Source organism: Embiotoca jacksoni, unplaced genomic scaffold (genome assembly GCF_022577435.1).
Source record: "Embiotoca jacksoni isolate LCO1_2020_lvr unplaced genomic scaffold, fEmbJac1.0.p SCAF_13, whole genome shotgun sequence".
Lineage (NCBI taxonomy): Eukaryota > Metazoa > Chordata > Actinopteri > Embiotocidae > Embiotoca > Embiotoca jacksoni.
In genome coordinates this window covers 5,486,378-5,558,466 of record NW_027185263.1, presented here as the reverse complement: position 1 = coordinate 5,558,466, position 72,089 = coordinate 5,486,378, and the positions used below count along the sequence as shown (strand labels likewise).

The following is a 72,089-nucleotide window of genomic DNA, read 5'->3' as shown; positions in this document are numbered from 1 at the left end:
TTGATTTGTATTTATTCCCTTGAGACTCATGCTAATCTTAAGTATAGCTGACACACACTAGCTTAACGTAATGGCAATCACAGCATCCATCTATCCATGAAACTTTATACATTTATATTTACAGTCTTTGGACTGGAGAAAGAAAGGCTCCCTCTGAACTAATGTTTTACTGCCTCAAGAAGCTAGAAAATCTAAAATTGTTGTTGACCTTAAAACTCTAGAAACACTCAATTTGGTCCAAGGTTAGGAAAGTTGTCTCGAATCAACTAGCTTGAATCCCAAAACTTTCCCGACATGTTGTTCTGAAAAACATACGCATATGCTATTTCTTATATATAAACATTAATACTCACTCTTAAAACAAAAGCAGGCTGGGCAAGTGATAGACTCTCCAGCTGTTATATAAATCACATCCAGATGCCTACCCCGTCACTTCTCTCCCTGCCAGGCCGATTTGCAGGACAAGAAATTCCTGGAAAATGCCTATTTACATTTAAACATCATTTGGATGATACTTCAAGGCATGTATCATTGTTCTGTTTATTGTTTCTGTTTGAGTAAACATGGAGGGGTTTGTGTACTATTATATATATTAATTACCATAATACTGTATGCCCATATTATTTCTGTAGTACAGAAATCACAGAGGAGAAAACATGAAAGGTTGATCATTTTTGATGGTCATCAGCAGATCAATGAATTGACGTGTTAGTGTAAGCATGTTTGCCCAAGGTAATATGCTATTTCATCGAACGTCTGTATGACTGCCTTGAATTACAGCAGTATGTTTAGATATAAGTCGAAAATGGGAAAATTGTTAGCTGCGCTCTCTTTTTAGGCGTTTCCAAATTTGAGATGTAGTGAGAACATCATTACCATCGTCCACCTGAGCAGTGCTCGGATGGCATTTTCTCTGGAGGAGTTTGTGTGCGCGTGTGTGCTTGAACAGCAATTTTCCTGTTTTGGAGGCTCTAAATGGAGTTCTGAAGTGTCACTCTGATGGAGGACTCCTGTGAGAAGTGGTAGGAACGCCTGGAGGGGATGATTAAGGGTGAAGGATTTGTTTGACCTGAACACAGATCGTGTTTTGTTATTGGGTTCATATGCCAGCAAGGCAGTTCATAGTGTACCTGAACTAGTACATTTTCACCCGGACCGTAAGTGTAGCAGCTGCTTGAAGTTGTGGCAAAAAGGTCATTGGTGCATGCCATGGTGGCAACTCGAGTGTGCTATTGGACATATTTAGACCCAACCTTGAGCGTAAACATTTTGGGGCAGTGGAAGAAACACTTGAGAAAAATCCACCCCAGTCAAGGAAAACAGTGGATCCAGTTTTCATTCTTGCAAGTACATTTGGTTTATATTGTGCCATTAAAGACAGTGAAAGACAGGCTAAAATTTGTTTTCTTCACAAAATAAGAAGCTAAGACATCTGTAAGGACCTTGGAATAGAGCTGCGGCTCTACTAAATTGAAAGGCGGCAGCTAGGATGGTTCACGCATCTGATCAGGCTACCTCCTGGATGGGACCCTGTGGAAGTAGCAAGGGAACATCCAACTGGGAGCATAACATGCCTGCGGGATTATCTCATATGCCCTGGGAATGCCCCAGGAAATGTCTGGGGAAGACATCTTGGCCTGCCATGTTGCCACTATGACCGTATATGGCATTCACTCCAATGGGTATACCTAACAAATGTCCCTATGATCTCTCTGATCTTCATGTACACATTTCTTTCAAAATCCTGTTAAATATTTAAATCACATTTCTGAAGCTATCTTAAATATATATATATGTACTCCAGATTAGCAGGACTATGGTGCATGTGTCTGGTCTGTGTTGCCCCTATGGGTGTGACTCAGCATGTGCTTGGGTGAGTAACTGAGACCCGGGGCGAGTAGACTGCCAGTGGAGGAGATATCTAAGGCACGCAACAATGGGCCTTCAGCCCCGTGGGGAGAGGCAGAGATCCCGTTTTCTTGACTAGACAGGTCCGACACTGGAGCGACATCACCTAAGGGAGCCCTGGTAGGGTCAGTCACGTGGTGAGAGGTAGTCTCAAGGACAGTGTGGTCGAGAAGAAGTGGGCTCCACCAGCCATCTAAAGCATGCACGCACACATTTAGAAGTACAGCCAGCTGGACAGGATGTGCAGAAACTCGAACACCGCTCCAAATTCAGCCTCTGTCACACCAATTTCCTTCACATGTAAACAACTAATTTATCTGTTTTAGCTGCTGCCCTGCTGCGACAGAGTTTGAGTCTATACCTGGCAGGTGTTCTTTTACGAAGTTTAACTGACTGCCTTTCAGAAGAAATAAGGCAGAGCCCTAATTGGTTGTAATTTTGGTGGATTAAACAACCCTAACAAGCTGTTTCTGACATAGCTTTCACAAAAAAACATTGTTTTTCCTCAGGACTTGACAAATGTGTAATGAAGTGAAACTGTAAACAAGCCAAAACTTAGAACATTGCGGCTGTGCTTCAAAAAAATAGTTAACAGCCCTTTGTGTGACCATCCCCTGAACCATTCCTAGACCTGACAGATTAGTTCATCTACTCAGTTGATAGATTAGAAATGGCAGTTGCTGCAGGTACTGTAAGAAAAGCAGTGTTGTGCATGCGTGCGTGTTTGGTGGGGTATATATCTTTCATGCCCCTCCTATCACAGCATACTTCATCTTCACAAACATGTCTGCACATATGCTCAAAGGCTTATTTTGCATTTGGCATTTTTTGAAGGTCTCCATATGATTTTGTCACTGTATGTGCAGACGGCATGAGTATGTGCAATATTAATCTGACTCTCTAAATGAGAACCAATGCATCTGCCACTGGCGCTTCGGATACCGGCGACTGGAAAAGAAAAATTGACCTGTTGTCAAGATGGCTGAAAACTCACGTGATGAAACGTGAGCCTTCAGGGCGAGCTTGTGTCATGTCAACACAAGTCTTCACTGCTCTTATACAATACTGCTTCTGCAAAGCTTTGGAATAGCCATTAAGTCTTAAGTAGAATTTCATTAGGAAGAGTAGAATTTGTGTTATACTCATCTTTTTGCAGGAATCTACTGCAGGTTCATGTTTACGATCTTAATCAGTTTGTCATCACTCAAAGGAAGAAGCCTGGAATTGCAATGTTTTTATTCAGTTATTTGCTGTCCACTCTAGATGAAACTGAGTTATAGTAAATCAACTTTATGTTAGTTACAGTTGGGTTATGATGAAGTAACTTAAACATGCCAAAATGTTTCAGGAAAGAGGGCGATTTCAGCATTGGCATTGCACAATGTCAGATATGGAATTGCACAGTGTTGATGCCATTTTTAAGTACAATGCCGTGAAAAGGAAAGTGCAAAAGAAACAACTTTCATTGGTCAATTATACTCCCTACACAGAACCCCTGCTTGCTGGGGTTTACGTACTTGTTTCTCAACTCTATTCAGGGATTTAGATTGTTAAAATGGGTGGATTTTATTTTTTTTCCCCAAATTTGCAAGCTTTACAGCATCCAAGCATACAGTTCTATAAACTGGATATAAAGTCACATATTCCAGAGGACAGGTGGATAGAGTCAGTGCATCATATTCAAGATGGTATCTATGAAAACTCCTCTTATTCCTGACCTGTATCTAATTTTTATTTATATATACCGTGTGCGTGTGTGTGTGTGTGTGTGTGTGTGTGTGTGTGTGTGTGTGTGTGTAGTAGTAGTAGGAAATAGAAACAGCTCTCATATGTCTAACTGTCACAGCATGTTTGACTTTCGGCAACAATTTATATCCTACTACAAACGTGATGCGTTTACATTGCGAGTAGGGCGGAGATGTGTATAACATCGAGTCACCCCTGTCTGCGTGCTCCATCAATCCTGTCAAAGCTCACTGCCACAGTTCATCATGAATCCAAACTGTGAAACAGCGCTGGTAATGGTATTGGCCTGATTTAGCAGGCTTTGATTATTGTCTGATCGTCGCTCAATGCAAAAAGTGATGTAAAGGGGACTGGGCTTCATGTTTTCCTCGGTCTTATTTCATTAATCATAAATATCAATGAGACATGCATAATAGCAACACAGCATGAGGCTGCTTCACAGGGGCACAAAATGTGAGGATACCTGCAAGACCAGAGAGTGTAGATGAAATGAAACAGCAGAACAGGTGGCTGCCCCACAGGGAGACTGAGAGCTACCGTGTCGACGCTGCAAGTAAAGTGCAGTTAATTTGAAATCACAAGAACAGCCCTTGAATATTTTATCCCAGCTAAAAAACATTTTTTATAGGGAATGCAAAGTAGTTTCTAAATAAGGAATGTCTGTAAACTTTTCAAGGCTGTTTTAATCAACAGCAGCCAGACTATACTCTTATCTGCAGAGTAACCCAAAGCAACAAAGTGTTCTAATTTCACAGATTTAGTCACAGTGAAGAAGTCAGTCAGTTTGAGAGATTAGAGATTTAAACATGTCCACACCTGCAGCTTTCTCCCACTCCGGGGCCAGAATGCTAATAAGGAACAGAGTAAATGCACATGGTCCACGAAGTTCTGAGGGTTCATGGGGAAAGTAGGATTATTCACTACAAAGGGAGATGAATGCTTTTTGGTTTCCTGGTACATGCCTGTTAATCTTTTAAAAGTTATGGCAAAGTAAAGCCATAAATGACTTCTGACAGTACTGATGTAGGTCACAGTACCACTTTATAACTTTTTTTAATGCTTAATGCCTTTCTAATAACTCCTGTCTCTCACCATTGCAAGTGGTTCTAGTTTTGATGTGCCTGTTTGAACATATATGATTCGGTTCCTCCTTTTAAATCAAGTCAACTTGCTGGAATAATGTCATTTTTTCAGTAATTTTTTCAAAGTCTTCTACTGTCACAGGTGAGGCTCAAATTCCACGTTAGTTCAAACTCTAATTAAGTCTCACTTCCTGCCAAAGGTCAAGTAATTATTAGGCAGTTGTCTGTTTTACTGGCTATGGCCACAACAGTCGCTAACAAAGTCATTTATAATCTCTTGCCAGAGATGACGGTGTCAAAAGAAACGGTAACCTTCTATTACCTGCTATTATTATTTTGAAACTATTGGAGCAGCCTTTAACCAATTAGCATCACTAATAGTGATTAGTAAGAGTAATATCAGACCTTTAATGGAACATATTACTAAATACGTTTTTTTGTTTTTTTTAATAGAATATTTTACTTTAAGTTTGAAAATAATTTCTGGGCGGTTGACAAGATAAAGTAACTGCATCATTTTGTCTAAAATTCCTTAATGTAAAATACAACAAATAGAAATCTGCTTTCTATTTATGTTCTCTTAGACCTTCTCTTAACCTGCACCTCCCACTGAGCTGACAGTATTGTTGTGATATAAATATGGATGAATACCATTAAATCTCATTTGAAGTTGGTCATAGCCAGACAACCAAAGCAACAATAATATATACCTTGTAATATGAAACAAAAAGCACATATTTCCCACCTCCTGCTCCCCATTGTTTTCTTGTATTGAGAGCAACACTTGAGGCTTGACATACCTGAGATCCCAAAAGACCCCCTCTTATTCTGCACATGGAATGGTTAAGATTTCAGCCCAAGTAACAACTTAACAACCTCACCTCCACCTCACACTTCAGATATGATGAATCATTAATGATCCCTGAGGGGAAACTAGCTCATATGCCTCAGCAAATAGCAACAGGATACAAAAAAGAAAAAGTGAAAAGGAACAGCGGGATGCTTCGTGAAGAGATACATAGATGCTATAAGGAAGACTCTTTGATCTTACTTTGGAGAAGAACACCAGTACTGCATCTACCATACTGTGTGTGAGGAGAACATGTAGTGCAAAGTAGTTTGTAAGTGCAGATTGGTTACTGTCGGTCCAGATTTGTTCCCTTAACTCAAGGTGACCGGATGTACCTTTTGTGTACCTTGTTTTTTTCTGGGGAATTTTCATTAGTCCTTACTTACCATGAACCTTTAAATCAAACCCAAACTTCAAAACATCCCCAAAGCTTCGGAAAGGTCAGACTAAAAGCAAAGGACAACTTGACCGAAGGGCGACTGGAAGACAAGAGTGTGCAGCTCCAAGCATCAAGGATCGTTGAACTTAATCTGCCCATAAAGTCTGTGCTTTATGGTGCTTTCAATTCCTGGTAAATGTACCTTGTCTACAAAAAGACATTGTGCAAGGTTGTTATACTGTTAGATCTCAGCTCTTGCACATACAGAGAAAATCAAGTACTCTAATTCTCTAGTCTCACTTGCATTACATTTGTACTTTTGACACGGCATCAAAGGCTCTACACTTCAGATAATTTAAGTGGCATTTTACAGGTACAAGTGTCTACACTACAGTTTGTTTTTCTTCAGTCTGAGCCACTAGAGGCTCAATTAACAGCTGAAAATAAAGGGCTTATCAAACCTGAAAACCCAACAGGGACTCTCTGAACTTGGAACACCTATATTGGTATGTTTTCGGGCATTGTTGCTTGACTGACAGCTTTTTCAGCGTATCGCACTCACCTGCCCCGTGTTTGCAACTCCACATAGTCTCCTCTTTCCCCCATTTTAACATATTTAGATTTCAGTTGTTCACTGATTAGTAAAATCACTGAAGTTAAACTTGCCACTTATAGTAAATGAAGGATTTCAGTTTCACTCGATTTGTCCTCACTTGCTGCTTTTATTTTGAGGGTCGGAGAACTGAGTTTTATCTGGTGATTCTTGTCGGTCTCTGAAGAGATCCTCGCTGTTATTTGTCGTCTGTTTCATTGTGCTCAGTTATGCGGTACAGTCTGCTGCTGTTCTTCCAGGGTCTGCCTGTATGTTCTCAATAATAAGTCCTACATTTTTTTTTAACTTTTTTGACAATACATACTTTTGCAGTTGCTTTTATCAAAACGGTTCCAATGTGATTTATAGAAGATGTACAAAGTCGACGATTCTTAAATTCACACAGGTCCCAGTAGAATAAACCTGTCTTGATATTAACGATGAACATGTTCCACCCTTACAGAAAGAAAAAATACAAGTTTCCCTCAATTTACATGTGGAGCACATGTGATCACATGTATGACACACGTTTACCACATGTTGCTATATGATAACATGGTGAAAATATGCAGAAAAGTTTTCACATGGGAATCTACAGCCTTCATACAATACAACATGAAAATACTCCAATAGGCAAAATACATGTTTCACGTGTACAATCACATTATGTCACGTGTGAAATTCATGTGCTTTGTCCATAAGGGCATTAAGTTTGACAATTGGAGTTTGTACAAACATTTTTTTATTGCCTTTCAGAGGGGTGTGTCTATACTTTCTCAAATGAAAAGCTGCTTTATTTGTTTTAGAAATACTGTTGTAGTGTTGTGCTATATTTTTCTGTGGATTAAATACCAGTCAGTCTCACATTTAATGTAATAGTTTACTATTATTTTTCATTGTATCACCATGACCTCAGCTTTTTTTCTAACCTTAACCACATATCAGTTAAGACTGCAAAATTTGAAATATTTACACATTTTATTATATTATATAACAATAATAATAAGAATACAAATATTTGAATTTATATCCTAATATACCTGGTTCACAATGCCAGTGCTGCCTAACTTAAGCAACTCACTAAATACTCCATTCACATTAACGCTATTACCTCTTTGGTACATTTTCATCACATACTACCCGCAATGAGGTGAAATAAGTTTTACAACAGTACTGCTTCACTATCCAAGTTTTGGGTTGCTGTTGTCGTATTTTAAATGCAGTATAAATCCACTGCCTGCCATTCTAAAGTAAAATCATAATGTTTGACAAAATGTTGGCAAATCAAAAAAATTATATATTCAACATCATTTTAGGAGACATCATTTGAATTATGACATACCAAAAATAAATCAACAGAGTAACAAAGCCTTTCATTATAGGAGAAGAATACCGTAAACATGCATTTCTTTTGGATCTGTAATCACTGTAAAGATCCCCAGCTGATTATGTGCTGTTGTGGAGGAGACAGCAGCAGTTGGAGCTGTAAGGAGTAAAGCTGGGTGGTAATTTAAAAAGCATGAATGTCTGTAGTCTCTACAGGCATTAAAGTCTCTGCTAATTACCAAAGTTAAAAAAAAAAAAAAAATCCAATCTCTTCTTATTTGTCTTTTACTTACCCTCAATCTCCTAGTTTGTCCTCTTTGGCCTTTTGAAGTTGGAGATATCAAACATCATTAAGAGATGTGGGACGTTACTGTAGGGCTGCGTTTTTGTGGTGTCTTTTTTTTTTTTTTATTATTATTCAATCATAAGACACTTTCTCATTTGGGATTTCACAAGTAAGAAAATCTGTTTTACATCTTTCATTTGTGTCAGAAATGACAATCATTGATGCTTTTGTGTGTGTGTGTGTATGTGTGCGTGTGTGTGTGTGTGTGTGTGTGTGTGTGTGTGCGCCAGTAGCTCTGGTGCATTTCAGATCCTATTCATCTTCTGCCTGTGATGATTGTGGATTGGAGTATCTTGACAGTCAGGCTTGGTAATTAATCCCAGTTTATACTGAGTGTCTTGGCTAAAGGAAGAAGTTATGCAACCATCCCTCTGTTACACAGCTCACAGTGTTACTGAGCCCAAGCAGATTACATTTGAGCTGTTAATGAGGGGTGCAAAAAAACAAGAAAAACGGAGGAACACGCATGCACAGTTAATACATGCAAATAAATACATGTCATAAACACGGGCAGAGACGCAAAAAAAAAAAAATAATAATCCCACGTGAAAATGCATGCATAGAAAATGGTGGTCACTGCCACCAACACTCGGTGCTAACACAGGAGGCAAAGTCTAAATTAATGGGAAAGGTCAAATTATTTTATGGCTGACATTTTACATCCCAACGTGCATCATTGATTGAATAGTTCAAAAGTCGTTAAATGTCATCTCTAATGAAGACTGTAGTATATAAATATAAAAGGGTGGTATCTTCAGTATCATGACTTTTCAAACGCTGGTTTTAAAAGAGGTCACTTTCATAGGTGTTCTGGAAATCATATTTCTTTGTGGCTACTCTTTATGTCAGGTGTGAAGGGACCAGTGGGGATAACTGATGAGGTTTTTTAGAAGTGGATTAGTAGCAGAAGTCATGCAGCTAGACCAGCTGGTCGGCTCAAGTGCATTTGTCCCTTTACTTGAACTCCCTTTTTAATTTCCCACGTCTCTAGAGTCACTGTTCCATTCACCCTTCTTTTGTCAAATGACAAATATTTCTGTGATCTCTCCACAGAGCTGACGCTACTGTATATCCACTGCAGATTAATAACATGTCACCTTTACGTATCATTTGTGTGCTTAAACCTACATGTTTTCCTTTGCTATTATCTCTTTGAAGTAGTGTGAGAGAGTGATTCTTTATAATTGAGTACTGGAAGGAAAATTAATTGAGTATAAACAATAATTAGAAATATCGCTGTGTTGCTGAGTTCAAACTGCATGCCGCTGCAAGTTGGAAATTCAAGTTGTAAATCATGAAAATACAGGTTGTCAGTTAATAATTTCTGTGATAACTATATGCCAGTTGATTACATAGCAATACATCTACTGTAGGTCCCATGGGGATTTTGAGGAGAATTTAATTGAATTAATACACGTTTTGTGCGCTCGTGATTATTTATGGAATACAGGATGATATATGTCGGACTGAGTCAAAGAAACCACAGTGGTCCTGTTCATGGTAATGAGAGAACATGTTACTTTGTGCTACTGTGTGGCTCATTGATGTGGTTTTAACTTGTTTTTGTCAGCAACGGTGATCGATGTCACCGAAGGAAAAGCTATACCGGACTTTGGATACACAGACAATAGAGGAATTGTTTCGTTGTAGCTTTTGGTCTTTCATGGAATTTGTTGTTTGTTGAAAATATAATCCCCCCCCCCAGAGTATGTTGATCACACTTTAGGTAAAATAACAATAAAAATAAATAGCCACCGTGCACATGGGTCAGTATTTTCAGATGTAATAGTTTTGTAAGCAAACATATGGAGGTTACGGATAATTAGCAATATTACTGTTAAGTTTTATGTTATTTAAAAAAAAATGTTTGTAGTGTGTCAGTATACTCGTATTCTGGATAAGTCACAGTGATGAAAGCAGTGGGGTGAAGTCCTAAAAAGTGAGCCATGTGCAGATTGCATTATTCATGCAGGACTCCCTGCACTCCGAGCTCTGCACTCACTGAGGAGCTTGTACCTCAGCTGATGAAAGGCCTAGCTGCGACGGCACGGTGCTCTGGTACATTGCAGACGGTTGTGTAATAATCAGAGGGATTCACTGGCTGTCCTTTGCAGCTGCCACCCTGCCCAGTGGAGGGAGAGGTGCCAGCACAGGGGTCCATCAGCCAACTGCTGCTCTGTTTCAAGTGCACTTTCCTGGAAGGAAGAGAGTCACTGGACTAAATCAGACAAAAACATGTTCCCTTTATACACACATATGCTTCTGGTAGGTTTATGTAATGCCTAAACTCATGCCCTTAGTGGTTTTCCTAAAAGCAGGTTTGTACTAAAACGGCCTTTATAGAGTTGTATATCTTTAAAAAGCTTCAGAAGTTGTCGTGGCATTTTGACACTGTAGGTGATTATGATTTAAAGCCTTTTTTTTATGGAAATTTTTTAGATTTACAGTTGCAATCAAACTTAGTCACCCTCACTGAGTTTGTATTCATTTAAACATGTTTTGTGATGATCTTGCATTTGCATAGATTAAGTGACATCATCAAATTGAAAATTAAAATGTGTTGTAATCTTTCTGAGAGGCAGGCTTGTTTTGTTGAGGCTGTCTTATAACTATTCAACCTCTCTCTAATAATGCTGTTTTCTTAAGCACTTACTAGTATGCAAGGCCACACCATTGTTGCAAAAGAGGATTAATATTTTGGTAACATAAAGCAACAGATAAAAGTTCTACCTATACATGTTTTAAAGCTGCGAAGTAAATCTGGCAAAGATGAAAGCGGCTGTCTAAAAAGCTAAGAGAAGACTTTTTTTTTTTTTTTTTTTTTTTTTTTTTTAATCACAACAGTGAATTGAATAGGATTTTTCAAGACACTTCAAGTTCTAAGAGACACTGGCAGCATCACATGCAAGTTTGCAGCTCATGGTACAGAAGCAAAGCTTCCTGGGTGTGGAAGAAAGAGCAACATTTCTATGAGGAGAATAAGCTGTCTGTCTGAAAACAGTTGAGAAAAATGAAACGTATTACTGCCAAAGGCTTGCAAGTGAACCTGATGAAGGCAGAAACATAAGCGTCGGTACAGAAGAACACTGAACGAGGAAGGACTTAATGCTCAGAAACCTCTTTAATCTCCATTCTTTACCAAAAAGCACATCAAAGTTAATATAAGACAAATGTAGAGTTGTGGGACACCATTAAGACTAAACCGATCAATTTTGAGTCATATAAGAGTCATATGACTCATATATCAAATGACTGGCGAAAACCAGGCCATTTGAAAGACGAACGTGAGGACTTTAGTTTCTAAGTTGAAACTTAATTGTTGGACTTCCTAGCAAGACAAACGCACACCCAAGTCAACCAAAGTGTGGTTCACTTGGCGGGTTTTGAAATGTCTGTGGGGGGTTGTTTCATTCCTTTGATTTGAATTCCACTGAAAATATTTGCTGGGATTTGAAGAAAGCAATGACAGCACAGAAACTAGACACAGGAACGGCAGAACATTTGACAACAAATGTGTCAGAAACATCAATCGAACATTATAAAGTTCAGATGATAATAATATTAAATGTTGACTTTGAAGATTGAACAGTTTGACTTTCTTTATGACTTTAAATATGTTTAGAAACTTGCATTATGATCACAAAAGTCCCTATGCATTAGTAAACTTTCTTTCACTTTTCATAAAATTTTATCCACATCATTAGAATGCCTCGCAGGTTAAGGGGGTTGAATAATTGTGATTGAAACTATAGCTATTAAAATGTCTCAACATCCCAGTTGTAATTTGTAAATTGCAGTTAAAGTGATCCCTTGACATTTGACAAGACAATAAAACTGAGTAAATGAGGTTGATGTTTTCTACCTTTACAGATAAAATTAGAACCACTTTTTGCCAAAGTAAGCTTAAAAACAGCAAGGGTTGCGAGTGGCCATATAATTAGTGCAGGTATAGATTTTCTCTCTGGCTATCTTTATCTTCTCTTGTCAGTATTAGTATACACAACAGGATGTACATGAGGCATATATTGTTTTAACATACTGGATCAAATTAACTGATGTATCTTCACCAACCTATTATTTACCACCTTTGGATCACATCAGAATTTATCTACATGTAGTGTTTAGTCTACCATAAATCTGCATGACCTGAATATAGATAACCAGTGATGACTGTATTTATTACTATATCATGGTGCTTATACAATGGCATAGTTCTACAATTACAGCCTCCGTTGTTTGGATTTCTAAAAGAGTCACATCTTCTGATAGCAGCAGTATCACTTTCAACAGAATGATATGATCAATTTATGGCATGAAATCTGGAAATGCCAATTTTAAGAATCTCTGCCACGTTGTTTTCATTAAATAAAGAAACAGCTGTGACTCTGGGAGTTGGAGTTGCAGCAGCAGGATTTCCTTCACAAGCTCTCGTGTTTTAGGTCTAATTGTGTGGGAGATGAGACTACTGCGAGGCAATCTGAGCTATTAAAATGGGCATACTTGACCCAGGCTGCATTATAATATCACCCAAGTCCCTTCCACATTCCAGTTTTCTTTTGCTTTTTTTAAGTGCAAAATGGTGCATATAATAATGCATATATGTAATGAATATAACAATATAGAATGCTGCAATACTAATGCTGCTTATAATAAATAGTAAAAATGAACCTCAACACACTGACAAATGCAACCATTTTATTGTAAAATTCCACAGCTATGTGCAATTCCCTTATGAAAAGGACTTTTTCAATGACATGTATAATATATTATGCAGACCCTTACAGAATTGATCAGCGCCCCATTTATACAATAATCAAATATATGTAGATGTCAAACAACTAACATACTGTATGTATGAGATTCAGATGAATTTTATTTTGTTGTTGGTACCTTTAACTGGGCTCTGTATTTCCAGTGCTTATTATTTTGTTTTCTGCAGTTTGACAAAATACGCAATGATAAAAAATATCTACATGTGCTGTTCACATATATGTCTCATTTGTGGGTCCCAAAATAAGTAAAATCACATTGTCAAAAATAAATACAATATAATAAATGTCCATGTCGATGCAGGCAAAGGATTAAGACCAGATGAGTCTGAATTCTTCAAAATAGTCCTGTTTGACTGAAAACATATTAGACATGCACGCTACTGAGTATAAACACACTCCAGTACCTCCCATACACCTTTCTATCTCTGCATTTACAGTAGAGTGCACAAAAATAGAGTAAACAAATAATTAACAAGCTTCTACCATCATGAAAAAAAAAAACCATAACGCATGTTTGTTTTCTGCATCACTGTTAAAACACAAGACATGCTGCAGTCATCATCAGTATGATGGGTTTCAAAATAAGGTGAGATATGGTCGGAAATGTCTTCCACTTCACCCTGATATAATACGTTTTTTTTTTTTTTTTTATCAGTTTGGTGTTCATTTTAACAAACAAACAGAAATAAACCAAAAAACAAATACAGCTAAAATACAATTCCAGAGCACCTGCAAACCCACATCGGTATACCTTTAGTTCCTTTAAGCTTCACTTTTAGCAAATGCATTTTCTTCCACAAATGATATTATAGTTTTATATTCTCTATTGCATGTGTGTCAGTTTGGCACTTAATAAGCTGTAATCACTCAGTTACACTTCTTTCAACTACTGAACATTGATGATGACCAGTCTACGTTGCTACTGACACACTAACGTCCCTAAAGATGTGAGAAATAGCATATGTGTACACTGAAGACAGGTTGAGACTACTAAGTGGCAGCTTTGGAACACAACAGGACCACCATTTAATACAAAGGGGAAAGAACTCGAGGAAATATGAGATAATCTGGTAAATGTTTACGTTTGGTTCATCACTGATGCTTTATTTATGGCAAATGTCGAGACCAAAGCAAACCCTTGTATTGGTGGGAAAATATTCGAGTCATCCAGACAAGCAGATGTTCTTCTTCTGGTGGCTTAGGAACTGTTTTATGTTTTTCTTTTTTCAATTTATTTAAATAAAGTCTACAACTGAGAAGCTGCACAACAGGTAATGTTGCAAGTCACTAATTCAACAAATATAACAGTTTGACAGACCTTTGTGAAAGTAGTGTACATTGATCACAACATAGAAAACACAAGATAAATAAGCTCAAGCTCCATCGACACATTGAACAAAAATGTATCTTTGATATAAATGACAGCATTCTGTGTTTCTTTTCAGGGGCTATTAGAGCATAAAATGCATCAGTCTTCAGCAAAATAAATAAATAAATAAATACCATCAATGAATAAATAAATAAATAAATACCCCATTACCCCCAAGTATTTTATATGGTCTGTCCAGCATAATACAATAAGTATAATTATACTGTATGATGATATACGGTAACAATGCTGAAATTACAAAATATAGACCCTTTTTTCAAATGCCAAGGGCTTGACAAGTGTTTTCTCCCATTTATAATAATTTATGTACATAAACAATATGATTTACACCCATTCCTTATGAGTTTACAAATCATTGTCGCCAATGGTTGCATACTGGTGTCTACCAAAACCGATCTGTAAGGGGGTTCTAATTCAAGTGCCTTATATGTTCTCATATTCAACATTTACAACGCAGATCCTTTGTCTGTGTGCTCTGCTCTGCTCTCCTCACACATTCAAGCAAATTTGAAGAGACAAAAGTAAAAACAAATAAAATACCAATGGACTTTTGCACAGCCCTGTGAATCAATTTCCCCACTATGTAATGATGAACAATGCGATTCATCTGAAAGAGACAGGAAGTTGGATGCTTGATAATAAGGCGTACGCATCTGTTCTTGACACAAGCAGATGCTTTTTTCTTTTTTTTTTTTTTTACTTGAATGAAACGCTTATGTATTATCAATTCATTTTTTTTTCTTCTTTTTTCTTTTGTTTGTCATCTCAGAAGAAAGACACGTAGAATGAACTCTGTTCAACTGCAGGGATTTCAAAATACCCCACAGCTATCTGCGCTGACAGTCGCACTGAAATGTAGATTGGTTTTCAATCCCTCTATTTGAAGGTGAAACTCCACCTCTGGTCATGCAGCTGCAGTTATCACTTTGATAATGTAAAGGACAAAAATCGTTAGTTTTTATGCCTAACTTGTTTTTGTACATTTTGTCTTGTAATAGCTTGCATAACCAAAATACAATAGCAGTGTTTCATTATGTAAATGTTCACTTTTCACAGCAAATGGAGGAGCGGATGAAGGGTCAGTGCTGTCTATGCTGTAAGCTAATGGTTGCAAGTAAAACGATTAAACCAGTTGTCTGGCCTGAAATACAGAGATGATCCTCCCCCCAAAAAAACCCAAAAAATGCAAAAATAATTCATCAACTGAAAAGGACAAACCGCGCCCATTTTTATCATTGCATTTTCCAGTTTTCCTAAAAAAGAAATTATAATTAAATCCTGAATGATAACCAACAGTGCTTGTTTTTTTGTTTTGTTTTAGTTTCCATAGCCAACAGTAGAAGACCATAAAATATGTCGATTTTTGGCCTGAAAGGTGCATGCAATAAATGTAAACCACTATGTAATAGTAAAATATATACAGCGTCTGTACAGCTGAGCATTGTCCATAAACAGCATCTTTGCACTCTGACCACACATGAAAAATGCAATGTCTAATTGTGCTAACACACCTAAAAGAACTGAAAGGAAGCTAATATTATCAAAATGAATTTCAATGTACCTGTCTAGCGTAGCGCCATTAAAGTGCTTCAGATTTAGTGTTTTAATAGGTGAAAAAGAAAATGTTAAAATAAAATTAATAAAAAGACAGTTGATATAATTGATTTTTTTTAATTTAGATTTAAGTCATCTTGAAGACATGACTGCTCACTTTGTTTGAATTTTTTTTTTCTGCAATGCTGTCCCATGCTTTTATCAAACTATTTATATGCTCTTATTTGTCTTTTTACAGAATTTTACTGTAATCATCAATTAAATAGTTTTGGATTCTTTCTGAAAAGCACTTTAATAAGCATTTGTTGTTCTTAAATGTGCTCGATAACTAATTGACGTTAAGTCGATTTTTCTTATGGATGTTTGAAATGATCTGAATTACTATATATTTTAATTGTGTCTAAAAAAAAAGATCGACAGAACAAAACTTAGAATTTTGTTAATCTCACACAATCAATGTTTTCACAACACATCTATGAACCTCTTCACACAAGTTTAATGTAATGCTACAACATTTGCAATGTCTGTCAAAAGGTTTTGGACAAAATAACGCAAATTTAAAGGGTTTAAAACAACGCAAATAAGAAATGCTCTAAATCAAATCTCTGGGTATTTCAGTGGGTCCCCTCCTTCAAAATGTCACTTGCTGGCGCAGAGCATATGTAGAATGTAGTGGACTGTATGATAAGGCTGGATACACACCCGCGCCTAGAGATAGAGATAGGAGACCCAGTAGACGAGGTTGAAGAGACCAAACGCAGTGGGGAAGAAGATGCGTGCATATGAGTCTATCTTGGCGACGCGTATGTGCAACCTGCCGTGCCGCCAGGCTCCGGAGCGGCAGTCTTCGAAACAGCAGAAGAAGCTGGTGCAGTCCTTTCCGTCCAGGCACTCATAACCGTACTCCTCGTCTCGCTCCTGCATGTGCGTGGCGTTGTTCATCTGAATGGCTGTGGCCGAGCGTGGACGGATGTCCACCGTGGGTGTCTGCTTTTAACAGGACAAAATGACACAGTTAGCCAACAGAGCCTCAGAGTGCCATAATCAAGACTTCACTGACATAACAGGGGACCTAATTTGAGCTACTATTTTCTGTCACCTACTTCATTTTCAGTCATTAGTCAGCAAAATGTAATTTGCACCTTTTAACTTGCCAATGGACCCTTTTAACGTCAGGAAATACAAATAGACCCATAACCACCACCTGTGGTTATAATTAGTGAGGCTTATAGTGACAAAGGGTCAATCCCTGTGGAACCCATGATGCAAATTACATCTTTGGGCTGGGGTATAGCTGGCGGCCGAGGCAATCATAATATTTTTAGTACGGGAGTCCAAATTGCTTTCTTTAGGAGCTAGTGCTGGGCAATGTACCCTCTATTTTTTTTTTTATTCTGATAATGCGACTGATGATGCATGCATTGAAATGCTATGAAAACTCGATAGAAAACATGACTTTGGGTCATTTGTTCTAAGGATAGTTTTGAAACGGCCAGTGACTCAACAGAATGTAATACTTTTGGACCAAAATGGATGTTGTAAGCCATTTTTCTGAAATACATTTGACATATGTTGTAACTGGCTTATGGTGCATCATATATATACATATATAATTTAGAGAGGAGCATGTGTTGGCAGATGTGCTGCTCACAGCTGAATATCTTTCCAGCCCACTCTTTCTGTCACGAAATGGGTTAAAATAAACCTCTTCGAAACCTTTTTCAGTCTGTGCTCACCACTGGAGGGCACATGCCTTTCATTTGTAAAGATTCCATAAAATAGGACAAGCGACATCATTGACTCTGGTCCTGTCATTCTTAAGGGAGACAATTAGTATTCAAATAGACCATTTTCATCAGCTTTTATCTTGAAATGCCATGCCACCTTTGCACAAATTGGAATTGGCTGTTTGGCAGATTAAATGCTTTCTACCCCCTTTGGCAGAAATGGAAGGTTCCTTGACCTTGCTGATAAACTAGGGTGTCAAGCTCATCATTTAAATAAAAGACACAGTGAGTTGAGCGTGCTCTCAAGTTCACTTCTAAGAATTTCATATCACTGCTTTTCTCCAAGAAAGTGCCAGTAGTTGTTGTTTACATTGTTTGTTTGTTTTTGTCACAGAAACCATAATCTGTCAGCGACTATACTGGCGCTTCAAATATTATTTACGTATTTATACTTCATTATCACACTAGATTGTGAGAATATGATACTTTGAATTTCTTTTCAGCGAACATCACAAAACAGTTTTTGCTTCTTGTTTTCTTCTGCCTCATGAATGTTTTTCCCCGTTTTTAATGTGTCAAATGTAAAAAGCATGCTCGCTGCAAATTTTTTCGGGGGTCATTGCAGTTTCAGCTTAAAACATGTCATTATCTGCTGTAAGCATGCATCCTCAAACAAGCTTAAACTGCTGTTCAAAATAATATTCATTCCCGAAAACTTCTTGCCCAGCACTAGTGCACAAAACCTGCTGTCCCTTTGAAAATGATACATAACCACAACAAAACAACATACGGGTTAGTTTCAGCATTTTTGTCCTTATTACCGGACCGTATGTTAAGTTAATGAGGGGATTAGCAGAGCAGGTTATGGCTCAGTTCTCAAAGGGGATTGGTTGCACGGAAGGAAGCACAGTGGAAGCTCAAGCAGAAGGAGCAATAACAGCATCCTGCCGCGTGGCCTGGTGAAGCTCAGGTATGCTGTGTTAGCAAAAAATAAATAAATAAAAACAAAGAACCAACACAGTGGCATTGGCAGCTTTAACTGGCTGAAAGTAGACAACCGCTCAGAGAAGACAAAATGAGGAAACACTCCCGTGGTTATCTGGCGTAAGCCGAATATTTGATCTTGGTGGAATTTCCAACAGTAAATTTAGACTCATATCAAACCATGAATATAACCTATCTCCTAGTAATATATTGGTGACATGAAATACAGTAGTATATGGAAAAAGCAAACTGTGCTAGGCTAAATTTAGATCTTCAGATGCTTTTTGTCTGTAGATTACTCTGTTAATCCTGTGACTGGACCACCAATTCTAATCAGACTTATCACAGGGCACAGGTTGTCTGTTTCAGTCTGTTAAGGCTCTGCTGACTCTGTAGGAAGCGTCAGGTTGAGAAGCCCAACAAACACACAGGTATAGATTTACTGGCAGGAGGAGGGAAAGAAGAGGAAGCTATTGTAGCGGCTGGTAGTTCACTGTGGTAACGACAACAAAGAGTGAAACAGGACAGAGGGAGCCAGAATGAGTCCACACTGGGCTTGGACTATTACATTCCTCTGGACACGCGATGTGTGGGATGCTTATTTGAATTTTTAAAACTGCATAAGTATGTCTGGCTGGCTGCCTCCGCACTGTGCACTGCAGAGCGCCCCTTTTTTTTTTTTTTTTTTTAATGTAATCTCTGATACCTATTTAGTAACTGAGGAGAAGTACAGTAATAATGCAGGTACATAAAGAGGGAATAGAGAGAGGCATATCTGCTGTAGAACAGACAGAAAAAGCAGTGAGGTGCTGGGGGGGGCTCAAAGAGCCAAAATGCAGTAGACACATGCAGTCAGACACAGGCAATATACCTTTGAGGAAAAGAGCCGGAGGAGCTTTTGTCCAGACAGGAGAAAAAGAATATGTGGAATTGAAAGAGAGCAACAAAACAAGACAAAAAAAACCCAAAGAAGACGTGTAAACAGAGAATATAAAAAAAAAAAAATCAACAGAAAAACAAAACAATAATGTGTGAAACTTACAAGTATTGCACTGTCTAACTGAAAATGGAAAGAGAGGAAATATACTGCAGAGAGACACATGTTATGAACATACATGGGGGGGGGAATGCATGGTGGGATATATGTATCTCACATGCTTCTTACGCCAGCATCGCCATTGGAAAAATATTACTGCAAAACTCGAGAGATTAAGTATACACGATCCATAATTCAGAATTCACATACTCCTTGGGAGTGTGACATTATTACATTTGCACAAAAGTGTTTCTCTCACACAGCATTTCATTAAGCATTTTTTTGTCAGTTCCACTATGCATAGTTGATATTGTGATAATTCAGAGCAAATAAACTGATAAACTCAACAGAAATCCCTCTACATTTTTTTTTTTACATCACATGGAATCACAAGAGCTTAAAAGCAGTGACATACATTATTACAATTCTATATTTATATTTCCTTTTTCTTAACTATTCATGAGCATTGAAACATTTTCACTCAAAGACCTCCTTTCCTTGAACACTTCCTCCTCCCCACATCTTGGCAAGTCATGCAAAGAACCTAGAAAAGCTCCTTAGAGATGGCAAACTGGCATCACACCTTCCACTTCATTATTCATTCATTCGTCCGCGAGACAGTCAGACCATGTGCAAAACCTTAGTAACAGAGGCTAAAACTGGATCGCCCCACTTCCCCCCCCCCACCCACAAGTTCTAGTTCAATACTCCTCTTCACCCGAGTGCAGAGTGCTTAGAAGTTTAAGATTTAATGTCATGCTCAAAAAAATACAAAGACTTCAAAGATGGATTTCAGTTACCCACAACCCCTTTGAAAAAAGTAGTTATCCAAAAATCTATGCAAAACAACATTAATGGTTTCCACTAAGAGGTAGATTTGACCTAATGTTCATGTAAAACCTTGATTTTTGTGATCACAAGCTAACGCTATCTGATTAGCATGCTGGTCTTGCTGTGCAGGGTAAATGTACTGAACTCCATAAGTGCTCCGATATTTGTTGAGAGCTCACGGCCCTTAAACAGAGTTGCCCTGATCTCTTGAGGGATTTAAGGCTAATGTGAGGCCAACTCTGCTGTCATTTGTCCTGGGTCTAAATTACAACTGTAACAGATGTGTAGTGGATTATGAAAAGGTTTGAGCCTCACTCATTGGGTAATTTGAGGTGATGGCCCCGGGATGATGCTCCCTTCGGGATGCTAAACAGCGTGTAGCTTTTTTTTCTACAGCGAATCCCTGTAGGACAGTTGGGGGGGAGGGGGGGATAGTGTCTATGGACAACTTTACCTTTCACCTGAATGATGGTTACTGTCAACACTGATGAGATATTACTCGTTCTGATGTAGTACAGTTCTTTTCACAATAATGCTTTGTAGCTAGATTATTGAATTGTGGAAACTTCCCTCGGCAAAACTCGAAACCTCAACTAACAGCTGAAAAAAAAGTAAAGTTTTGGAAAGACACTCACCGGGTTTTTCTTCTTCCTGTCCTTTTTGGCACTTGGCCTCCTGTTGCTGACGAAGTAGTGCAGCGTTCCATACTCTATAAGTGCGGCGAAGACGAAGATGAAGCACACGGACACAAACAGGTCCATGGCGGTCACATAGGAAACTTTTGGAAGAGATTTCCTGGCAATAGTACTCAGTGTTGTCATGGTCAGCACAGTGGTGATGCCTGGTATTGAAATAAGAGAAAACGGGGAAATTTAGGTTTTCGCAATGGTATAATTTGCATCATTTGAATTCCTACTACATCTTAAAAAGCTCTCACCATATATTACTGTACCGTATATTGTCTCAGAATAATTTCCTCTTATTTTTTTTGTCTTATTTTGACTGTCTAATATTGTGTCTTCTCCTTTACAGTGTTGTGTAGTCATAGCAATATTTCATTTTGTTGAATTGGTCAAATTCAAATAACCATGTGCTCATTCATTTTTAACTTGGGAACACATGTGCTCCTACTTGTTTCAGTGTAGGAGGTACATCTTTCAAAGTAGGAACAGATGTATTTCCTGGAGGATTTAAAAAAAAAAAAAAAAATATCCCATGGATTAATTCTACATAGAAATGAATTTAGCTGCAATTAATAATTATTTCATTAATGTATACATGTATTTACTTACTGCAGTGCGGCATGACAAACAAGGAAGGATGAGTTGAAAAAAAATCGTAGGTAGAACAAAACTCGCAGACATCAGGATGAAACAGAATATAGTATTTACAAAACAACAAGATTAAGTGAAGTGATTACAAGAAGTACAGTGAGACTACTTATGTGGTACGTGTCTGTGGGGCTGTGCTGTGGGTGTACGTGGGTCGTCATGGACGTGTGATATGTGTAAATGTGAAATCGAGGCTATTTCGTTTACGTCAATCAAAAGATGGCAAAAAGAAAATACCCTAACAAAGCTATCATGAGTTGCACATACGATGATTTTCTAACTAACAATGTTGTGTGATGTTGGCTTTTTATTTGCAAGCTCTTAACAGTCAGCCGGCCATGGGGGAACCGTGAGCAGCTGTTTTACTGTCCCCTTGATCCACATACTTAGTGGTTTATAGTTCGACCACCACTGACCACAACACTGACATACTGCGTTCCTGTACCCACCATCTGGTAACCCTTTTACTCTCTTTGTCTGTCTCCAGTGATGATGCATATGGAGGCGGAAGCGTGGCACATGACGAGCAAATGTGTTTGTAAGTACACAGATGCAGCAGATTACCAACAACAGCATCACAACCCCCAAACAAGCAGCCAACAAGACGGCCTCCTTTGCTTGAAATAGACCGCGCGTATAAGAGGACTCGCTTTGTATGTGGAAGATGATTTATGTCTAAATTTAACGTGGACCGAATGACATCAGTCTGCGTCAAGATTAACATTGTAGTATTGAGAGTGAATTGATATATTTCTGGATGGTATTGAAGGATTTAGAATTATGTCATCTGCATTAATCCGCTTCCTCACCACCAGGCTGCATGTACCTCCTGCATCATCTTTCAAAGACGGAAATTAAGACATCTGACTCTTGGTACAATTTTAGCAGGGAATTAATAGTGTTAATACTGCAACTGCAAATCATGTCTGGAGCTCCAGAAGCAGGAGACAAGAAAACAAGCTATTTTTAGTGAGTTTAATCACAGACAAAGTCATGATTGTAGTAAGGTAGAATAAGGGTTTCTGCCTTTAGGGATTGTTTTACACTCAGTTCTGCTCACTATTACTCTCTAATAATCACATCGCATGGACTCGAGGTCAGGCCTTCAAGCCTTAAGGGGGTAAAAAGGAAAGCTGACTAAGCAATATGTATTTAATTGCATCACGAGAGAACTCCAGCGGATGTCTACTGGACGCCAAGGGCGAGTTCAAATGCTGACAAATTTCCTTGAAATTCTCACTTTTGCCCTCCTTTTTTTTTTTTTTTTAACTCTGCGTCCCTTTTTTGCATTCTGTGAAGAGGCCACCTGCATTAATATTGTGCTGAGGCTGCATCTCTGCATCTTCCCTGCTGTATTGCATAATTAATGCTTCATTAAGGCATGCATGCAAACATATGTGCCAGGATAGGCTCTTCTAATCAAGATGCACTAGATTCCTAAGCAGCTGCCCCATCTCAGAGCGGAAAAAGAAGGAGGAGAAAAGGAGGTAGAAGGAGAAAACAAAAGGAAAGCAGAAAACAGGAAAGAGGAAGCTTCAGCAGACCCCGTACAATTTGAGGTGGTATGTGACAACCACGGGGGTCTTGATGTGTTTCACAGCAGGGAGTAATTAAGATGAGGATGGCCTTAATAAACCTCACAACTGCAGAGTGTCTGTGTTTGCATTAGGTGGACTGATTAAAAAAAAAAAAAGCAAAAAAGAAGAAGAACTAAAGCAAAGAATGGCAGAGATTTATGACTTTTCTCAGAATCGAGAGATTAAAAAAAAAAAAAAAAAAAAAAAGAAAGTAAAACCAGTTAATTAAAAGACATACAAATCAAATTATTTCTGCTTGTGGAGTTTATAGTTTTCAAACTGATATCATTGTAAACAACAAATGATAAAAAGAAGAAATAACGTAATTATTATTTTTTTTACCTAATGACGTCCTGGCAGGCACTGCATCCTTGTTGATCCAGAATGAGACCCAGGAGAGGACAACAATAAGTGTGCATGGGATGTAGGTCTGGATGGTAAAGTAGCCCATTCTCCTGCTCAGGTCAAAGAAAACTGTCAGCACCACATAGTCTCCTGGACAGAGATAAAGAAGAGAAGGAAGAAAGAATGAGGGCATTGTATAATAAAACATCAGAGATATAAAGAACACGAGGCATAACATTCATTTCATTATGTAGTGTAAAAATGGCAGAGGGATTAGTCTTGAGAACTGTTTCACAGTCCTTACTTTAAGAAAATTATTATGAGACGGTATCCCCCCCCAGTTTATGGATCTGTTACGGTCAAAGAAGCACCAGGCATAAATTAAAAAAAACAAAACTGTTAAGTCTTCAAAACATAGTGCAGTGTAACCAAAATCTTCACTGCATGTTTGCCCAAGGCAACCTGAGATCCAAAGTGAAACCGAGTGATTCACAGAGCTGGAGCTGCTTGGATGCACACACAAACCCTCGTCTCCCGCCAGTAGTTAGCTGGAACATGAACACCAGCATCCAGCTGATGATGAGCCATCTCTGGGCTAGCTGGCTGACCCAAGCAGATGTTGGGTATTAAGAGGTTGAGGTTAGCTGAGCCCAGATAGACCTGACCCTGACAGTATGGATCATCTGGCCTGCCTGTTTAAAATGTGCGCGCGCGCACGCACACACACACACACACACACACACACACACACACACACACACACACACAATGGCATCCCTGCCAGCTTGACAATGCAGAAATGCTTGCCAATAGTTACTGTCCTTCGCTGTCTACCAATGTACCTGTCTGTCCCTGTGAGTTTAGTGACAGTTCACTACTGGCCTCCAGCTCAGTCAGATGTCTGCTAATTGATTAACATCAGACAATTAAAGTGTCGGAAACCTCCCCCCGGCCTCTCGCTAAGGCTTGTAACCTGCAGGGCACAAACGTACTCTCTTTCAGATATGTCTTTAGGTGTGTGTGTGTGTGTGTGTGTGGGTGGGTGGGTGGCTGGGTGGGTGGCTGGGTGTGCGTGTTTGTTTAAGCACCCATGTCACGTGAACGAGCCTCTGCAGCTGGGGAACGAACAGCTGGCTAATAATATTCCTCATGAGAAAGGACTCGCAACACACACTGCAGTTTATTGAAAAACCGCCAACATCTGCGTATTTGTGCGTTAATGAGAGACAGAGCGAGGAAGAGAGGAGACTGTCGGTGTTTATTATGTCTACCAACATGTGCGCTCTGTGTACGGGAGTCCTCATCGTGGCTGGACGGAGACCAAGTCTTTGTGATTTATCCCAGCATGCACCTCTTCCATTCATCCGCCCATTGATAGCGTCATTAAATAAACCAAGTGCAATAACCCCAGCAGCACAACCATAACTGTTCATATCAAAACGTGTGCTTTCTGCTGACGCAGGCAGGTGCGCAGGTTATTACAGTGCACTGCCTGGATTTGTAGGAGTACAGGAAACACATGACAGCTGCTCTTTGGGGTCTCACAGCCCACTATTTTGTGTTTATTAACATTACATTAGCAGGGGCCCAAAACTGAGACCCCTGACAGCTGAGAAACTGCCGGTTAATACACCTATTCCAGCTTGGTCAGCAGCACAAAGCCGCCTTCACATTCCTTTAACGATAATGTAGTTTCCGCCACAGGGGTGAGGTAATTGGTGTAAGACCCTCCTCCTACCCTACAATTCTCCTCATCTGTTCACCAGTTTCATTAAGGGGCCAAAACACTTGCCAGGAAGACACTTTGAGGAGACGTTATCGACCGATGCCCTTCGTCCTGGCAGAATTATGTGTCAGTATCAGAACGCCTGCCATTACAGCCCTTTAGCAATGCATCGGCTTGTTAATGACTTCCTGATTACACTCAAAACAAAATGGTTTCCAGTTCCCCTACTGGCTTAAGTGATTTCACAACATAATGGGGAGCAAACAGTTTAGTGCTTCAGAAAAAACAGCCAACAAAATTGTGAATACTTTACAATACACAGATTTGTTTGACTTTTGTGGACTTTAGAGTGTAAAGTCTTGATGTGATTTTACTAGCTGTCAGAATACATTGAAATCAAATGTTTTGTTTGTAAAAAAAAATGGATATAATAGGCCCACTTGTGAAAAGTGGAGAGTTACTGGGGTGTGTATTAGTGTGCATAACTATCAATAGGGGTCGCTAAAGTCATACATTTCAGAATCATACACATAGGGGATTTAAATGTTAATAATTCTCCACCTCGACACAGTTTATGAAGCTGTCCCTGTGAATTCATTTCTGACACGGATTACGTTCACTTTATCTGCGATTATAACCAAGTGTTGCCCTTGACCCCACGCTAGGCCTTGTTGAAACCCCTAAACATACACTCAAACTAGTTTTGCTCTTGTCTTGTTATTGTTGTTTTACAACACATAAATAAATAAAAACTGAAACCTGATGTTTTATTTTTTTCAAATTCAGCTTCAGGCTTTTTTTTTTTCTTCATAAATATTGTACATTTTGTACTTGTTAGGAAGAAAGCTTGAGTTTTACAGGTATTACTGCACACTTCAATGTAATGCACATGCAAGGTAGATGGTTGCACAGATGCACGCCTGTGTGTGTGTGTGTGTGTGTGTGTGTGTGTGTGTGTGTGTGTGTGTGTGTGTGTCGTATTAAAAGTCAGTCTCATAAGACTGCAGCTGGGATATCAAACGTCTGAGCCTTTGTTCCTACATTCCTCCTAATTGGAGCCCTCAATCCAACTGGCTAGAACTCATGGGGTGTGTTCACAACACTGTTCACACTCCACCTTCACAGCATCTATAGAAAGCTTTTTTTATTATTATTTTTTATTTACAAGGGTGTTAACACTAAGGTTGAATTTACCCTTGTGGATCAACAGTGAATATAAAAAAAAAAAGCTGTCACATGTGACGCTACGATCTCGTAACCTTTCGCGCGTATCCAACAACACCCACATCTCCAGTGATTCTTCAGGCAGATTTATCCGCTCAACATCGAGTGCTAATTTCTCCAGTGATAAAAAAAAAACACACAAATCTCTGAGGAGAAAGGCATTCATCCTTCACTCTTTTCTTTGCCTCCGTTATTAAAATTCCTCAAAGTTCAAATTTTGCCAATCCTATCTATCTTCTCGCTATAATTACACTGCTATCAATTCAACCCAGTCCCCTCTGTTTATAATTCATTATTGAAGAATGCTGATGACAGCAGTGTGAAAAAATCAACTATGCAGACAACAGCTCAAAACTATTGTTGGTATTAAAGATATGTTTTGAAGTATTTTTATTAGGATAACACATTTTCTTTGGCAAAAGCGATTTACTACGAGCTGATGTAATCTACAGAAAGCAATAAAAACTTGGCGGGCATGATCATTCATCAAAAAACAGTGTTGCCTTATTGTCAAAAGCCGCAGAGACAACACACTTAACAAAATTAGACACACACACACACACACACACACACACACACACAGCATAGGGGGGAAAAAAAATAAAGATCACTCTTCCAGTGTGAGCCGCTATACTGCGGTGAAAATACGAAGATGGATGTTTTATTATTAATAGAATACAGTAATTGCTGTAACATTCTGTGTTTGATAAGAGTGTTAAACCTGCAGGAAGAGATGTTGATCTCTGTGCGGCTGGATCTTAATGCAGAATAGCCACAGGGGAGTTCATGAGATTGAAACATTGTAATTCAGGATTGCCGACCAGATGGAAAAAAAAAAAAAAAAAAAAAAAAAAAAACTGTCACATAAGAGTATCATTCTGCTGGCAGCACAGCTGTAAATTGGTGTGGATATGGATGGGTAGGGGAGACCTGAGGCACATGCTGGCCATCCAATGAAGGCAGAACCGCCAGACACATTGCAAAGCTGCTGACAGGCTGTCCTGCTGAGCTCCTCTCCTGTCAGGGGTCATGTATATCAGAGGTGACAGCGGATGCTATTGTGCGTGTGTGTGTGTGTGTGTGTGTGTGTGTGTGTGTGTGTGTGTGTGTGGCTTTGCTAATGACCCAGGTTATGCCGTAGTTGGTTGCCAGGGTCAACAATACTTACAGAGAACGTTAACTCACCACTTTCTGTGACATGACTGCGGGCTATATGTGAGCGATTAACTAGTTACCATGGCTTTGCTTTTTGCCTCCACAGGCCGCTGCAGCTATTCCTACCCGACAGTGGGTGGCAAGATGATGTCACAGCGAGAGAGGGAAAAAAAAGAAAGAAAAAGGCACAGCATTGTCATGGTGAGTAACTGCGGCAACACGGAAGCATGATTAAACACCGGGCGGGAGTCTGCAGAGTTTGATTGCCTTGTTGTTAACATTGTGTTTACTGGGACAGGGACAGATGATTATCCCTTCCTCAGACACACTAATAGCTCTCAAATTATTGAGAGCAAGGCTGTTTATGGGATTCGTGACAGGTAGTAAGAAGCTGCCAAAACTGTTTTCCTAGCCATTATTTGATGAGTTTAGTAGAAAGGGGAAAAGTAGAGAAGGATTTCGTTAGATCATGATGTCACATGCTTGTAGTAAACCAGCATTTCTATGATAGAATACTAGATTCGTTGTGTATCAGTTAGTCAGGGATACGTTGTGCAGCCACACTGGTAAAGATTTCACACCAAGTACAATTTTGACAAGGAGCGGTGACCACATCAACTCATTCACACACAGAAAGAGAGAAACTCAACTCGAGCCGTAAACACGGGCACAACAAACGCCATCGAACTCTGAAAGGCCTCGCTTTCCACAAAACTGATGACAGCTGTGTCTTTTGTTGTTTGCTCTGCACATCAACAATTAAGATCAACGTTACTTTGTCTGGTAACAGAACTAGCAAATAACTGTTGATCAGTGCGTGGACTGTCTGCTCAGTGCTTTGTTCTCAAATGACATGTGCCAATGTGCATAACTGTGGTAGTTTTACAATATGCTATCTTTACCTGGCAGAGTTTGCACTGCACCTCATTTTTATTTTTTAAGCAGTTCCACACAGAACTTTTTTTTGACGTTGGTGTAGTCCTCGAACGTTTCCACTGTTTGTACTGTAACATCTGATCTCACAGCGACACACGCCTGGTAGTAATGTGTTCTCTTACTCCTTTTGTTGTTTAATGACAGTTTTAACTGCATTACTGTCACCTCCTGAAGGTAGTAACGCATTGCAACCAGGCGCAATATAAAAAACTAGGGAAGGAAAACAAGAGGACAGTCGCATAATCTATTTAATTTGGTATAATTGAATCACTATTCAAAAATAATGAGCCATCTTTATTTTTGACACAAGGACCCTCTAAGAGAGGGCTGTGAGCTAATTAAAAATGCAGTTGCTTCATTATGGTCCTGTTTTAATTGTGTACTAGAGGCCCACATAACATTGTCCAGTCCAGCTTAGGCTACCATCTAAAAAAAGACTGCCCTTTTTTGTTTTTTTCTATGAAAACTGTTTAATCTCAGACAAACATCTTGTCTAATTCCTTTCTTCACCTAAATAGTTTGATTTTCAGTATTTTTAAGGCAACCAAAACATCATTAGTAAGTTTATTTCCATCATATTATATGATTATATGATTATATATCAAAAACAAGGCCAAGACATTCACCACCTCTCTCCCCGTCTCTCCTCATTTGATCTGCGTTCCAGCTTACCTCGTCTTAAAATGGCTTCATTATTTCTTATTCACACACTGAGAAGAGATGCGATTCACGCTCATTACATAAGCTTGAAGTTCTAAAATTCAACTCTCACGCTCCTTTTTTCCCAGGCTTAAATATGTCACCTATTTTTTTTTTTCCGCTGCTCTTATTTTCCGTTCAAATCATTTTTGGCCTAGTGACAGGATCCTCACTCAACAGTCACGACACTCATGGCTAGACTTATTTGTGCATCTTTTAAAAAAAAAGGACAGAAGACCTGCAAAGTAATAAAAAAATATATGAATAACCTGGAAAAAAAGAGGGATGGATACGTGGCTTTACATTCTAAGACAACTAGTCAGAAGGAGAAAGCTGGACAATAGTCACACTTGTTCTCATTAATATTCAACAACATATCAATATCATTGTCTGTGATATAACGCAAGAATTATGTCTATTTCATGGTTCATGTTTTGTTTGATCTACCTGGTTTCAGAAGAAACATAAAAAATATGCTACAGTAGAAACAGCAGTTTGTTTGAGATAAATAGAAAAAGGTAGAGTAGCTAAAGCAGAAAAGCCGCCTGAGCCTCAAACGGAAAATCGGAGGGAAGGACGTCACAGCACTGAACATATTTATTTATAACTGAGAAACGATCAAGTGTTAAAAAAAAAGGCCACGGCAGAAACTGTTAAAGATTTAGCTTTCAAAAAAGATTTCCCAGAACCCACCTTTAGGCAGACTGTAATTGATGATAAACTTTGCTCTTAAATATCACGTCATGAAATTGAGAATATGAAAACAATATGTTGTAGTGACTCATTGAGCCTCTCGCTGCACTGTCACGGAAGAATTTGAGTTTTGCACTGAAATCACTTCGAGGAAGCAGTCAACATGTGCGATATCTCATCTTATTGTAATGCATGCTTTAATGAATCATAAGCGGTGTCTGAAAAAAAAAAAAAATCAGGCTATTACAGGATATATTCAGGATGATTTTTCACCCATAATGGCACAATGCACTGGTCTTTACAATAGCAATAATGATGTTTAAATCTAAATTGGATGGATAAGCTCAGAAAAAACATTGTTATGAGACAAGACAATCAGGCCCCCTTTTTTTTTTTGCCGATGGCTTTGTGCTTTTATAGATTAGAGTTTTGGATCGCTGGCTTTAAGCTTTGAAATATAATTAATTATATTTGACATACTGAGTGCATTGCCCTAAACCACAGCACTGATTTATGTTTTTTTTTTTTTTTTTTTAAATACCTTAGTAATCAAAACTCTTTGCCCTGAATACCAAATAATGGAAGCTTAAATAAACTACTTTTAGTGCAGCACACCTCAAGCCAATGTGCTTCTCGTGCTTAGGATCGTACATGACTCCAGTTATCTCGCATGCATATTACCAATTCATCCCCTCAGACAGATTTATGGACAGTTTCATTGAAGGTGGCACATTTGCGTCAAGGCAGGGTAATCCTCTTAGTAAACAGAGTCCACGCTCAGATGACTTGAAATTTAATTTCACTGCAGCCTCGTAAACTTACCTGTAATAGGCCTCTGATACATTAGAATATCTGTGACGTTCATTAGCATAATATGCACAGATAAGATGTGCTGTGCTTTACTCAAGGCTTGGTAGGGTAATATCTTCAGCCACATATGGAAACTAAATATTGATAATGAAGAGTTGTGATACCACAATTACAGAAAAACTAACTTAAGCTGTACAATATGATTATAATTAAGATTCATGGGAGACCGCTCATTTTGTTTTCATGGCACTTCTGAGATTTATCCCCTTGTGCCATGTATTAACCAACCAGCCACAGAATATCCCACAAAAACTCTATCCTCATGGTTAATTACTTTGAAACTCAGGGTTGCAGAATATTACCCGAGTCTAATAAGCTGACTGAAACTTTATAACAGTTTATTGAGCAGCGAGGGCTTGGCTTAGTAAGAATTATTCCACAGAGTAGCATCAACTCTGACCTGCTGTTGGCCTCTAAACTGGCTCCGTCCATCTCAACAGGAACAAGAGCATTGAAGTTAATTTTGTACGTGCCTGCAGATATGAGAATGTCAATGTACAAACTCGATGTGGGCTGCAGTCTCAGATGCTGCACTAGGATTTCAAAATTCCCCTTACTCTGCACATCTCTGAAAAAAGAAGCCCTTTTGTTCAGCTTTACAATAAAACTTGTAGCAGGAATACTGTGTGATATCTAACAGTATACACTTTCCATTCAGGTCTTTGTGTATTGCAGCTTTCTTACTTTGTGATATGGTGCAAGACTTGTATTACGTCTTTTTGGAGGGGAAATGTCACTGCATTAAATCAAATACTGTAGTTTTTAAATAATTGCCCTAACTTCCCCAACACTTCACAAGAAGAGATGTAGGGGAGTTAGTTACTCTACCACATTCATTTGACAGGTCTTACTTGTTACTTTGCCGTGATTTTACTTGGAATTGAGTAATTGAATTGAGCATTTTGTATTCTGGTATTTGTAGTTTACTTAAGTATAAGATCAGATTTTTTTTTTTTTTTCCCCTCCTCTATTCTGTTTATAGTACACAGTAGAGCTGTAAAATACAATTATTTGCATCAACTGATTTTATTGATTTGTTTATTTGGTTCATACAATTTTGGGAAACTAGTGGAAAATGCTTAATTATATCATAATGTCCCAGAGCACAGCTGCTGGTCCTATCTGACCAAAAACAAAACAGAAACTGTAAGTTTAAATGTTTTACCAAAAAACACAAAACCTACTCATAGATCCATTATCAAATATAACATCGAATTACACAGCTAAAGGCATTTAATGGGCATATAACAAAAAGCTAGGGCGTCGCACTAATACTGCACCACAGATGAAGTAGGAGTAGCGGAGGAAAAAAATAGAATCAGAAAGTAGTAAACTATTTACAAGCAGTAGTAACAACAACAACAGTAGCAGTACGTTATCATCATAGTACTATCAGAAACAATACTATTGTTTCAAACATCCAATAAAACCTTTCATCCTGAATTACAGGACATGTTTGACTATCTCCCTTCTTGCACCTTCAGGTTTATAAAAAAAACTCTCCTTGTCAAAAACTAAAACCTCATACATCAGCTCAGGGCTGACCTTCCAATGCTCTATACTGTTTTAGTAAGAACTCTGTTTCTGAATGATATCTGCACCCACAGAAGTCAAGAAGGACACAATCCTCCAAAAACGGCATCGCTGACAGCTTTGACCTGTTTTGGTATTGGCTGAGCATCCTGTTGTTGTTTTTTTGGGGTTTTTTCCTCTCTGTCTCTCGCCTTTTTTTTTTTTTTGGTATCCTCTTTTATCCTTTATGCATCTCTCCGCCTCATGACCTCCATCTTTGCCTGGCAGCATCTCAACCGAAAAACAGGAACTAACAACGTCACTTATTTACATCCACTTGCTTTCCCTCTTTTGCAAACGAGATGACTTTAATTTGGTAGTCCATGTATTCCAGTGTCCTAGTTTATCGCCCTCAAACTCATGTTGCAACTACGGCTGTGGAAAGGTTTGGCGTCGTCAAAGTGGATTTAAAAAAAACAAAAAACGTGGACAGTTACGTTCACATATTAAGGTAGCAGAGTTCATGACCCTCGTCAGATGCTGAAATGGAGCAAAGGGATGGCTTTGATATTATTATTATTTGTCAGCCTTCAGTCACAGTCTTCAATCCGTATTCCTGTGTGCTTCATGGTCTGTCCACCATGAAAAAACAAATACCTTTACAGAGCGCTGAGAGGACTAACAAATCTAACATGCTACAAAGACCAAAAAAAGAAAAAAAAAGAAAAAGGAATCCGTTTCTCTAAATCTGTGCTCCTTTGCTGCGCACCCCGGGCGCTCTCATATGCAGGTGGTGGTCGATGACGAGGAAAACAAGAGCCTTATTTTCCTAAAGCAATTTCTTTCTCCTATGACCTATCACCATTCCCTGTTTTCAGGTGTTAATTACTGGCTTATTAGACTGTCAACCGAGGAAAGGCGGAAAGAGGAGAGAGGAAGAGAGCGAAACCAATGGGGGGAGGGGATTGGCGCGTGAAAAGTAGGACAGAGGAATACACGGGGCGCAGAATAAAAATCATCTCTTTGCAAGAGTGAGCAGGGGAGAAAGGAGAAAGGGTGTGTGTGTGTGTCGTGTGTGATGGAGGGAGGGGGGGGAGGATATAGAGCAAACACTTGTAAATGTGAATACTTTTAGTGCATAGGGGTGGGGGGGGGGGGGTGTATGGAGCATTGGAAAAGGGATGGGGAGGAGCGTAAATTGGTATTTAACTTCACGAAAGGAGGATTCTGGCTGAGTCAGAGCGTTTTTCCTCCCACTCCTGCCCATCACAACTATCACCCAGAAGCAATGGGAGAACTCACAGGGAGAAAAGATAGGGGGGGGGGGGGGGGGGGGGGGGGGGGGGGGATTAGAGAGAGCAGCTAGTGTAGCAACAGAGTCACACCATGGCTAAGGGATTGTTTCTGTGCTTCTCAACCTTTAAGAAGAGCTAAACCTCTAAAACGTAGCGATCGTCATTGAATAAAAAAACACGCGACATGTTATTACTGCGATTAAATGACTGTTTTCATATGCAGCATAAAATCAAGAATAAGTTATTCTGTATATATTGTGTAATAGTTTCACTTCTGTTCTTAGTTAGTAGTAAGACTTTTTTTTTTTTTAACTACAAAATAAAGGTGTTATTTACAAACATGCTGTGAGTGAAACCTGTAGTTTCACTTCTACATTGTGTGTGAATTGAATTGAATTTAACTCGAGCATGACAGAAAACCCTTGGAACAAACATAAAATCATATTCTTCCTATTACGTTTGTATCATCTCGTCTCCAGTATCGTGTCTCTTTTTCGATTGTTTTTGTGAATTATTTTGACGATGAAGTGTTACTCATCAAGGTGCAAATTATGCATTGGAAAGTGAAATAATTTCACACAGTATGAATGGGGCGTTCACAGGTGCTTTATTTGATCAGGGATTCAGTGTCTCAGTAACAATAAAAAAAAAAAAACATGGGCATTTTGGTTTTATTGCTTTTTGTCTCCCTCTATCATTTCTTGATTAAACCAGGCAGTGACAAGCATTCTTGTCTCGGTGGCATCATTTTTTTTTTTTTTTTTTTTTTTAACATTTTTCCTTTAATTTGCTTAGAATTTCTGCTGTTGAACCCGTGTGTGGCATAACCATTTCCACACCACCACTGGGGGATTTTACACACCTCCTGACGCCAAGACAGAATTGCCACATATTTTTCCTCTCACTCTTTTTTTGCACCACCAAACACAGCCTTGATTAAACCCTAGCAGATGTTATATATTCCTATATAGTTTATACCTTTTGACCCAAATGTGATAACTGAACGAGGAATGGAGACACATAGCAAAGCACGCATGGTAGCTGGGCATCTATATCACAGGGTATTTTATCATCTGAAGACATCGCATTCAGTAGTGCATTATTTTGTTCCAGCAGAACTGTATTATTATTCACCCTAATCTAGTTGTGTGAGAGAGAGTGTCTTTGTATAGCTGAGAAATTATTGTTTAGGTCCCCTTTCACATCACCAAGGGCCTAAAGATAGAACAATGATGCACTCTGCCACGCTATATGGGGAATCCTCGAGCATCTCAGAGAGTGACTGTGCTTATGCGAGTGTGTTTATACCGACTGCGTGCATGGATGTTCATGTATTTGTTTTTGCTGACTCTCTTCTCGTCGAGCCACTTCCTTTCAACCACAATGCCTCCAGATTTGCCCCATCAAAGAATCATCTGGAAACTGTGGAGCTCCGTAATCGGGAGAAGGCCACTGATGTGTCCCTGGGCTTTCTCCACTCAAACTGAATCACACAGGCGGGCGCACACAGACAACAGGGCTGTGTGGCATGGCTTTTGGAAGGTCACTCTAAGAATAGCTTCAAATACATACAAAAAAAAAAAAAAAAAAGGCTCATATTTAGTGGAGAGCGCACGCTCAAATGTGCATGCAAGCAAATGGACGTAAAAAAAAAACATGCAATAATTCATGGACACAAGCGCAAACCAGAGCACTCATACCGTCAAGCACACAGATGTGTACCACTGGCTGATGCACACAAGGTACATCTGTGCCGAGCTAAAAGGACAGCAAATGATCCACCTCATGTCCTGCTCAAACCAATCCCTGATTCATCGTTGAGGAAAGCGAGGCTCGTAGCAAGGCAAGAAAGAGAGACGGCAAATGGCATCGATTGCCTTTATGCTTGGAAGGAAAAGCCTCTTGCCCAGCTAAGTAATACTTTTTCATGCTCATTTATTCCACTAATGCGGAAGATGGTTAACGGCTGCAGAGACAGCCCTGTGATTGTATTTAATGCTTAATGTAAATGCACTAATATACTCACTGGAATTGGACCAAAAAAAAACGACAACACCAACCAAAATAATCACCCGCTTCTTGATGAAATAATTAACTTGTTCCTCCCCTCATAATACATGTTGCTTTACCCATATTCTATCTATGTAACACTTGCACCTCTCTATTAATGCGATCACACCGCTGTTGATGAAAATTGGACACCATCGATGTGTCATGTTCTATAAACGTGACACATTTTAGTTTTGTCAGGCTCTGAGTGTGTAAAGTTACTACATACACAAGCCCGCTGCTTTTCATTTCACTTCATACTTTTTATGGTAGTTGAAATCCTTAAGTCAGAGCTAGATAAGCTAATTCGTGTCAAAATTTCTGATCCTTTGCTTGCAAAAAAACGACCAATAATCCAATGCTACGGGATGCTTGTAAAGTATTGTTTTTGTTGTTACTGAGACATAAGTCGCGAAATTACAGTAAAATCCACATTTTTATTCACAGCCTCCCCTCCTTATACACTCGACCTTCGTAAATGTGTGTAGCATGGATTGTGTTCTGTAATATTTCTTTGCAGGACCGATAAAACGCCACCATCCTTTTCCATTCCTTTGTTGCTCTATCACTTTTCTGCTCCTCCTCTTTCTGAGCCTTTCACTTCCTTTTCTTTGTCTGCTGATCATACCTGACCTCCAGCCTGGCAGATGGGTGACAACAGAGCTCATAGCATAGCTTAACCTCGTCACCGAAGGGGTTAACTTTGAGGTTAACAACATCAGCTGTGTACCTCGTGTGAAGACTGTCCGACATTTAAATCCTCTATATCGCCTTTACGCGTTCCTCCCTTCTGTCCACTTGTGTCCTTTCAAGGGTCCTTCCACAAGCAGCAGTGTTATTCTATATATTTTTTTTTTTTAAATTTAAGGTCTGCGAGTGTGTGCGTGTATGCAAATGCATGTGTGTCTGTGTTTGTAAATGCAGGTATAGCCTTCCAGGCAGTACAGGCAGCCTTGATGTGAAGTGGCATGTTGAGAGACCAAGCCTTTGGACACTGGCTGAGGGAGGGATGAGAAACCAAATAAAAACAGACACAGCCTTTATAAAAAGCAACAACACAACTGCATCAGAGCAGCAGATGGCGTGCCCCCTTCTCGCCCCCTCTCGTCCCCATCCCCCTTTCATTACTATATCACTCTATTGTTCTGTAATCATGCACCACTTTTTTATCATCTTTTTTTTTTTTTTTTTTTCAATAAAATAGCATACTCTGAGAATACGAGCAGATATTAAGTGAGTGGAATAGTGTGACAAGTTGAGCCTGGGAGAGATTGGCTTGTCTCACAAAATGAGAGGTCATCTTTTCCCCTGGCTATTTGCTACAGTCATCATTGTCTGGGTCAGGCCACTTCACCTGCCTGCCTGTCCGCTTAGCTTACCATTATGTGTCCCACTGTTGCCTAACCTGACCTTTTCAAGTCGGTTTAACTGATTCAGCATAGTGCTTGAAATAATGTTTTTTTCCCCTCAGTTGACCGTCTTTAACTAAATATATCCCACCAAACAGGGCAAAGACACATCAGTGCCACCTTTTTAGCTGGCACGGATTCGACAGTCACTATGTTCACTAGTCCACAGAGTTCCTGAAGTCCAAATTAGAAAATGCAACAGTGTAATGACACCTGACCCTAAGTCAGTGTCTAAAACAACAACAACAAAAGTAACTAAAGTCAAAACTGCGTGCTGTTTGTAAAGCACCTTTCGTCTAAAGATCCGGTACTAATAGCATCACATTAAAATGAGAATACGAACCTATCATTTTAGCGGACATAATAAATTAAAAAAAAAAAAAAGTATAAAATGCATATAACAGATAAACTTAATTATACAAATTTGTACGCATATGCAAAAAAAAAAAAAAGAAGGATTAAGAGAATGTGTTTATAATACCAGAGGCTAAAATCATGAATTGGTTTACATTAAAATACTTACTACTATGCAAACTTTTTAGGTAGTTTATATGTTAAGATTGTTATCCATCAAGTAAAACTGTCAGGGAGGTACGTGATAGGGTCCTAAATTTATTCTGCTGCATGACATGCAGTACATCCAGACATATAAAGAACTATCTTCAGCAACAAGGAGAACAAGAAGTCCTGCAACAGATGGTGAGGCTCCAACCTACCACACATTGAAAAACTGTGCGCAAGAGAACTGGGGCTATTTTAAAGGCACCAAATCTATTCCAAGGCATTACTTCCGAAAGCCTCCTTACTTTACTTTTAGTATCTTAAACTTTTGCACAGTTCCGGAGGTCAAACAGGATTTATATTGAATTTACTGCACAGAAAGTAAACAGCAACCTTAGCTCAAAATGACTGTCAATGGAAGGGATGTATCACCTCAGTGATCACAGATGTAAAGCAGACACCACAGCATAAGATGTTTCTGTTATTACCGTCATTATGTTTGTGAAACTTAAAATGCACAAAAGGAGCTGACAATGGTACAGCATATTCAAAAATGGTACTACATGTTCAGGAGCTCTATCCGCTGAATGAAGAGTGCTTGAGATGACTGGGTAATTATAATGCCATAACCGACTGCGTTTTGAGACAGATGTTGTGTTCACGAATCTTGAAGCAGGTCAGATACCCAAACTGACTGCAAAATGAGACAAGAGGTCTCTCAGCCACAGTCAAGGTTCTCCGCTCTGACAAGAGAGCAGATGGCCGTTTGTGGAAATAACAAACCAGATCAAAGGGAGAGAGAGTCAGAGGACTCTGCAGATTCTCCACCACAGCTCAGCTTCTTACACAGATTGCCTTTTCATGTTGTCACTCGAAAACTGTTTTGATCAAAACAGGAAAAAAATAAAAAAAAAAACAACAACGGAAATTTGCGTGCAGTTTTTATTTTTTTTAATCAACTTGCCCCACGGCGGTTCAAATATTTGGTCCTGCAAAGCAACTGATCTATGCCAAAATACTCTCTCTGCCCCTTTCTGTGTATATGCGTCTGTATGCTCGTTACACTCCTGTGACACTGTTGAACTGCAGCAAATTACAGACCGCCTCGGTGAATCCAGTTACTCATATGGCTGCTTTGTGCAGGAGTGCATAAAAGCATGTTTTTATGTATTTCCCAACCTGCGTAGAAAAATGAGCATGTTACCCAGACAGAAATCTGATTCTGTGTATCTGACGTAATTATGTATTTATTCAGAAATATTTAAATAATAAACTACATTGCGGGAGGACAGTCAATTATTTGTATTAAGTGTAACTAAATGTGACAAAAAAAAACACACAAAAAAACAGCCTGTAAATGCAGATGGTTCACGGGGTTTTGTCACAGCTTTTATCTGTCACATGTATAAAAGAATGGCTTACCTAATAGGAATAACAGCTTTTACACCCCCAGAAAACACTCCAAAACAATACAATATACAGTATGACCTCCAAGTTAACTGTTCATCAGAGGAGAGAGTTCCACCTCCACCATCTGGCATTATAAACTGCTCCAAAGTTGGCTGTATATTCATGTGCATATACATACAGTGCAGCTTTTAAAATGATCACGATAAATGACACCTGCGATGCTAAAAAAAAAAAAAAACAACTCAAGCACATGGACACATGTCTCCAAAGTAAATAGAGAATATAAAACCCAGAATTAAATTCAGCCACCTGCATCTCACAACACATCCTGGGCTCTTATCTTGAAAGCAAAGTACCATGCCAAATGACTAGACATACTAATCTGCAAAAGGTGGCAAGAATAATGACCCCACTGAGGTGATAGATAGGCAAATAAACCTGAATGAATTGAATAAGTCACAAAATGGGAGCCGAGTTCGAGCTGAAAAAGAAACGTCCGCTACTTTGATGTTGTTAGGGAAACGAATGACAGTTGTTTTTAAAAAAATAACTTCTAAAATTGAAGATTTATAAATCCTGAAATTGCTACTTTTCTTTCCAAGCAATTAAACAGTGGGACTTTCACTTTGGATGTACATCTTAGAAACTTATTTAAATGTTCAGTCCCTCTGGATAATGCAGCTGATCTAATGAGAGTGAACTCTCCTCTGGGCAAAGTTAATCTCTGCGGCAGGCTTTCTTTGATTCACACAAGAGACAAGTGTAAAAAATGCATACATCTCCATGCAGAGCGTTGCGTACATTAATCGCAGACATCTCATGAATATAAACGTAAACAAATAAGCATATGCATGTAAACACAGTTTTAGTCTTTCTCTGGAACATCAGCAGTGTTCAGGGAAAGCAGCTGTTTTTCCTCCAGCAAACATTCATATTCTCATATCCTGTCTGAATGGAATCCAGTCAGTCCACCATAAAACCACTTGAAGAATGCACATGTTCCTTCTTCATGTTATTTAATCGGCACTACGTTCTCAAAATTCATCCGCCTGTGTTAGAAGACCTTGCAATGAAGGACAGTTGACTCGGGTAAAATAGATGAATGGAGCCAAGAAGTGAGAGAAATGTCGCAAAAAGTCAATATTTTGTAATAATTATACGACAGTATACAGAAAATACTGCATACTAAAACATAATATTATTCCGCTTATGATTAAAACCACTCTTATAATTCATGCGTACAAGCAAGATGGCAAGAGACTGACTTTGCAAATGTTGCGTGAGCCAAAATGAAGGGGACTGAAAAAGTCAAGTGAGCAATATCCATTGGCATGAATGGGATTCCATGTTGGAACAGAGTTGTCCACTTCCTACAGTGCCTCCATAGCTCCTTTGAGCGTCCCACTCTGCCAGAAAAATTGTTCTATTGAAAATCTGTCTGTCAGTCCTGCGGGGGAAGTAGGCTGCAGGTAACCCTTATGGATTTTACTTGAAGGTTTTGGGAGCTAAAAGTGGGCAAAAAAACATTATGGACCATATCTCTGCTTCTCTAAAAGTTCCTGTTGTAACCCGTAGCAACAAATGAAAGACGAGATCAGTCTACACTGCAGCAGTGGCTAATTATTGATCAGAGTTGGAAGAGGTGTATCATTGTTGAGAGAGATTGGCATGTATGGTTGAGCCTGATAACAATAGTGATGCATCAAACATTTTAATTTATAAAATTGCACGAAGGATTACCCTGCATGCTTTTGCATGCCAGACGTGAATGTTACGTAGTGTACAGCAGTAATAGGCATCCCTGTTTTTGCAGCACTTGCGTATAAGATAAATCAAGACTGTCATGTGTCAAATTCAGGGTGTCACTGGCAAAGAGAGAATGTATTCATTTAACTTTACTGAATAAATAAGAGTATTTATTTTTTTGTGTTAGGAAAAAAGAGCAGATTGTTTTCATACCTGAGACGGTCCTGACAATCTCAGACGTGTTCCTCAGGCCCACAAAGGAGAACTGGTAGAGCCTCCAGGAGCGAATGTCCCCTACTTCCACGGAGCTCCTCTTCCACTTGTACACAATCTCCTCCCTGGGGTAGCCATCTGAAGAAGAGAGCCGGCAGAATGACACTGAGCTCAGTTGAAACTCCGAGAGGAGAGAAGCTTGGTGCAAAAACGACACAATGTTTTTCAAAGAGTATAACATTCATCCCTTTTAGGAAATGTCTTAAGACTCGTCTGCTTAGATATGCCCTCTGTTCCAAAAAAAACAGTGTGGTGCAACACTGCTCAATATAAAACAAAAACACAGAACAGTCTGTTTTATTTTAGAGTAATCCATACCCACGTCAGCTAGCTTGCAAATACACTGTTTCATGAAAGAACCATTATATAACAGACTTCTGCACAACGTGTTGACAAAATATCCAGTCCATCTGTGGAGAGAAAAGTTTTTTTTTTTTTTCCACCGAAACACTGAGCTGACTTAAAAGGAAGAATTACAACATCGATCTATGACCGGCAATGAGAGGGATTTCTGTAATTGTATTATGTCCGTTGCATGCTCTGTGGTTGTGAGAATCACAATAGTAATCTTACTCGTCTAAAGCTGATTTGTATGGATGAGCAGATGCATTATCATAATCAAATTGTGAGGTTTGAGTTTCTGTCTGCCATCCAAGTTTGGTAAAAAAGGACAGAGTTAATCTTCTTTTAAACTAATAGCAAGGACCTGACTAAACGTTCCTCGGTACAGGTGTCAACGTCTGACTGTAATGATCTCCTGCCAATTCTCTTTAGGTTTCAGTCTTGTGCAATCTTCAGTTTAGCGATGAGCTATGTGTGCAGCCGATGAGGGAGTGGCTTGAATAATGCAAGTGGACTTTCCTCAGTGCGAACTTTAAATGATTTTATGACTAAAGTGCTCTCAGACATCCAGTAATGCTAGATCTCAAAGGAGCTGGGGATGAAAGGTGCTGTCCATTTGCCACATTATAGCCTGCCAGCAAGGCAAGCAGTCTGTTCCTTCATTGGTAATGCATCCAGGACACATTATTCATTCATTGTCCTTTTGGGAAGCTGGAACAACAATGCTCCTGGACCTCAATGTCACGAATTCACTTAAGATCTAGTTGTGGTGTTGTCAAAAAAAAAAAAAGCTACTGTAATTAAAATACAAACGAAAATAAAATACAGTGCCGTGTGTATCTGTAAGTTCTCAAACAAAATAGTGCGGTTTGATCTTGACTCACTGTAGTCAAAGCAACTGCACAAGCGGTTGCACTGGGAAATTTACCATGCTTTGTTGCTTTCCGTCACGTGTTGAGAAAATATGCCGCATGATAAATTTGCTGCACACTGCTCCGCCTGCTCCTACTGAAATTGAGCTCATGTACTGTACATCAAGCAATTTTCAAAGTTCTGAAAACATCCATGGCTTTCATCAAATTTAAATGAATGCTTCTGGTCTATTTTTAGGCCTGCTACCCCCTCGGTTTCTCTTTCTTGTGCTCTGGAGCTATTTAGGAAGCATTCTCTCTGGTGAATATCCCATGGTGCATCTCTCTGTAGATCCATAGCGGCCTCATTAGCATAACTTGCCCCCCATCCACTCCTCACATGGAGGGACTGACTCATGTGGACTCATGTCACTTTTTGAAACGGCTGTTAGAAGAATATTGACAAAGTCCAGGAAAAATCAATCAGCAGTGCCTTTGGTCGAGTTGGCAATGAGAATCCTATTATTAAATCCCTTTACTGAATGCCAGCACATACTATGAATGAATTAAAAACAGGTTTTTTTGCACTTCTTTCATACTGTAAGATATTCAGATATTTGTATGTATCTATAACAGAGCTCTTTAAAGACTGAAATATAATTTTAGTGATGAAAGAAGGCAGGTGTTGAGAACCAAGTGATATCCATCTACGTACTGGAGTTGCTTTTTACCAATGTTAGTCCTGCTTTCGCTTGGACCACTCACAATTCTGTATACTGTATGTACAGTGCATGCATACCTAATTTCATACATACATAATTAGGCATATGTATAATCTGACTTTTACATTGATTGGAGCGCTTTGAAAGAAACTGTTGCAGCCTGAATTCTTTAAATTGGCCAGTTGCATAATTGTACCTTAAATTATATCTTCGCTCTTTCTGTATGTCGCTTGTTTATGGCCGCAGTGCAATGTGTGTTGTTTGAGATGAGACAGAGGAAGACAGGTAGGGTATCGGCATATTGCCAAACTTACAGCTTGAAAACTCCAGGGGACATGAGTGCTCATCCATTGGGAAGTTGTTCAATTTAAGCTGGCACTCAGCATCGATCGTCAATCTGCAGAGGCACGAAAATTGGAACCATTGACACAAAAACACAATAAATTGTTTATTTGAATATACTCCACACATAATACTTACCAGTCTATGACAAAATAACTGTTTGTATTAAAGACCGTTGAAAACCTGACCTTATCACTTGTGACACTATGAATTATTAATTAGAATTTCACAAATCTAAATTGATGTTTTTCACAGCAACTCACTTGTCTCTTCTTTTCACACTTGAGGGAGTTTGAAGGCAAAGTCATTAAACTTCCTCTTAATGAGTGAATGACCTTAAATGACTTTATCCATCCATGCACTCGCTATTGTCATGTATCATTGTGCTCTGAATCACAGCGGTCATCCTAATTAACCAGTGGTTACGTTCTGAGTTCCTTAACAAATTAATGAAGTGGAGGGGTAGTGTTCTGCATAGGAGAACATCCATCACGGCTTGATTGAGTCCAGAGGACTTCACTTTCTCTCTTATTATCACTGATGATATATTGTGGTGTCAGTGCAAATGTCCGCTGTATTTATGATGGCATGCAAAGATGATAATAAGCACAATAAACAATTCCCTTCAATCTACCAATCTGTTTTTTACATGTCACATATTTCTTCTTTAGTTACTCAAGTTTTACACTTAACAACAGTATGTTGTCAGGTTTGGAGTAGTTGGAGTATTGCATCCTAAGCAATTCAGACACTTAAATTACTAAAAGAAAAAGAAGGAAAATTTGAAATGCTGTCTTTAAAACCACACAGTCCATGCCAGAGCACTCACAAATATGAGTCATTAGTTTGGGGCAATGTAGTTTCCGTGTTCCCTTGTCACCTTACAACTTCCTGCTTCATGCTGTTAGACAGACTTCCTGCCTGCTAATTAATGTCAAACTTAAAAATGCTTAAAGTTAAAAAATTCCCAGGGTCTGTTCAGGATAATCAGTTTCATGAATCATTAATGTTGAGAGACCTTTAAATGGTTGGGTACTTAAGAATGCTTTCTATTAGGATGTGATGAACCCAGAGGAGCCAGAAGCACCTTAGTGGCAACAGATTCATCACAAAATAATACAAAAATAAAAGACAAAATGCGACAGTTTTTAGTTCGTAGTCAAACTTTGATGTGAACAGGATTAGTGACCCCATATTGTCAATGGTATTGTCTTCTCCTTTATTCAGCCGAGACTACTATAACTATTTGTTTATGTAAAAACATTTTGAACTCCCCATTATCTTATCTGTCATTCTGATTTATGAAAACTTTTTTTTTTTTTTTTTACTTTTTTTTTAATCTTTTAATGTGAGAAAATTGTAGTGAGTCAAATGATTCTAAAACTTCAATTCTCTTTAGAATCAAACATTCGGTTACAGATGAATAACAAATATCAGAAGATTTATAGTCACTATCTCATCTCATCCCTGATCTTTTACCTGAGGGTGTAGAGTATTCGTCCATCGTTCCAGATCCTAAGCATGCGATTGGGTGTGGTGATCCAGTGGGCGTCGGCCTTCTTGGAGTTGCGGAAGAAAGTGTCTGGGATCCAGATCTTCCCGACCATGTTGCTGTTGAGACGCAGAACCTTCATCGTGCTGTTGAATTTTAACCTTCTGTCGTACCAGGTCTGAGCGAAAAAGATGTCGATGGTGTATTCCTGACGACATAGAACACAGCGTGAGCCGAGCTGTCACGTACAACTGCAGTGGGAAAGCTGGGCATGATTTATGGAGCGCATGAGATAAAAGTCTCTTTTTGTCAACGCAAAAACCTTACAGCAACAGTATTGTTTGCATCTAGCGCTGTCAACAATGCACAGCTTCTTACTGTGAGATGCAATAAGACCAAAATCAAAATGTGGGCTCAAAAAGCTCTCGTCCGTCTCACTGTCTGAAGGGAACTTTTCTGTGCCAGCGGAAACTTAATGCTGGAGCACATTTGTAAGCACTTTCTCCTCAGACAAGACGGTTGTCTATTCAGGCCGAGAAGTCCTTTTGTCCCGCCTAAAGAGCACTGTTGAAAAAGACCATCTTGACGCCTTCAACCTGAAAATGAAATGTTCAACAGGGCAATTAATAATTTCTATTGTTTGACTGAAGTATTACCCACCCTCATAACCTGCTGCTTCGGCAGCACTTTGTCCTGAGCTTTGATAAAACATTCTGTCTCCTATTCAGTCCTTGTGAAAGCCGTGTCAGAGCACATATATATGGAGGAGGAAAAACAGGCAATAGAGCTATGGGCAGAGTTGAAGAGCGGAGAGCAAAGGTGAGATGTGGTCTGATGTCAGAGGGAAAGGAGAGGCGGTGAAAGAGAGGGCGCTATCAGTCTTTGTTATTTATTTTGTTATTTGGATTGGTTGAGCCCTGAGGTTCAAAGGGAAGTACAGCGGGAGAGAGAAAAAAAAATCTGGGGATTTATGTGCAAGAGGGCATAGAGGCATTAACTTTCTGACAAAGCTTAGCTCAACAATAAAGTCTAAATCCATACCAAAGAGTTCTAAACGAGATTTGAAAAACATTTTCACCAGGCAACATCCCCATCCTTTCAGCATCCTTCTTTTTTTTCACAAGGGACAGGCAGACAGTTGAAATCCAATGATGAGAGAAAAGGTTGAATGCCTTAGGATCTTCATCTGGGCCCCGCTGAGCAGGATAAACATCTACTTTTCTCTTTAACCTATTTATACTGAGATTTTTCAAGAATCGCATTTATTTCAGTTCAAACAGTTGCAGAAATCTAACAGCAGCTGAGAACTCCTCAGCTCCAGTGGCTACAAAGCAGCATTGATCGTTCTTTTCTTCTTCAAACCTTGACCCTTTTTCTGTCTGTCCCATCCCATCCCCTCCCCCTCTCCTACAGTCAAGAGTTGTAGCTTTGACATATTTCAAGGATTCCTAGCACATAATTAAGAAATCTAAATTGTGTTCATGCTTAGATGCACACCCCCGCACCATCAGTCTATTCGTTACTCTTCAGAAAAAGAAAAAAAAATCAACCTCACAACATTTGTCATGTCACAGTGTGAACACGCTGGGCCAACCACAAGTATTACATATGAATGTGAAGCAATCAGTCAACCTTTCATGTCAGCCGAATGCCCTCAGCTCTCTCTCTCTCTCTCTCTCTCTCTCTCTCTCTAACATGCACACACACACACACACACACACACGCACACACACACACACACACACACACACACACACGCAGACTCCCTGATGTGAGCACAAACACGCTTTCTAACTGATCCTATCAATGCTTCTTTTCCAGCATCACTGTGACTGCAGTTATTGAGAGTGGGTGTTTTAGCCAAGACTAAGTGAAATGGAACGGCATCAACATGTAGAACAAACTGCTCTGCAGAATTACAATAGACGTGGGTTCCCAGCAAGGACACGCAACAATGACACACACAAAAAAAAAAAAAAACGATTCGGATTCAAAATTTCCAAGAGACTCGCGATTTCAAATTACTTCAATCCAATTAAATGATTCGTTCGTCACTTCTACATTACTGCTAAATATTTTACTGATTAACGTTACCAGTGGTAATCAGAAGGCAGCTTGGATTAAAGTTGTCCCATACGAGTCAGCCAAAATTCAGCATTTCCAATATTTTCAACTGTAGAATCGTGACTTGCTAATAGGAATTCACTGACAATAAATAAGCAGTTCTCCCACACATTGACTGAAAGTAATGTGCAATTGTGGAAGAGTAATAGCGCTGATGTCACAGACTCAGTTTGTCAAGTAACAAGGATGATCAAAAATAAAATGATTTTATTCTGTATAGCTACTTAAACAGTTGTATAAAAAAATCACACCCTAGAAGAAAGGATTCCAAATGTACTGTCTTACCAATATTTTCAGAAACCTTTTGGTGCTTATAGATTACTGAAATAGTATTAAAAGAAAAAGAAATTGCATTAAAGACACATTCATTGAAAATAAAACGGTACTGCAGCTGGTGAACAGAAATAAATTTAGTGAAGCCAGTACCGTGGTTTCACCAGTGCCATGTTTCCCTCCAATCGCAACAACAGACAGATGATCTTAAGCCTAAAATAAATCTTGTATTCAAACCCAAATCCAAGGAAAAACTAAAATGTGTATATTTGTTTGAACAAACCACAAAAAGCTGGTGACACCTCAGATTGTCAGTGATTCAATTCTTGGCGAGTACAAAGCGAGAACATCTTAGGATTTGCCAGTGCACAGCCATTTGCAAATATGCTGTGATGAGAACTGGCCTGTGTCGAGCAACACAGCATGGTTACCTGTGAATTTGTATTTCTTATTCAAATATATGAGGTGTTCCATTGCTATCGGATGAATAAAATAGACCACATTTATTCATTTATCCAGAGGCAGAAGCAGTTTTTAAGAAGCTTATTGACCTGCATTGTGTTGCTACACAGTAAGGCAGCAAACATCTGCCCCAGCTGAAGTGCTCTTAAGCAAGGCATTGAATCCTGGCTGGGCCAAACACACCAAATTTGGAAAGAAATGTTTTCCTTCTTAGTTATAAATTCAGTTTCCAGCTGATTATTAATAACAATGACACATTAACATAATATTCCAGTATCACTTACCATATTGATGGCATTTACTGGGCCGATGCTGTTGACAAACATGTCTGTGTGGATCACTGTTGGCTTGACTGCAAAGAAGTACAGGAAAACACATTTTAGACTTGAGGAATGACCTTTCTTACAGTTGGATAACAAGTTTTAGTTTTCGTTTATATCATCACCAGTGAGGAAAAAGAAGGAAATTAATCTCCATGTTGTGAATGTAAGTGAACGCGTGGATAGAAAGCTGCTGGAAAACATCGCAGCTCAGTCAGCTTGCAGTGGATAAACATGTTGTCCAATGCACACCTGGTAAAAAGTCTGATTTTGTATAATTCTTATGCTGAAACAACCAAATAATCTCTCAAACCATCGCTATTTGATAAAATATTAAGATAAACGCTGTTTAAAAGTTTATTTAGGCCAATACAAATGCAAATAAACAAAAACTAAATGTGTGATACAAAGTAAGAGATGTTCCACAAGAGGAGTGATACATGGAGGACAACCTGATAACAAGGAGTCTCGTCCAGTCTCCTTTTCACAGATTTTTTTTTCAAAAAACATCATTCAGTTTTTCAAAGTTCTTCTAATGAAGACAAGCAGAGTCAACCATTGCTAAGGAAAAGTAAATGAAATGAAATATTCCCATTAATACTCAGAACGGCATTCGATCCGCTCCATTCAACCACCAATCAGTAATTTACTTGAATGAAATGATCCCACCTTGCATTTCCCACACTATATTACATTATCAGGTCTTAGATATACAGTATTAGACAGTGTTAATGAAACAAAAACCCCGGTTCAGATTTCCCTTTGTCTGCGAGGAGACTACAGGAGAGCCTCGAGAGTATATGCCGGAGAACCACACATTCATTCTGTATTTCCAGCCGAACTGCTGATTATTTACCACAAAACCTTTATGGCTCTACGCAACATCCCATCCATCAATGTACTGTGCTTCCATGATCGAGGCCTGTGAGCTCCTCACCAAACAAATATGTCCCATTAGGTTAGAGCAAAAAAATGAATATCAGGGTTTTAATAGTATAATTCTTTTTAAGGAAACTTGCACACACAATAATTTGAATGTAGACTGTGCCTTAACGTGTGGAAATGAATTATTTCTGGTTGTACACCTGCGTGTGTACCATCTGTCCACCACTGTGTGTCACACCTCTTGTTGTTTGCTGGCAATGTTGGTTTGGTTAGAGATAGATGGGCAGGCATCAGACAAAGTATGGCTAAGGAAATTGGACAGCTCGGTGTCAAATGGACATCCATGCTCTGTCAGAGCCCCTGAGTTAGTATGAATCCGCCAGTCCTCTTTGCTATCTAATGTTTATGGATGACTGGGCGTTACGTCTGAAGGGAGAGTCAGGTTAAGACTCAACCGGCCGCAAGGCTGGATATGGTGAGTGTGAGAGATTGACTGAGGGAGAAAGTGTAGGTTTGCATCCATTTTTTGTGTCACTTACTGGAAAACATGAATGTGCGTAACACTACCACCCATCAGATTTCAATTACAAATGCGAACTCACGCACAGAGACATACAACCCTACCAAGCCCTTAATGGTTTAAGCTTGGCCTCACATATTGTTCTTAACAAACCAGCCAAGTACATGCCAAAACAGCTGGTACAGGCATCGTGGCAAAAGGCTGACTGAAAGATCGCCATACAGCACCAATCATTTGGACCTTCTGACTGAAAAACCCACTGTCCTTGCCCACCATAATTGTGAATCTACTTATTTTCTGAAATAAGAATGACCTTGATCGATACCATGAATGTGAATTAAGAATCAAGGATTTTCACGTTTCTCTCCGTCTCTCACAGTCCAATTTGCTTCAGCACAGTAGACTCCAGGGCCATTAAAATGGAATGAGCTTCACAATGGACTTCAAAGGGAAGCAGTGGCACAATCAGTGAATAATCTAAATCCACAGCATTTCAGCACTCTGAGGAGTGGAGGAGAGACTTCACTTTGCCTTGGTATGGTTGGTTGGTTGGTGGCTCAGATGACAGTATAACCAGCTAATTATAACGCCTGTGTAGATGTGTAGCATCTGGAAGACCAACGCTGAGAGAGCGAGATCATAGCACATTTGAAGATGATGGTGTCAGCTACGCAGCGGCTCTCTTGGTTGAAGCTGCACCTCAAAGCAGATCTGAGCTGCTCTTCAATTCATAGCACAGATCCACTTCTAAAATCTCCCAAATAAAAATGATGCCCCATTATACGCAGCAGTGTACTTATTGTACAGTGTATATATAGAAAAACGATGAATGTGGACGAGTGTAACAGATTTACCATGTACATCAATGTTACTCAGCTGCTTTCATCTTGTGCCACCATTCCAGTCAATTCATTAGTCATGATTTAAAGCTTGAGGACTTGCATTCGGTCAAACCATGGCAGTGGTTCCTCCTCATTAGCACAATTGACGATATTTTAAGTTGGGAAGCCGGTGAGGAATTATGTCATTTCCATTACACTAGGGGTAGTATATCTACTTCCTTCTTAGATCAACAGTGAAGTGAGAAGTCACAAAGACCATAGCACATTTCAAACAAGAAAATATTGCAGTCGAAAAGTTCATTATGCAAGATTACATGTTGGTAGCTCGAAGGAGCATGAAAATCTATTTTGAAAACCCTAAATCCAGTTATCTGGTTAACTATACCAAATAAGACGTGCAAAACAGGACGCACTTTATTCCTGCTTTTTATGGTGCAGGTTGTATACTGTATTTCAGATTTTGTTTTCCATTGGTATGTCACAAAACGCAAAACTAAGGCCAACACAGGTACACTTCTAAGTCCCTGACATGCGGGCAGTTTTCCAAACGTTCCATGCCTTTTCCAGCTCGAATACAGCCCCAGCTATTGTCCCTCATCCAGCATGAATACTACTGAGCAAGCAATTCACTCCTGGCATATTGAGTAGTGCAGCTTTATCATTATGTGACAGGTTCTGACTTTAGCAAGTTTTCCCAGGAATACTGACCCATGCATCAAGTATTCAAGGGTGTACTGAGCATCTCTCTTCATTCTGCTCTTGCAGATGGACGTGATAGGCTTATGTAGACAAAGGAGCCCTGCCCAGCTGTCTGTCAAAGTGAAGGGACTGAGCTACTTGTCTACAGGTTTACAGGACCGTGACAGACAGCTTCTCTAACCATAATACATGCATGTACATAAACACAAGTACACATACTCTATAATAAGCCCGGCTGCCTGTCAACGCGCATAATACACAGGCACCTTGTACTGCTCAGCATCACGTAATAATGAGCCACATGTTGTGTATTTTACATTTTTTTCTATTTAATTTCTACAGCCTGAGCGCAGTGAATATATCCTTGTCATCTGGCTACAGCTGCCCTACTATTATCATTTCATACCACTGAAAAGTCATTATTTTCCTCATTTTGAAATATGCAGCAGAGATATTCAAATATGTATCAGGTGACATGGCTAACATCATTACTAGATACCACCAGAGGTGAGGAGGATCACATCTTTGCTCTGAAGTCCCAAGTCAAGTCCAAGAACCAAGAGCTGTTCCATGCCATTTTTAGAAGGATGAACAGAGAAATAGTAGAGTTGATGTACAGGAATACAAAAAGCTTGAGTCTAAATATGTGTGCCTCGGTATGGAATCCTTTGATTAGGGTTGGGTTGCATTTTTTTCAAATCTGAATCGGAGCACATTAATCACACAAAGTGCAATTTTTATTTAAGTCTTTCAGAAAATAGCATTAGTGCTATTTAGCTAAAAGTGATATGACATACCACTAGCGATGCGCCATTTAAACTGAAAAAATAAAGTTTTTCCCAGCTAATAGGAAATGAAAAGCCAAACAAACCTACTGTATTGCTTGTGCAATATGATTGGGAGTTGTCGAATTGATTCAAAGACTGTTGTTCGGATTGCATTGATTTTTATGGATTTTCAAGTTTTGTTACATGGGTACAATGCTAAATAATTCCAAACTACACTACAGTGCAAGTGAAGCCATGAGTCAGTGGTGGTAAATTGTTTAAAGTCATGAGCTGCATGACTAAAACCTGACTTGAATCCAAGTCTAGTGACTCAACTCCCACTTCTGGCGGCCTCAGTATAATACTGTTGTTGTTGTTTGAGAATCTAATAACTCCAGTAATGGTAATGTGGCTCTTTTTCTATAGAACTGAGGTCTTGGATCCTTTTAACTGTTGAGGGAAATGTCTGACTTCATTGGTGATTTGTACTTATTGTTTTTTCTGCCTATTTTAGCGAGGACACTTTTGAAAAAGAGATTTTTATTTTTTTTTCTTATCGAGTTTCTCCTGGTAAATACAGGTCAAATTAAAAAAAGTAGGCTACATGAAATCCTTCAAAAGCCCTCAGTATAATGACAAACGAGTAATGTCATCAACGAAACAAAAGGCTGTTTATTATCTCAGCTCTTGAAAAACAGACATTATTTTACCATGCAGATAAAGACAGCCAGAATTTACAGAAAAGAAGTTTTCACTTTATCGAATGTTTTTCTTTTTGGTAATTATCAAAATCACTCGGGTCGTAACACCTGCCCATTTCTCGCGCATCCAACATATTGAGTACAACAGCCAACTGTTCACTTACATATTCCAGAACTTGTTATGAGATAATCAATGGTATTCCCTTCATCTGTGAGCAGTAATGACATTTTGTCTCATAGATTTCTTTGTGATTCTGTGATGAAATGGAGCATCTGTGAAAAAAATCAGCGCCCACCTCCGATGTCAGGTCTGAGTTTGTTGTCATATCCATCTAGTAGGCTGTTTAAAATGTGTGTGACGTCACTCTCGTACACTTTGGGAGTCAGCACCCACGTCTTGTTAGCCACCTCATCATCGTCATCAGTCTGGAGGGAGCTGCGGGAAGGAGAGAGAAAAAAAAATCAACAACAATCAATGATTTCTTATAAAAGGAGATAAAAAAAAATTCTTCCTGAGTGCATGCTGTTTTTTTGTTAATTTTCTTCATAAAGATTTAGCAAAAGACTTTTCTTTCACTGATGTCAACCCAAGGTCAGGATTGAAATATTCCCTTCAGTTTTGTTTTGTTATTTCCTTCTAGAACCAAGTAGTTGCATCACTAAAGAAAGTGCTATTATGAGTTTTAATCAACTGGGGTCACATTCGGTGCAAACATTGTCATCTTGAGTGTAATGTCATGTGTCAAGAATGATGTACGACAGAAGGATACCAGCAAGAGTGAAAGGGAACGTTTACAAGATGGTAGTGAGACCAGTTATAATGGCTTGGAAGTGATGGCATTGGTGAAAAGACAGGAGACAGAGTTGGAGTTAGAGACACAAAGATTTTCGTAGGAAATGACGAGGATAGACATTAGGACATTAGTATATTGGACTATAGCTCAAGTTAAATGGTTTGGAGACAAGGTGAGAGAGGCGAGATTGAGATCGTTTGGACATGTGCAGAGGAGAGATGTTGGGTATATTAAGAAAAAGATGCTGAAGATGGCAATACCAGGCAAGAGGGAAAAGAGGATGACCACAGAAGAGGTTTATAGATGTGATGAAGGAGGACATGCAGGAGGACTCAGGAAAATGCAGAGGACAGGAAGAGATAGAAATGAATGATCTGCTGTGGCCACCCTGAACAGGAAAAAGCCGAAAGGAATTGTTTTCATCTTGCAATGCCATATTATATAATTTGCAAAAAAGCAAGCCTTTTTAGTTTGATTCAGATTAATATTCTTATCTGATATTTTGAACTTAATCTACATCTTGGGGATTTTAGAGCATGTCTTTTTGATGAAGAACCCATCAGTATTTCAAGACCAATCACATCATGCATTTAGACCACATCAGATAAGAGAGTACATACACACTGTGTTCCTTCTGATGTTTGATGTATAAATTGGATGAAAGGGCTAAACTTATTTGCTTCAGATCTTTGGGTTTCCTGCACAGATGGCATCTTTTCATTTTTTTTTGCACTCATAATTCTATGTGGTTCTCGGTCTTGATGGTGCCACTTGCACAGAATTCACAACTGACAAAAGCACAGTGCAATCACAGCCGCATAATAACACAGATGCATAATTAAGGTAATAGCCTATAGTATACAAGAGCTGCTATTATCTCTGTGACACATGGAAGCCTCCTGAAGGCCAATACACCCTTTCCCCATCGAGATGTGATACTCATTTTTTACGTAATGTTGTTAGTCATCAACCTTGTTAGCATTAGCAATGAAAACTCACCAATGTTTAGACAGCTGTAAATAAAACGCAACATTAAATTGCCACCTGGGCAGATTAATCATAAAAGCTCATGAATGTCTTCTTCCATTAAGATTGAAACAAGTTCAGTCATGGTCACTTGTTCAAAGTGAGGGGAGATTTAACATTTTGTTTTCTTCCATCCAGATGGCCAGCTTCCCCCTAAAATCTGTGATGTAACTTCTCGAGGCAATTTTAGACAATTTTCACTCAGCTGGAACTTGACGAGAAGCTCAGGCCATCGAGTCAATCAAAGTCAAATCTTTTAAACCTCTTTCATGTGACTGTCTTTCATGTCGTAAGAATTGATACGGACACCTTTTTGAATTTAATTTATAATTATAATGTCAAACTTCTCATTCATTTCATATCCCAGAAAGTACTACACACTAAAGCCCCAAACACCACTTTCTTGGAGACTAAGTTTTGATTAACCAAACAGACATTCTTGTGATGATATGTAAGATCCATCCATCCATTATCTATACGCGCTTCATCCTGAACAGGGTCACGGGGGGGAGGGGGCTGGAGCCTATCCCAGCTCATATTGGGTGAAGGCAGGGTACACCCTGGACAGATCGCCAGTCCATCACAGGGCTAACACATAGACACACACGGAAACAAAGACCTTTCACGCTCTCATTCACACCTGAGGGCAATTTGTAGAACCACCAATTAACCTGAGACGCATGTCTTTGGACGGTGGGAGGAAGCCGGAGTACCCGGAGAGAACCCACGCAGGCACAGGGAGAACATGCAAACTCCGCACGGAAAGGCCCGGGCCCGGATTCGAACCCGGAACGTTTTTGTATGATGTATAAGATAAATAAAAAAAATGTTATTTAACTACGAGATGGAAAATTCTGTCCCTTCAACATCCTTCACCCCATCCACATAATATTCTAATAAGTTTAAGCAAATGTTAGAATTGCATGCATTCTTACAGTCAGGCCCAGAGTTTGAATGACAGCCTCGACAATCATATTCAATACCGGCAGATCTTCTTCAATTTCCAACTCGGTGACTACAACAAAATTATAAAATAATTCCAAGATGAAAAAGTGGAGCAACTTCATGGCAGAAATATTTGTTGTATCGTAAAAGAGGGTTTTAGGACCCCCACGCTTCTGTGAGAGTGGGAGTGGACAAGCCAATTTTCTTGAGTTTACTTCCTCGTCTCAGACATCTCAAACTGAAAGGATAATGATGTCTCAAGAGCCCCCGACCACAAATACCACCACGACGAAGCTGCACAGTAAATGGTGTTCACACTCTCCCACAGAGAAGTATGATTTTGGTCAATTATATAACTGAGATGATGGTTTATTCATTGTCATAATAAAATCTTTTTCGGGTTTGAGACCTGGATAGTAGAAGGAAGCATGTGATCCCCAGTAATAATGTGTTAGAGACTAATTAATCTGCTGGCAGCATGTTTCCATGGAGTTGGAATATGTCAAAAGACCTAACACTACATAACACTGTTAAAAAAAAAAGATAAGGTTTGTAGTGCCAGTGGGTAGGGTGGAGGTGTGCACAGAAGAACATTGAGAAAGTTTGTACATGAAGTATGTATGTTCGTGGAAGAGACTGCCGGCCAGATTTATATACATAAAAGCGCAGGCTGAATTTGCACTCCATCTTGTCATTACATTTTTGAAGCACAATCAGTATGCATTTGATTTACAAAGACAGCGGTTTATTATACAATTAGTGTCGAGGACCGTCCTCGTGATGTGCATGGAGGGAGAGTTTAAAAAGTGCAGTTCAGTAGGGGGATTTTCCTGAGATTGGCAAAAGTTAAAAGACGTTTTTTTGGAAGTGCTACCATACAAATTACAAGGGGATTGAAAAAGTTATGCAGTGGCACAAAAATGAGGATATATTGTAAGAATAGAAGAGAAATATCTTTTATACAAGTGTATCTTCACAAAACAACAATGACTTCATCATGTTTGTAGCCAACCCCAAGAAAAGTTCAAGTCTGCTCCACTTCTTTAAAACTGATCCTTAAAACATTTTTTTTTTTTCATTGTCTTAAATTTGGGACTTTTCATTCACGTCTAGTATTAAAAAATGTAACTTCAAAGTACTTTTCTTTATGCTGCTTAATCTATCATAGTTGTAGATATGTGTTTTTTTAGTATTTGCCTTACTGTCTTTATATCTTGACTTAACCCATTTTTATGCTTTGTGTAAGGCATTTAACCGGTCCATTACTAATCAATTTGCCTTATCAAGAGTAAAATATCACATTCAAGTTCACCTTTTGTTAATGACAGAGCTACAACCTCTGCTTATTAGTATTAGTGTTAAAAAGGGTAGGTATTGTAATTTAATTCTCTCTTTATTGTCCTGGAATTTCTTGTTTTAAAGATAATTATTAACATTTGTAAAAATACAAATTTGCAGTTGATTTTATATTCCTCCTTCCCATGACAAACAGGGGCACTAACTCTAATTTTCCCTGAGAAACACGTAATAACAGAACCATGGTAATTTCAGTGGACTGTGTAATCAACATGTTTCACGTCTCCGTGTCTTCATGAAGTCTTCCTTGTATGCATATCAATTATCAAAAGCCCTGCTTTACTAATTACATGCAAGTTGTGCCTGAGATGATAGAAAATCTGCACTTTTGGTAGTTTGATTAACAAAATTCAAATTTGTATAAGTACAGAATAATCAAAAACAAGGCAGGGGAAAAAAAAAAAAAAAAGGAAAGTGATAGATGGGAAAGTAGATGGATAGATACAAATAGAGAGAGATTCCCACAAAGAAAGGTGTAGATAATTTCTGTTGTGTCTAATTCTCAAGCTGTCACAGATCTGGATCACTTGCACACCTCTAGAAACCACTGAATCTAATCACAGGTGTCCCAACAGCACAAAAGAGCAACCTTGAAATAGTTGAGAGCTTTCAGCAAAGCTTCAGAGCAAAAAAAAAAAAAAAGAAGAGACCTCTGAATGAAATAATAAAGAATCATAAATGATGATGAAAAAAAAAAAAAAAAAACCACAGTTCTCATGGTAGAACACAAGGATAGAAGCCCTGATAGCTTTCTCATATTCTTATGCTTGGTGTGAAGAATAATGTTTTGACCGTCAGTTTTCCTTGGACTGCATTAAACGCCATTAAGTGCCATCCATCTCCCCCATAAAACTAGTGCCTAAAACATTACAACGTAATTATTTTATTCAGGTGAATCCTCTTCGATGCCGCATGCCCGACTGGATATTTTTAAGAAGACTCACAGACAGACGGAGGACAGACAGGCAGACAGATGCTGTAGATAAATGGGGCTGAGAAGGCTGTGAGGAGCTGAGAAGCTGCAGTTTTCCAGTTTGCCGCAATTTTATCATCTATATTCATCTCGCAGAGTTTCTCTGTGTATATTGGAAACGTTCCAGACGCGAGCAGATCAAAGGAAGAGCCATGTGTTCTTCACTACAGGCAGATCTAAGGATTTGCCTACTAATTCAGTACCTGAAGGTCCACAGAGAGGCTTGCGCCAGCGTGTGCACATGTGCAGTATGTGTGTATTTGTGTTTATATGTATGCATATGTAAGTCCATAGCTGTGTATGTGGTGATAATGATAATGAGAGGAGTTAGATCCCGATTAAATGCTCAGCTCAGGTTTCGTGTAAAGCAGCAGAGAGCTGGCCCGGCCTCTGAAGCTTCACGTATTCATAGCAAGGCCTATGACGGCGATGACAGCAATATCGACTATGGAAACAGCGACTCGCCTACCAAATTTAGTTCCCGTGAGCTGTCACCGGTGCATGTTTCAAACTGTAGCTAATAAAGGAACCAAATCTAATTACTCAGCATTAAATTGGTCTTGCACCTTTGGCAACATGTCAAACCACTTTTGCCCATCAAATTGTTGCGACAATACTTCTTCCACAAGCTCTACACTTTACAAAAGAAACAAACATAATACAAATTCTCGTCTTTACAAATGAACACACTAATTATTTGAAGTACATCAAAATGTTACTGCTTAATCAGTCAGGCTGTCAATTTACAAAAATGAACATCTGCAGTTATGGCAACTACATACAGGAATGTTATCAGGACTTAGTCAGCCTGCTCCACTTAACTGACTTCTGGCACACGAGCACTCAATTTGCAGGCTTAAATCAGTTCAGTGTAGACCAGATCACATAGATTAGCTCATATCAACATGGAGGGTTGACTTGTTTCTGTCGGCGGTTACGGCCAGCCTATAAGGGTGCTAGTACTGCGCATCAAGTCAAAAGCTCAATCAGTAGTTTTTTGGACTATCTAAAAGTGGGTTTGTATGATATATCACAACTGAAATGCTTGCCTTAAACAGTATATGATGCAAACAAATCCCTTTCAGGAACATGAATAATCAATGCACTATTAAATTGTCAGAATAGAATTGGTGGTTTCAAATGCAAGTCAATAAATGAGGTCTTGACAGAAGGGTCCAATTCTGTGTTTTAAAGTTTGAGGTTGCGATGAGCTTTTCATTTCAATTCAGCCCGCAGTGTTTGTAACTCTTTGAAGTCGTATATCAACAGGATATTGCAGTCGGTCCAAATCTAATGCAACATTGAATGTTTAGTAATAACTATTGCATGCATGTAAAAGCAGAGCATAAATATCACTACAGAGGGAAACAAAACATGAGCAGACCACTGTTAAAAGTATCCTCATTTTACTGAGGTGTACTTATGTCCTTAAAATAGAAATGCACAAACCCTTTTGGATTAAGGGCAACCAAAAAGATCTATATTTACCCACAGGATCTTTAGAATAAAGAGAACTGTTAGAGCAGCAGGAATGGCCATAATGATAAGACTTTAGACTTTAGCTTAGAAATGACAAGGCATGTTGTGTTCAATTAGAAATGACTGCTTGAGGTTGAATGAATGGGAATAATCACTGCTTTTGTTAGTTCACCCCTCCAACTCTATCTGAAATTGCTGTGACCTTTATACTGGGTGATGAATATGGCAGAGTCTCTTAATTGTAAGCATGAGGGAGCTTTGAGCTTTTGCCTGTCATCCTCCACTGTCTTGTCAAACTGTCTCCACCATAGGCAAAAGAAGGTTGACATCTGTATGCTATCAACTGCAAGTCCAGTAACTCAAAGACACTAATATGATTCCCATCATGGGAAACATGACAGTTTGTCAAAAGTTCCCACCTCTTACTATCGACAAGATGCAGATAGTATATGGCAGCTCGATGGAGCCCAGTCAACTGTAGGTTTCTAATTTAAAGGGAAAACATTTTTAGAGGAACTGCACTGGTAGACAATGGCAAATTGGAGAGACCCAATGATGGGTGGGGCGAGTTAGACTCGGGACTAATTCATAAAACTGGCACATTTCATCGTGTCCAGAGCATATTCTCACTATGATACTTTTATTTTGAAAAAAAAAAAAGATCTCTACATATCCAGTAGTTGCAGTTTTACATCAAATTTGCACATGCCAACTGCAGAAAACCGTGTTGGCGTATATGCTGTTATCAAGGTATCTTCCTTGTTTGTTGTCCTTGTGGATTGCTTGTTGAGCAATAGGCTTGTCTGTTGTAACTATTGTAGGGTATTTCTCTTAAGCCGCAGCTACATGTAGCATTGTATTGTTTGTGAGGACTTCCAGCAACCCTACTGCACCTACATAAAGCCTTGTATTTTTAATTTGTACAGAACTATGTATGATTACAAGAAATATATGATTATTCAGCAGACATTGCAGGATAAATGATTTATTGTTTGATATAATCAAACATGAAACGTGATGTGCTATCAATTAAATATAGTGTAGGTTACTGGAAATTTTAAAACAATCCAGAACATATCCACGTCCATGCTTATCACACCAATATGGCCGAATGCTGAATAATTTGAGGTATTGGAAAAATATGAACATATTCTAGTGCAGTTCAGGTTAGAAAGCTGCAACTAAAATATATATATATATATATATATTTGTATGCTATGAATTTATTTCGCCACCTGAAATTTTTGGGATGCTAAACTGCAAACATCAAATCTGAGCACCACCGGACCCTGCTCACGCTGACATCACTTCCTCCCATGACCCATGGCTTCACACTCTTCCGGTTAATCCTGGACCCACTCTATATCTAAAGCCTAACGAACAACCAATAGAAGAATAGGCCAGAGTATTTGCAACCTAAATCCCTTCTACCTCTGTGAAGGTGTTGTGCCAAAACCAGATGCCACGCTACCTCTGATCTGTACCTACCTGACTGCGCGCTGGGGTTAACGTGACGTGACGCGGCCCGTCATCACTACATACAGTACATGTCAATGAGTCACGAAGTAGCGTAGATCGCTGAGGGCATGCAGAGGTCTTGAGAGATGCCTTATGTAAGTTTTCATACATGAATCATAAATGACTTCCAGTTTAAGTGCTCCCTGATCGATGGCTGCACTCGGCATGCACGGGACCTGCATATCAACTGTATGTGCTGTAACTTTGAGCCCCAAATACGAACCTTAATGCAGGTGTTTACATAAAGAGCTGTCATTTGGCCTTGTTGTGACTGTTGAAGAGGAACCACTTCCTTTTGAAACGCCTCTGTCATTATGTTGAAATTAACTGATGCACAACTTATACAATCCATGCATAGATCTCATTTCCGGATGTAGTTCAACGGGGAAAGGTGTAGTGCTCACTCAAGCATATTGTGAACACCACTTGGTACCGACAATTAGACGTACGCAGGCCCGACGGTGCCGGGCCGGGCTGAGGTTGCGATCAGCATGACGGTGATTGAACGTCTTCTGATTTATCTGCCTCCGTTTTTTTCACCCTCCGGCAGCACCGGAGGAAAGCGATGCCGGGAGCCTCACCATCCGCTACCTCTCGACTGTTCTCGTCTCAACACACGGGAGTGAAGAGTCCTAGCAGGGACTAACCGAACGGCTTCTTTTAAAAAAACAAAAATCTGCACCTCAGTGAAAGCTGAAATGGCAGCTCTGTCTCTCTCTCTCTCTGTGTGTGTGTGTGTGTGTGTGTGTGTGTGTGTGTGTGTGTGTGTGTGTGTGTGTGCAGGACAAGGATCAGTCCATATACGCTGTCCTTGTCCTTATTGTGCTTTTTACACTTGTATTCTCTGTGTGATTGTCTGCCATTTTGAAAAGCTTTTTTTTTTTTTTTTTTTGGAGGGGGGGGGGGGGGAATTATTAATCTTTCAAATAGCTTACGTGGTCGAAACGTTTCCTAAATTCACACCCCGGTTGTCTGTATTATAAACGACTGTTTTCACAAATCCTGTATTCCGGTTCGGTCTCATCTGACACGTCCCTTCGTTAACGCGGTTTGGACTCTCGGAATAGACTTGATCCTTGAAGACAGCTTAGCAGAGACTATATGTAGCCTTAGCTTCAACTCAATTTAGGCTGCCGCTATGCTATTTGTAACGCGGGGCAGACTGAGGGAGATTTCTGGACCGAATCGTCTCGTCACAGAATCGTTTATCTGCAAAAAAAAAAAAAAAAAAAATGTCCGTCAATAAATCATCTGCTGTCCACAGACAAAACGCTTTATGTCAGTCGGTCGCTTATTTTCTGTAAATAAACGAGATGATGCACGTATGACACAATGAATCTCGCGCTGATGCGATGCATGTGTCGCTGTGGCTACCATTAAAAAATAAATATATATATATCCCACTTTAATATCGAGCCACAATCATGCGTGTGATGTATAAACACCTGAACGCCGCGGTTTTCTACTAAAGCTGCATCTGCCTTTGCTACATAATTGCTTCGGGATCCCACTACGAGCAGGGTGACATTTAGACGGGAGGCACCGCGACATTATGTGCGCTCTCAGAATACGAAATGTGCTGCCCACCGGAGCCGCCGTGGCAATCGTGGTTTTTTTTTTTGGTTTTTTTTTTGAGAGGAAATATGCATTCATAGCTTACCTTGAAGAAAGGCTAACGACAATAAACACCAAGAGCAGCAGCTTCAGGGGGAGGGAAGGCTTCGCCATCGCCGTCGAGCGGTGGAAGGCTGATTTTGGCGGAGCCGTCGTCACCATCTTCCGTTTTCCCCTTCCTTGCAGAGATGGACGTGTCCCGTCTATTTACTGTGTTTCCTCTCCGCGATACATTACGCGCGTTAGCTGCGGCGGCGGCGGCGGCGGCGGTTCGGCGAATCGAGACCCGAGGCGGACGTGCGGCGGAGTGAAATCGGGCAAAAAAACCAAATCGATGCGAGTCGAAAGCTTGATTTCGTATCGCTCGTCTTTTTTTTTTTTTTTGTTTTTTTTTTTGCGTGTCTGCTGCCGATTCGACAGCCTGGCAGGGGGGGCCTACAAAACTGCCACAAAACAGCGAAGCCCCGAGTAATAAACTACCCCAACATCGAGCTGCCGACAAAAGCACCGGAGCCTCAGTCTGAATGCAGATTAACACTGGGGTCAGAGAGGAACTGATGCACGTTGCTGCAGCACGGATCAACACATGCGTGGTTTCACCAAACGGAAGCACCTTGCTAAGGCTCCTTACTCTATTGATATACAACCTTACAACTATATAATATGGTAATAATATCATATTATGTCATATTATATCATATCTTATTTTATTATATTATATTGTGACTATGTAAGTATCATTAACCAAATGACGTGACATCCCCTAACAAGATAAGGAGGAGCAAATACACGATTTAATCCTGAGTCTATAGACGTCTGAAAGTCGTCATCCTTCACTGGCTTTCCCCCACCTGCAGTGCAGACAACAAAAGCTCTCTTACAAGTAATCACACAAATCACAAATCATTTTAGGTGGAGCTGTGTGTGTGTGTGTGTGTGTGTGCGTGCGTGTGTGTGTGTGTGTGTTTGTTTGTTTGTTCCTTGATGCCATACGGATCTACTTGGAGTCATTTAGATGAGCCCTACAGGCATTAGTCCAGGCCAACCGTTCTTTCAGCACCATGGACAGCCCTATTAGTTTCTGCATTACAACCACCAATCAGCACCAGGGACAGCTCCAGTCAGATGCTTGCTGAGTTACTCACAGGAATACTGGCCCCCGTGGCTCAGCTGCTTTAACAGAAGTAAATAGAAAAAAAAAATGATACAGTCATTCTCAAAATGCAGCTCAGATATCTGATTACTTTACTATGCTGTTTCATTTGTATATGAATTGATTGTTTGACTGAATGAGGTCAAGTAGGAATGCAGCCCATGCCAGAGGATATATTTACATTCAGGCAGCATACGCAGTTCTTCTATGATATATATATAGTTTTGCAAGTCTTTTGTCATATTTTGAAACCAGTCCAGGGAGTATCCTGAGGTTTTTATTGCCACTTGTAAGGTGCACTTGTACTCATTTCAATATCCTTATATAAGTATGCTAATCCCCCTGCGTTAGTCAGATGTAACTTCTTTTCAAGGACTCCTTGAAAAGAAGTTTGAGGAAAATAAATTTGTTCATAATCTAAAATACAAAATGGTAGCCTGTCCCAGACTGACTGATAAATTACTTTGACTTCTCTCACATATTGCAATATATCTCGATGTCTTCTCTCTGTGTCACGCTCTCGCCAACTATTTAGACACACAGATACACCTATTGCTTGGATTGCAAGTCTCAATTCTCTTGTTACTTCAGGGGAGCAAAGATATAGAAAGATAAATAAATAAAATACAGAAACACGCACAGAGAGTGAAATTGATGCTTGTTGCGGCTGTGTTTGGGAAGCAAATTACGTGAGCAAAGTAGGTCACGCGTTCTCATTAGCATTGCATTGTCTTGTGTTTTGACAGACACAATATTTTCACCTGCCAAGATTCCATTTTCTTGTGTATATAGACGGAAGATGGCTTTCATATGAGTTGTGTTTTGCTTACTGTACTGTATTTTGGTGTAAGACGGAAAGCAGAAAAGTGGGCTTCAGTATTGCTTAAAACAAGATAATGTAAAATAAATAACTATTTTTCGACTTCCCTAGACCTACAGTGTTTCTCTACACTGTTTTCTATTCAGAAAACAAGTTAATCGATTTAATTTGAAATTTAAACTTTCCAGCATGAAAACTGAAGGGGGAAAAAAAAAAAAAAAATCCATCGCCAAGGAGAGAGGCAGGTGCAGTTGAAACAAGCAGGTGCTTGCAGAATCATTGTCTTGTCATGGTGCATTAGCCCAAATTCCCCTCTGAACATTTATACCACAGGCATACAGGCAGTGAACATGGTTCACTATTACTTTCAAAGTCCCACGAGGCCATAGCCATGCTAAATTACAGTTCTGCTTTTTCATGTGTTTGTAGCTTTTAAACTCATCCGCTCAGAATGCTAACCACCCATTGTGTGGTTCCAGTTTTTAAACATTAGTTATTAAAATTTGACTGCGGCAATCAACATTGATTGCAGCTGGTACCACCTCACTGTGACACGCATAGAGGATGAGGTGTGTCTGATTTGAAAACACCGGCATGTGTTTATTTGTGGCAAGTGAGGCTGCGTAGGTTAATCATCTTAAGAAAATTGACAGATGCTTCATCAGCCATGCAGCACTTCTCACAGCAGAGAAAACCAGCACCCTCCCCTGACTAAAGTTTAGACAGGAAATCTCTTGTCATATTCAACATAGCCAGTTTGCACGGCACTTCTCCGGCCATATTGTACTGCAAAACCTCTGCCACTGTGGACATTCTCAAAAGCTAAGCAGGGCATTAAAAAAAAAAAAAAGTATTTGAAGAATATGATTCTAACTTGTATTTTTGTTCTTATCTTATGACTTTAGTTTCATATTACTATTTAAATATTCTACATATCTACAGCTGTAGTCATGGACATTGAGGCCTGGATCACCATACACTGTAAATTAAACTGGTTAAAACACACAGTACACACACGTGCACATACACAGACATATACAGCCCATACCATTCATTCCCCGGGGACATGTATCGCTCTCTGCCCTGCAGCCATGTCACTGCAGCTGTCAGAGACTCTGGTCACGCAGGTCCTGACCCTAATGCCTGCATCAACGAGACTGGTTCGCTGTAGGATGTATTGATCCAGCTAAGTTGGAAGGGGTAATTTAGATAAATGCTAATATCCTCAATGGCCTCTGAAGTTTACCAGTTAATTGACTCAAAGGCAGGCAGATATACAGTATTTTACTATTGGAAGACATTAACAGTTGCTCATTAATTGGATACATGAATGGAAAGGGTGTAGAAAAAGAGGGGCGGACTGTTATTTTATTTGCTATCACAACATATGACTATGTTTACTCTTAACTTGCATGGCTTATGTTGAACATTTATTATGATGGTGCGAGGCAGCCAGTTAATGTCCCCACTTCTCTTTTATCACACTGTCTGTCAGTCAGACAGAGATGTCAGGTTAGATGCACTTGGTTCAGTAGTCACAACAGAAATTGGAGCCAAATTGGCACATTCACATAAAATGGATGAACCAGGGCTCTCGTGCAGTAACCTACCTCCAGAAACGTATTCATCTGTGTGTGTTAATGAATATGCATGCAAGTAGTTACCTTTACTGACATCAATGTACAATTCTTATAGAGCCCCTGGCTAAAGCATGAACCAAGTGTTATGCAGCTCTATTAAAAAAAAACGTATCCAAAGATTATAGCAAGCAGAACTGAGCTTCTGACTATAGTTTAATTTCAAAAGTATGAAATATGTTGACTTTTTTACAAAAAAGTATGATATAAAAAACAACAGATAAAAAACAGTCAAAAAAAGAATGTCCAGGGTTTGCATTTCTGTAATCAAACTGATAGGGTCCATTATGGACAGTGACACTACTGGCATATGAAGACTTACTTTAGAGACATGGCTGCTTAAAAAATTTCAACGGTGATCTAATCTTTAATGGCACCCATTCTCTTTCCAGACAGAGTGACATTTGTGAGTCTGGCTGTGATAAAATGTTGTGTCATCTTTAGATAAGAGCTGGGGGAGGTATAGTCTTCTATAATGGCAACAGTGAACACACAGATGCCCAGTTCCACTACCATTCCAGTTTTACAACCCACACATATGCTGTCACAGCCCCACTCAGTTAGCATCAAGCTGTGGGAGCAGAATGATCCACTGTAAGCACTATTGGATATGAGAAACAGTCTGGCATTCAGACCCAAGTGATGTAACATCACAAACAAAAATCCAAAAACAGTAGAAGAAAAACATACACAGCAAATTATGAAACTTGTTCATGTGAAGATATCGCTGCCATGACAAAAATGAAGAGAATAAAAATCACTCAATGTGGAAACGATACATCCAGTATAAGGCCAGGTGGTCTTTTTTTTAATTAAACTTAGCAAATGTGCAAACACATCTGTCCTGAGAGCATTTGGACACGAACACGAGAGAGCACTCTGTGGTCTGACATTACTAAACATTTCAAACCCCATTTGAGATGTGGCCAGAATAGAAACCACCCTGTCTCCGAAACTGTGCTCAGTTCAACCATTGTTTGTTTTGTTTTTTTGCCTATGTACATTCTTCTTTAAAATATGTCTTTTGTCAAGCTTAATAGGAATTTGTTCCTTTATCTAACAACATGTCATGCTGTGTCATTTGGTGCTCTCTGCTGACTTTAATGAGGGCGCCCATTAAGAGTAACATTGCAGCGTCTCTTGATTTGCTGCAGTTTGCTTTTACCTTCATGCTGATGATGGTCATATTTTATTGATTCTGTTAGCTCAAAACACAACCTGATTATAGGAACAACCTCGTCAACCCGGGTTAGTAACTGTATTTTCTGAATGGGAGGAACATAATGTATGTTGTATTCACTTGTCCGAGTTGAATGTTCCTACCCAAACCTGTCATAGTGTGGTCACTGGGTTGCTTACATAGAGTGAAGTCTTCCGTCTCTCCATCCTTAACTAAACGTCTGGTCACAGCTCTATTCCTGTCTTAGCTACACTATGGTGATATCATTTGCCTTACTTGACCAACTTCATCATGAATTTTTGAGATACATTTCAAACTCAGGCTACTGCTGCCCCGGTATATATTAATATACAATTTGATAATATACAAATGAATAACACTGTGTTTTCACCATGGCATGCAGTACCACAGCAACAGGTTTGATATGAGGTGCCAACAACCCCCTCACTGTGATCAGGCAGATGCACAGGGTGTGAACTGTTTCAGATTTGTGGGCACTCAGATCTGTCAAACTGAAGGGGGCACAAACCGCCAAATCAATCACCACTCAGGCATAAGGGCGCGCCTAAGCGGGCTTTTACTCACACACTGTTTGCATTTAACCTTAGCAAAATATGTGGATTTTGTTTGGATTGTGATCGTGGGCGTACTTTGAAATACTGGCCTTGAATGACTCTGTGAATGAGCAAATGTGACGAAGGATTTGCATTTTAGGCCAAGGGTAATGTGCAGTCGGACAGAATGCTGCGAATAATTCAAAGCAGTCAAATATAGTAAGTATAGTATACTGATCATCTAAATAGTATATTGTACCTCGTTATATTGTTGTTTCTTTCTTGGCTTGTGAGAGAAGACAATTTTCCACAGAAAGATAACAAAAAAGTTTCTTTTAGTAAAGTAGTGAGCGCCACATTCTTGAAGATAGGTTCAAGGAGCCAATTTGGATCATTCAGTAATGTGGACGAATATGTGCATCCCATGAACACTGTTTACTTCATCATCAGATTTCTGTCAGAAAGTTGAAGTTGAAACAAAAGTCCTTCCTTCAACAGAATAATGATCCTATGCAGACAAGCAAATACACCAAGAAATGGCAGAAAATGAAAACAAAAATGGAGGGTTATGGAAGGGCCTTATCAAAGCCCAGATTTTCACCCAATTTAAATGTTGTGGGAAGATTGGAAATGGGCAGTGCATGCAAGAAAAAAAAACCAAAATCATGCAACTGAAGGAATTAAGCATGGAAGAGTCGTGAACAATTTCCGTAAGCTGATTTCATAGATTGGAGGACAATTATGCAACATGCCTCCATGTTGTAAAGGGGGGGGGGGGGGAGTGTTCTAACATATGAGGCCAAGGTTGTACTTACTTTTTCCACAGAGGAGTATTAAATATATTCTGATATATTAATTGAATAAATGATTGGAAAAGATCATCTTCATCGTGGTGTTTTTCAGATGTCGACCTTTATCTTTTGGCAGGGTTTCAAAGAGGATCAAATGTTTGCTTGTCCAAACATGTCAGAAAATCCAACAATTTCTATGAAATGTACTTACTTTTTTCACACGATTGTACATCATATATGTAATCTGTGGAATAGTCTAAACCCTTGGCATTTTGAATTTAATCTTAGCTAAAAAAAAACTATCTTGGTAAATTATTTATCTTCATTATCTATATATAGTTCTGTGAATGTACCATATGTGTGGTTTTATTTTCAGTGGTCAAACCTACGGGATTTGGTTTAGGGAACGGGCCTTGCCAGGTTTTCAGATGGTAAATAGTTGACTGACACTCATTGTTCATGTGGAACAACGATTGTTGTTTTCCCACTTATCTGGCAATTTAAACAGTGTAAAAGGACATTTTAATAGATTTTTTTGATGCTTTCAACCATTGCACATGAAGTGTAGATATGTTTTGCCAATAATGTCTTCAACACACTGAACATCAATAAATAAATCTTGCACAAAATGCTCTTGGAAGCACGTTAGGCACAGTACCAAAATTGGAACACAGTGCCTTCGCTGCTTCTCCTCAGTGCAGGGTACACCATCTGAATTCAACAGATGATCAAAGCAGGACTTGAAAAATCAAAGTGGAGGAAGCGAAAATGATCTTTTATGTTTCATTTACGCTTTTAAGCTTGTTTTAGTGAGGTAAAAAAATAAAGTTAGAATGGAAAAGTTATCTGGCTCCGTCTAAACTGTTGTGACCCTGTAAAGTAAACCACCCATTGTATATGGACTCAACAAACCCGAAGGATTATTTTGAAATTCAGTTTGCTATAAAATCCATAACAGTCAAACTGAGTCATTTGCTTTCTATGAGGCTTTCTCTTAAACTGTGGTTTGAGAGCTGCCTGCCATCATCTAACCTCTCCACTGTGATTCGGGGGAAATTTAGCTGGCTGATTTCATAGCCTCTTTATATAGTATTTGGTCTGCTTGACGTTAAGCAGGTATAATCTCCACTCCCAAAGGTAGATCACAGGGAGTTTCTGCTTTCAGCTCTCGTATTATTTCTGAGGCTTTTATGTTCTCTTCAGGGTCACAGCTTTGTCAAACACAAACCACAATTGAGCCCAAAGTTACTGATGCAAACACTACAGATTGCATGTGAGGGAAAAAAATAAGCCAAAATGGAAGAGTGGTGCAAATTACAAGCCGAACACTTCCAAGTAAGTTAAAACAAAAGGAGATATATATATATATATATATATATATATATATATATATATATATATATATTTTTTTTTTTTTTTTTTTTTTTTTAATAGTTCTGTGTTAAAATGTGTCTATTTTTTTTAAAGCCTCTTTGTGAGGAAAAACCACAGAGGTGAGAGCATGCAACGCAACACAGAAAGCTTCCACACAAGCACATATGCATACAGATGCCAAAATATTCATCTGCTTTGGGATGTACTTACAGTGTGATGCATTTTTCTATCAAAAGTAAATCTCCCTATCATTACACAACAGTTGCCATCAAGATTAGCTGCTCCCCTGGCAGAATGCTAATGCCCTGAAAATTCCAGCGATGCTTTTATTGCTGTGGAAAACAACGTTATAGTGGAAGAGCAAATGTCTCTCTGCCTGTGGTCTTCAGCACAACATGATGTTTCCAGAGTGAAGTTGTTTGCCACAACTCTGTTTTTTTCACCTTCAAGGTAATCTCCCTGTTTCCATTTCCACAACACTAATGCTCTGCCATCGCCCATTCATCACAGCCTCCAGTTTCCCCCAAAAATTCCAAGCTTATATTATCTTGTCAGTCCATTTTCGGTTCATAAAAAAACACTATAAAGACATATATTTTCTTTGATCACAGATAACATTAAAAACCCTAATGTAGCTTGATGTGTGTGTTGCAAAGAGGATAAGACACTTGTTGTCACTAAATGGACAGTCCCCAGGGATCACTTCACCATCACATCAACCATAAACTCTTTTCAATGCGCTTTAATGACATCCGAAGCACCATACCAGTGGATGAGCCATTGAGTCAATTTACTCTGGCTGCACTATGCATTCTGTGCCCCTTTAGATGCAGAGCATGTTACCTTAGTCATTAAGAAAACAGCAGGGGAACTGATTCTCAAGGATTTTTTTTTTTTTTTATGTCTCATTTTGATAACATTAAAAGAGTTTTCTAATGATGGCCAAAGGCTGTGACTGTGTGCGGATAGAAGAGGAGAGCACCACTTCTTTAGTTATTCTTTGGCAACACTGTACTGCCATGGAATATCAAGTCTTGACTGCACTATGTGGGGAAATTGTATAAGGATAACAAAAGACACTATGACCTTCAAATCCAAATAAGATTTCTACCAGTAGAAAAGTAATCTCTGAACCTACAATGTGACTACCTAACATGCAGCATACTGTGATGATCAATAACACAATATTACCTGTGAAGAATAAGGATGAAAGTGTAACTGTGGCTTTTGCTGGAAACATTATTTTCACAGTGCAAAGCAGTCACTTTCAATTTACAATGACATTCAAAGGGACCAGAGAAGAAAAGAATTGCTGAAATTCAGCACAACAGTTTTAGTTTTATGAATATGGGGCCTAACTCACCTAATCAGTGCAGTACATCTTCACATACCTCAGTGGTTTTTAATGCCTTTGATTTAAATTCATTGCGTAGGAGAAGGCTTTATCCAAAGCTCATCACTCTTTTCTGTGTCTCCATTGGGATGCTTACATAACATCTTGTTCAACCCAAGGCCATAGCACTCAGTCCCATTGTGAATAGCCGGCACATTGGTTATTCACAACAACAGTTGATAATTTACTCAGCTGTGCTGCGCTCATGGTGGAAAGGGCCTCCCATTTTGTCTCTGACAGGAGAATATAAACAGCCAGGGCTGACATCCATTAAGTTTAGTGCCACTAACTCCACGTACACATTTTAAACATGTTACAAGCAACCAAAATTATTTTATGTAAAAAAACAACAACAAGATGAACACTTTTCCTCTAGGCTTTGAAAAAAAAAAAAAAACAACTGTTGCTTGCTAACACAGCATCTCAGGTTTATGGCAACAAATGAGACAAAAAACAAAAACAGTCATCAGAAAAACAAAACAAACTACTTCTGCACCAGAATGCACCTCACCAATGCAATCCTCATTTTCAGTGTCTTCCACAAACTCAGATTTTCACCAAATGATTCCAAAAGTTATTGCCAAAAATGTGTGGTATTAAAAACTAAAACCAAACCAAATGTAAGTGAGATATTTTAGCTGTGATTTATTTTCCAGCAACTCGGCGGGTCAATATCTGGCTTGTTAACTGCTAAATGCTCCAAACCGCCTGCTGCTTGGTGAGGAACTGGTAGCAAACAGTAGATGTATCCAAGTTGTTCTATTGGAAACAGCTTACTGCTGTGGTTAGAAACAGAGCTGGTGAGAACAAATAATAAGGTTTTGGCCTGCTGCACCTAAACAAAGGGCTGAAAGACACTAAAATAC

At 39.2% G+C, this 72,089-nt stretch overlaps 1 protein-coding gene across 5 annotated transcripts; it reads right to left on the bottom strand.

Moving 5' to 3' along the window:
* Nucleotides 1-12,909: 12,909 nt before the first annotated feature.
* Nucleotides 12,910-62,908, bottom strand: gabrg2 (gamma-aminobutyric acid type A receptor subunit gamma2). Of its 5 annotated transcripts, none has more exons than XM_069146009.1 (10): nucleotides 62,368-62,907; nucleotides 52,913-53,052; nucleotides 48,167-48,234; nucleotides 45,011-45,231; nucleotides 43,504-43,586; nucleotides 41,215-41,352; nucleotides 23,774-23,926; nucleotides 21,159-21,364; nucleotides 19,528-19,551; nucleotides 12,910-16,932 (listed from the first exon to the last, which is right to left on the bottom strand). In XM_069146009.1, exons 1-10 carry the CDS (start codon nucleotides 62,481-62,483, stop codon nucleotides 16,654-16,656), a joined length of 1,428 nt encoding a protein of 475 aa, XP_069002110.1. In that variant the 5' UTR covers nucleotides 62,484-62,907; the 3' UTR covers nucleotides 12,910-16,653. The 5 variants fall into 5 exon arrangements, with proteins under 5 accessions (XP_069002110.1, XP_069002109.1, XP_069002112.1 ...); XM_069146008.1 differs by having other exon boundaries at nucleotides 12,910-16,935; nucleotides 62,368-62,904; XM_069146011.1 differs by lacking the exon at nucleotides 62,368-62,907 and adding an exon at nucleotides 61,643-61,866 and having other exon boundaries at nucleotides 12,910-16,935.
* Nucleotides 62,909-72,089: the final 9,181 nt, after the last annotated feature.

Bases quoted from the DNA above. Each gene is read 5' to 3' on its own strand.
- gabrg2 (XM_069146008.1), bottom strand. From the start codon at position 62,483: ATGGTGACGACGGCTCCGCCAAAATCAGCCTTCCACCGCTCGACGGCG. The intron at 53,053-62,367 runs GTAAGCTATGAA...TCCTTCCCGCAG, and splicing joins GTCGTTAGCCTTTCTTCAAG to CTCCCTCCAGACTGATGACG. The intron at 45,232-48,166 runs GTAAGTGATACT...CTATGTCGTCAG, and splicing joins CAGTAAATGCCATCAATATG to GAATACACCATCGACATCTT.